At 50.1% G+C, this 68,708-nt stretch overlaps 3 protein-coding genes, 1 long non-coding RNA gene and 1 other non-coding gene across 8 annotated transcripts; 1 reads left to right on the top strand and 4 right to left on the bottom strand.

Moving 5' to 3' along the window:
• Positions 1 to 3,095: 3,095 nt before the first annotated feature.
• MMP9 (matrix metallopeptidase 9) lies at positions 3,096 to 10,119 on the bottom strand. The gene is made up of 13 exons (XM_063112085.1): positions 9,982 to 10,119; positions 9,243 to 9,475; positions 8,725 to 8,873; positions 8,300 to 8,428; positions 8,036 to 8,209; positions 7,653 to 7,826; positions 7,096 to 7,272; positions 6,821 to 6,976; positions 5,570 to 5,861; positions 5,307 to 5,446; positions 4,837 to 4,987; positions 4,637 to 4,740; positions 3,096 to 3,214 (listed from the first exon to the last, which is right to left on the bottom strand). The coding sequence occupies exons 1-13, from the start codon at positions 10,117 to 10,119 to the stop codon at positions 3,096 to 3,098; spliced, it is 2,136 nt and encodes a 711-aa protein (XP_062968155.1).
• Positions 10,120 to 32,247: 22,128 nt separating this feature from the next.
• On the bottom strand, positions 32,248 to 32,321 carry TRNAI-AAU (transfer RNA isoleucine (anticodon AAU)). Its single transcript has one exon. It is a non-coding gene; the product is annotated as a tRNA-Ile (tRNA).
• A 3,367-nt stretch (positions 32,322 to 35,688) lies between these two features.
• On the top strand, positions 35,689 to 56,161 carry ZNF335 (zinc finger protein 335). Of its 3 annotated transcripts, none has more exons than XM_063105891.1 (28): positions 35,689 to 35,918; positions 36,588 to 36,838; positions 38,161 to 38,401; positions 39,242 to 39,319; positions 39,578 to 39,883; positions 39,981 to 40,112; positions 41,021 to 41,167; positions 42,627 to 42,879; positions 42,970 to 43,147; positions 44,133 to 44,245; positions 45,162 to 45,180; positions 45,318 to 45,434; positions 45,524 to 45,600; positions 45,680 to 45,840; positions 46,990 to 47,222; positions 48,336 to 48,429; positions 48,561 to 48,655; positions 51,407 to 51,666; positions 52,729 to 52,840; positions 52,927 to 53,292; positions 54,206 to 54,348; positions 54,429 to 54,583; positions 54,731 to 54,834; positions 54,924 to 55,001; positions 55,214 to 55,297; positions 55,380 to 55,445; positions 55,529 to 55,598; positions 55,694 to 56,161. In XM_063105891.1, exons 2-28 carry the CDS (start codon positions 36,638 to 36,640, stop codon positions 55,816 to 55,818), a joined length of 4,008 nt encoding a protein of 1,335 aa, XP_062961961.1. In that variant the 5' UTR covers positions 35,689 to 35,918; positions 36,588 to 36,637; the 3' UTR covers positions 55,819 to 56,161. The 3 variants fall into 3 exon arrangements, with proteins under 3 accessions (XP_062961961.1, XP_062961954.1, XP_062961950.1); XM_063105884.1 differs by having other exon boundaries at positions 39,984 to 40,112; positions 55,691 to 56,160; XM_063105880.1 differs by having other exon boundaries at positions 55,691 to 56,160.
• LOC134384365 (uncharacterized) lies at positions 42,253 to 46,372 on the bottom strand. The gene is made up of 3 exons (XR_010024238.1): positions 46,204 to 46,372; positions 44,319 to 44,478; positions 42,253 to 43,171 (listed from the first exon to the last, which is right to left on the bottom strand). It is a non-coding gene; the product is annotated as an uncharacterized LOC134384365 (long non-coding RNA).
• Positions 56,162 to 56,732: 571 nt separating the features above from the next.
• Positions 56,733 to 68,484, bottom strand: PCIF1 (phosphorylated CTD interacting factor 1). Of its 2 annotated transcripts, XM_063095129.1 has the most exons (17): positions 68,345 to 68,479; positions 66,397 to 66,568; positions 64,865 to 65,007; positions 64,649 to 64,773; positions 63,227 to 63,364; positions 62,898 to 63,028; positions 62,627 to 62,781; positions 61,641 to 61,788; positions 61,462 to 61,545; positions 61,091 to 61,190; positions 59,843 to 60,005; positions 58,984 to 59,156; positions 58,756 to 58,842; positions 58,480 to 58,664; positions 57,647 to 57,740; positions 57,371 to 57,546; positions 56,733 to 57,261 (listed from the first exon to the last, which is right to left on the bottom strand). In XM_063095129.1, the coding sequence occupies exons 3-17, from the start codon at positions 64,986 to 64,988 to the stop codon at positions 57,036 to 57,038; spliced, it is 2,109 nt and encodes a 702-aa protein (XP_062951199.1). In that variant the 5' UTR covers positions 64,989 to 65,007; positions 66,397 to 66,568; positions 68,345 to 68,479; the 3' UTR covers positions 56,733 to 57,035. The 2 variants fall into 2 exon arrangements, with proteins under 2 accessions (XP_062951199.1, XP_062951206.1); XM_063095136.1 differs by lacking the exon at positions 63,227 to 63,364 and having other exon boundaries at positions 68,345 to 68,484.
• Between the last annotated feature and the right edge of the window lie 224 nt (positions 68,485 to 68,708).

The following is a 68,708-nucleotide window of genomic DNA, read 5'->3' as shown; positions in this document are numbered from 1 at the left end:
TTGTTTTCAGTTTGTGACAGTTTATTGAAATATACACTTATGAAAGATGCACTTGTCTGTATGTTTATTATATGAGAGCAATAGTTCTCAACCGGGAGCAACGTTGCCCACCAGGGGACATTTGGCAGTGTTTGGAGACATTTTTGGTTGTCACAGCTGGGGGGGGCAATGGTATTGGCATCTAGTGGCTAAAGGCAATTTGTGCCATCTGGGCTTGCACCAAGGCTACCTGGCCATGAGTCACAGGTTCACCATCATCTCACTGCACCCCATCTCCATGTTGGGGCTTCTGGTAGGGGCGGGGGAATGACCCCTAATGGTCCTGGCACCTGGCCATGGATCTTGCCATATCCTACAACATACAGGACAGTCCCCCACAACAAAGAATTATCCAGTCCCAAATGTCAGTTTTGCTGAGGATAAGAAACCCTATGCTAGAATAAGAAGTTTAAATAACTGATTCCTAGATTTTAGAACTGATCAGGTTTTAAGCTTGATTGAGGGTGGATGATGTTGTCTTTTATCAAGGTGGTGATGACTGACAGAGGAGCATATTTGGAAGGTGAGCCCAAGAGTTCAACTTGGACCTATTAGATTGAGATGCCTATTAGGCAGCTAGGGAGCAATGTGGAGTAGGCAGTTGAGCTCAGGGGAGAGGTTAAGGCTAGGGATGTAAATTTCAGAGTCTTTAGCAGAAAGACGTTATTTAAAGCTGCAGGGCTATACAAGATCACAGGGAATGAATGTACACAGAGCAGAGAAGAAGTCTAAGGACTGAATACAGAGCACTCCATCATTTAGAGGTTGGAAAGAGAAAAATCAACCAGTGAGGTACAAAGAGAACCTAGGAGTAAGGGGTGTCCCAGAGACCAAGTGATGAAGGAACTTCAGGAAGAAAGGCACAATCAACTGTGTCAAATGAGCACAGAGATGGTGTAGGATGAGCACAGAGGCTACAGGAAGCTCACAGGTGGCTTTGAAGAGAGTGATTTCACTGGTGCAGTAGGGTAGGAGCCAGGCTGGAAATGACTGAGAAGAGAATGGTAACTGAATTAGCGGAGACAGTAAGTAGGGATCATACTTCGGGGAAGTTTTACTGTGAATGGGGATGAGGTGGGTAGAGAAATGGAATAGAATCTAGAGGGAGACAGGGGTTAAGAGGGATTTTAGACAAGCCACATTGAGGAATGTGTGTATGTCAATGAGTACGTATCATTCCTGAACAAGAAATAGATGAGTTAGGAGAGAGGGGTTCCCCAGATGAAGCTCAGGAGGCAGTTCTTGGACTTCTCCTTAAAATCCCCTTTGGGCTCCAGATCCAGATGATCAGATCTGATCAAGCCCGTCATGGCCCAACCCGTCAGTCAAGTCCCTCTGTCATCCTGTGAGGTCAAATCTACACTCCTTAGCCTGGTATTCAGACCTTCTCCCATCTAGCCCAGACTACTAGTTCTATCTCAACCATTCTGGAATCCTCTCCATTCCCCTCTTATCCACTCACCCACTACCACCACACACTCGAGTTCTGAGCCATTTGCTGTTCTCTAAACACCCCTCACTTTTTCTCTTTTCCTAGCATTTGTACCAAGAGCCCACATTCAAATCCTGCTGTCACCACTCACTAGCTATGAGACTCTAGATGAGTTGTGTAATTCTGTGTTCCTTAGTCTCTCATTTGTAATTCTCTATGTCTTAGGTTAATGATGACAATAATAATAGTATGGATAAGGTAATAATAAATACCAAGGTCAAGAATGTGAATCCTGGAGCCACACAGCTGCCAAAAAAAAAAAAAAAAAAAAAGAGGAAATAATAGTACCTGTCTCATAGGATTGTTTAAACACTCAAAAAGCACACAGTACAAGACCTGGCACATAATGCTGTCCAAGGAGTAGCTATCATCATCCTGTATATGACCCTTATATTTTATTTATCCACTGCCTTATTCCTGGGCATTTAAGTTGTTGCCTGTTTTTCACTATACAAACATCTGCAATCAACATCCTTCTATGTGTTGTTTTGTGCACATGTGTGAAGGTTAAAAAGTAGGTACAGTTATGGGTTTAACGATTCTTGATAAATTACCCTCTGAGAAGATTGTCCCACTTACACAGGAGAAAGCTCTTTCTCATCCTTTCTCATTCAGTTCCAATTTATTTTTTTATTTTTTATTTTTTTATTTTTTTACTTTTAAAAGATGACCAGTAAGGGGATCTTAACCCTTGACTTGGTGTTGTCAGCACCACGCTCAGCCAGTGAGTAAACCGGCCATCCCTATATGGGATCCGAACACGGGACCTTGGTGTTATCAACACCACACTCTCCCGAGTGAGCCACGGGCTAGCCCATTCAGTTCCAATTTAGATGTCATCATGGCTGGGAAACATTCCCTGACTTCAACCACAACACGTAGAATCACACACACATGCACACACACACACACATTATGCTACAATAAAGGATCACACACTGCACACTCTCCAAGTGTGATTCCACCCCCACCAGCCACAGAGTTGGACTCTTGTAACTGAGTTGGACTCTCTGAGAATGGAGCCTGGAGTCTGAGCAATCTCCAAGGGTGCTCTTATGTGCTCTAAAGTTTGAGGACCACTGAGAGGTCCTTGAGGAGAGGAACATTGTCCAATTCATTTCTCTATCCCTAGTGCCCCAACAGGGCCTGGGCCCATGTAGGGGCTCAATACATGTTTGATGAATGAATAAATGGGTTGGCCATATTTTTGGGTGCAAAATAGAAATAACAGTAGGAAGGATTGAATATGTTAATATTTATGAAGTGCCTAGAACACTATCTGGCACACAGTAAGCATTCTAACCGTTGAATACATACATACATATATACATACATTTGTGCATACACACAAAAATAAAATTTCCCCGGAAAGGTTTGAGAATCCAAGTTTATTAGAAACATCCCAACAAAAAAAGGAAGGTGGGAAGAAAGGGCCCAGCCTACCTCCACTCCTCCCTGTCCTCCAGAACAGACCACCAGTTTGTATCCAGCAAACTGGCTGCTTCCCCATCAGGGATGGTCCCTGTGGGAACCTGCACTGAACTGCTAAAGCAGGATGGGAGCCCTAGTCCTCAGGGCACTGTAGGAGGTCATAGCTCACATAGCCCACTTGATCCACCTGGATCACCTCATTCTCGAAACTCACACGCCAGAAGAAACGGCCCTGGCAGAAGTAGGCTTTCTCTGCGGGGGGAAAGGCAAACATGAGAAGGGTGATTCCAACCCTCCTACATACACGTAGAGAAACGGGAGCAAGATCTTTACAATCATTCCTCCTTCCCTTTCTAGATCTTTCTAAGGTTTTCACATGACATCTCCATCTCCCCCCACCTGCCTGTGAGATGCTGGAGGGCAGACCTCAATTCTCAAAGCAGTGGCAACGAGCCTGCACACAGTATGTGCTCTGTACACATTTTGTGAATGAATGAATGAATGAATGACCTATCTTAATGATCAGAACAATTCATTCTACAAATCCATTCAATGAACAGATCCATTCATTCATTCAACATGTATTTATTGAGTACCTACTATGTGTTCTATTCAAGGCACTGGGGATACAGAAGAAAAATGCAGGCATGATCTCAACTCTTTTAGTACTTACACTCTAGTGGGGCAAAATAAATGACATTGGTTTTAAAAATGTAGAAAGCTATGGAGGACATAAAAACAAGGAAATAGATAATGAAGGTCAGAGAAGGCCTCTCTGAAATGATAGCCTTACCACTGAGACCTGAAGGATGAGAGAGAGGCAGCCTGGTGACAATCTGGGGTAAAAGCCTTCCAGACAGAGGAAACTGCTAGCTCAAAGGCCCTAAGCTAGGAGTGACCTTGATCTCTTCAAGAGCAGCCAGTGTGGGTGGAGCACAGTAAATGACAGTAGTAGCAGGAAGAGATGAGGACACAGAGGATGGGGGAGGGTGGTTGAGTCAGATCATGTTAGTTTCTTTCATCTTGAAATGGGTTGGAGTCACCCCCAAGACGATTGCCCTCCACTCCCATTCCCTTCCTAATTAAAGGTATTGGATAATCAGTATGGCTGGGACTGGGGTGTTTGGAAAGGAGATGGAAAAAACTGACAGATTCAAAAAGAATTGGGGAGCACAGTCAACAAACTTTGTCAACTGTCTGGACGTCAGCAGTCAAAAAAAGAAAGCAAGTGTAACTCCAGCTATCACCCCCATTTTACAGATAGGGAAATTGTGGCTCAGAGAATACCACAGAGCCATGAGTTATCTCATCTCTCACTGTATTCCAAGAGGCAGCACAGTGGCTGGCATATTATAGGTACATGATAATTATCGTTTAATAAAGGAATGCACCCCCATATAAACAACCTGTGTCCTGTACTGGAGGGGAAAGATCTACCAGCCAGGGAGGCAAGAAATCTGGGTCCCAGTCCTGAGTGTGCCCCTGACTTCCTGTATGAGGTGGGAAAGGTCACTCCCTCTTCAGGGATCTTATCTGGGCTGGGGCATTTGCCTCAATCTCCAAGGGCTTTTTTTTTTTTTCTGTCAGAATTTGGCCAATCACTAAGGCAGGGCAGCCTAACGTGTTAGATTTCTCATGAAAGGACACTCCACTGCCTGAGTCCGCGGCCCTCACCTCGGTACTGGAAGATGTCGTGCGTGTTTAAGGGCACGCCGGGGAACATCTGGTCCACGGTGCTCTCGCTCCCGGGATCTACTGTCTGCGTCTTCACGTCGAACCTGCAGGAAGGAGGCCAGGAGACAGCTGCTGAGCCCGCCCGCGGGCGGGCGGATGGCGCCCGGGCTCCCCCTGCCGGCGGCCGTGATGGCTCTCACCTCCAGAATTGCTCCCCGCTGAACAGCAGCACCTTAGCCCCGCCGTGTGGAAGGGCCCCGGTGACTTGGGCCACATTCGAACCCAGGCCCAGCTTGTCCAGACGCCTTGGGCCCAGCACTGATGTGCCTGTGTACACCCACACTTGGCGTCCTGCAGGGGAGAAGGGTCACGTCGGTCTGGGGGCTCACTGGGGGCACGCATTCTTCTTGAATGTCAGCAGGGAGAACCCAGCGAGGCCTTTCCTAGCCCGGCGTGCCCCAGGGGCAGAGCCGTTGGGTACAGTCGTGCAAGGGCGTGGTGAGGAGGGAGACTGAAACTCAGCCCCTGACAAATACGCTACATTGCATCTGCCAGGAGGGGACGCCCTTTTCTAATATGCACAAGACGCTTCAAGGGTTAGCCTTGGTCTCCTTCCTCCCTGGCTGGTGGGGATAAAGGGGGCGGCGTCGGGAGAGAGGAGAAAACTAACCAGAGAAGAAGAAAATCTTCTTGGTGAGCGGCTCCTCAAAGGCAGAGTCCAGCTTGGGGGGCAGCGCGGGCCACATGTCAGCAATAAGGAAGGGACCCTGGGGCCGGCGACCTCTACTCTCAGAGAGTCGCCAGTATCTCCTGAGAACGTGAAAAGGGAAAGGCGGGACACTGAGCCTTGAACCGAGGGCCAGCGGGTGGAGAGGAACAGGCAGGTCCCTCCTCCAAGCCCCCTCCCTCTTCCACACATCTCTGCCCTCTCACCCATCCTTAAAGAAATGCAGACGGTTCCCTATCTCTGCAATGGCATCGAAGATGTTCACGTTGCAAGCATCATCCGCTGGATCCAAAGGCCCTGTAGGGGCCACAGAAGGGCCAGCAGTGGGGGGACCTGTGGGACCAGCTGAGGGGGGACCTGTGGGACCGGCTGTGGGGCGCTCTGAGGGGCGGACGGTGGGGGGTCCAGTGGGACAGACCGTCGCAGGAGCCGTGGGCTGCGGTTCAGTTGTGGTGGTGGTGGTGGTTGGAGGCCGTGGGTCAGGTTCAGGGCCAGGACCTAAAAGGAGACAAGGAATGAAACACTTCCTGTTACCACATATCCCTGTGCCCGGGGAACATCTGCCCCCCAAAGCCTATCAATAAGCCCCCCTCTGGCACACACTCTCCTCGCTTTAGATGTTGGAGCCTGCCTTCCCTCAACCACCCGCAGGCTGCTTTCTTTCATACACTAGCCTTTCATTCAAGCCATAGTTATCCAATCCCTAGGCCCTATGGACATGAGACAGGCAGGAACCCCCCTCCAGACCCCAGGGGGAGAGAAGTGGTTTTGTGGGTCTTTTTCTAAGTGCTGTCCATGTGCCAAACTTAGTGCTGAGAGCTTTGTAAACTCACATTATTAGCTCGTTTGATCTTCAAAGAAACACTATGAAGTAGATTCTTTAATATCCCCATCTTTTTGTTTGTTTTTGGTGACTGGCCCGGAATGGGGTCTGAACCCATGACCTTGGTGTGATAAGTCTGTGCTCTAACCAACTGAGCTAACCGGCCAGCCCAATATCTCCATCTTTTAAAATGAGGATCTAATACTAACGAAATGACAAGTAATTTCAAGAATTACTTGATAACAAGAATTTCAAGCACTCGTATGGTGCTTACTACACACCAGGTATCATTCTAACTCATTTAAACCTCTCAACGAGAGGCAGGAACTATCATTAAGTCCACTTTGCAGATGAGGAAATTGAGGGGTGAACTGACATATCAAAGTAACCTAGCTATGAAGTGGCTGGTCGGGCCTTTGAACCCATGTGTATCTCTCTCTAGAGTCTGGGTTCCTTTTTACCATCTCCAAGCACTGACCCGGCAGCGATGGGACCCAGCTAGCTCTACCCCAGATAGATGTTGCGGTCTCAACTCCCCCACCCCACCCCCGCCTCACCGCACCCCCATTCTCCCGTACTATGGTACAGCCTCGCCCTTCCGTTTTCTCCTTCCATCCCTGTCTCACAGCCTCACCGTAGAGATGCTGGATGCCCTTCACGTCGTCCTCATGCAGAGGGGGTTCCTCGGTGAAGCGGTACATGGGATACATGAGCGCCTCTGGCACGGACGTGTGATCTAAGCCCAGCGCGTGGCCGAACTCGTGCGCTGCCACAAGGAACAGGCTGTATCCTGGAGGGAAGAGGGATCCTGCGACGTGAGCGCTGGGCCAAGCCCCCAGCCCTGGCCACCCCACCACAACCACTGCCCAGGCCGCAGTCCGAGCCACAGAGCCTCGGAACCCCGCCCACCTTGGTCCGGGCAGAAGCCCCACTTTCTGTCGCTGTCGAAGTTCGAGGTGGTGGCGCACCACAGGCGCCCATCTGTGCGCCCATCGCTGGTACAGGTCGAGTACTTCTTGCCCAGGAAGACGAAGGGGAAGACGCACAGCTCCCCCGCCGAATTGCCCCCGGTTACAGTGGAGTCGGCTGGAGAGACCCAAGACCTTGGGTGAGCCCAGTGGGTGGGTCCAATAAGGAGACAAACCAGGAGCTAGAGAATCTTGTTGTCCTATTTTTAAAGCCTAGGGGGCGCTGTGGAGCACGGCTGAGAGGAGGCAAGACTAGTGGGCGGGGCGTGGGACACGATACCAGGGAAGAGGCAGCAAGCGGGGCGCAAAAGGCCCAGCCTTGGTGGATGGGGCGGGGGCAATAGGAAGTTAGGGGAGGAGATGTGGAGTCGGTGGGCGGAGTCACGGCTGTACTGTGAACCAATGAACAGTGGAGAGACAAACTGATGGAAGAGCCGCGTTCTGGGGGCCAATGCGGGACGAGGGGCGGGGCTGATGCCGTAGGCGGGGCGGAGGTACCTCGGGTCGGGCAAAAGCCGTAGCGTTTGTCCTGGTCGTAGTCGGCGGTGGTGGCGCACCAACGGTAGCCATCGGAGCGACCGTCGGTAGTGCAGGCGGAATAGGAGCGGCCCTCGAAGATGAACGGAAACTTGCAGGGCTTGCCGTCCCCATTGCCGTCCTGGGTGTAGAGACCTGGGAAGGCCCACTTTGTTACCCCCAAGTGCGACCCATTCTTTGACCCACAGCTCATCCCCTCTCCTCATTTCACAGATGAGGAAACTGAGCCCAGAGACCGGGAGAGTGACTTGCAGCAATAGCGGCAGAGCTAGGATTAGAACCCAGGGTTCTGGACCCTCAAGGGTGGTGGGCGCCCCCACCTCTCGCCTCGACCCCACACTCACTCTCGCTGGGGCAGAAGCCGAACCGGCGGTCAGCTTCATAGTTGGCGGTGGTGCTGCACCAGAGCATGCCATCGGAGCGGCCGTCCGTGGTGCAGGCGGAGTAGGAGCGGCCCTCGAAGGTGAAGGGGAAGTGGCAGGGGGCGCCATCTGCGTTTCCAAAGTAGGTCGGAACCACTGCGGGAAGAGAAGGGCTGGAGTCAGGATGTTTGGTGATGGGTGTGAGAAGAGAAGGGAATCGGGGACCCGGGCGGCTCAGGATCTCACCGACTCCCTTGCCCAGCGACCACAACTCATCATCGTCGAAGTGTGCGTCTCCCTGAATGCCGGGGCCAGGAGGAAAGGCGTGGGCCAGGAGCCCGTCCTTCCCGTCGAAGGGATACCCGTCTCCGTGCTCTGAAGAGGCAGGTGGAGAGGAGTTAGCCGAGTACTGTAGCGCAAATTGTCCGCTGCCAGAGGACGCCGGCTGTCATTCGGCTGAACTTCCTCCTGCGCGCAGCTCTCCAAGCCTCGCGCCCTGACGCTGTGCCCTGTCCTCCTGGCAGACGGGGGCCCCGAATGGGCAATCGGCGGCCAGGGCTACGAGCACAGGCAAGAGAAAGCGGGGGCCACGGCCCCCTCGCACTCTCCGAAGGCCTTCCCTCCCCTGTCTCCGTCCAGGACTCCTAGCTTTCCCCCTCTCGCATTCTCACCCGCTACACCAAACTGTATGACGATGTCGGCGGGCTGGCCGTATACGCGAGTGAAGGTGAGAGGCGTCACTGCGCTCCACAGCGCGAAGGCCCGGGCAAAGGCGTCGTCGATCACGTCGCGCGGCAAGTCCTCCGAGTAGTTTTGGATCCTGCAGGGGAAACGCAGGAGGAAAGAGGTCAGAAGTGCCTGAGAGGGGCAGCAGCGACACCCCCTGTCTCAGAGACTTCAGCTTACGCAATGCTTCCTGCGGTCCACGCTTTCATCTATAAAGCGCTTTCAGACACATTTTTTTTTCTGTCTGGACCCTCACAACGGCCCCAACAGGAGGATTTGAATAGCAAGCCCATTTCCCCGAAGGGTAAACAAAGGCTCAGGGGTGGAGCCACCTGCCCCAGGCTGTACATTAGGTAGTGAAACCCGGGACCGTCTAAGACAGGACATGGTCACCTCCGGCACGCACGCCGGTACTGGCCGCCTCTCCCCACCGCGCCCGCTTCCGCGAGGCCCGGGCGCTCACCAGTACGTGATGTTGTGGTGGTGCCACTTGAGGTCTCCCTCGAAGGTTTGGAAGTTGCCCAGGTCTGGGACACCGCAGCGCGGGGTACGCATTGCCTGCAGGGTGGCGCTGTCCAGCTCACCGGTCTCGGGCAGAGACAGGCGCTTCTGGAGAAGCAGCAGCGCGGGACGCAAAGATAGCTTCTCCCCTTGCATCTCAGCCGCACGAGTGTAACCATAGCGGTAGAGGTATTCCTGTGGATGGAGAGGCAGAGATATCCTGTAGCCCTGGACCCTTTTCTCTGCCCTATTGGGCTAGGGGTCTATCCCTCCAGAGCTCAGGGACTGGCAATAAGGCATTAAACCTAGAGTGCCATTAAACCTAGAACACCAGTGCTTTCTGTCCACCCAAGAATCTCCTCTACTGTAGACATTCTCAGCTCCTTTCTGGATGCCTCTGACCCATGACTACCCCAAGGCCCCCTAGTACTCCTGTTCACTCCCGGCTCTTGCCCACCCCAGCATCCTCCAATGTCCCCCCACCCTGCACCACTTCCTGTTGTCCTCCTAGGAAGCCCCCATTGCCCATTCCTGGCCATCATTACCAGAGCCTCTGCAGGATCCCCCCCCCCCTTGACACCTCCATTCTCCAGATGTGCTCATCACCTAAAGCGTCTCCTCTGAGGCCCCATGCCCTCTCTGAGACACTCAACACTTTCCTAGCCAGCTCTCCCCAACCCTAGACTGAGGTGTCTGCCTACCTCAGCCAGCTGCCTGTCGGTGATATTGGTTCTCAGGTCTCTGGGGAAGACCACAACGGTGGGTTGGTGCCATCGGGGGGCAGCACAGCAGCTGCCCAGCACCAGGAGTGCCAGGACCAGGGGCTGCCAGGGGATCATGGTGAGGGTAGCAGTGTCTGACTGCAGTTGCCCTTGTGGGGGCTTTAAGGAGGCACTACTAACTGAATCAGTGACCCCGCCCCTCCCTGCCAGGCGGGTGCTGACTCAGGGGAAGGGGTGTGTGTGTGTATGTGTGTGTGTGTGTGTGTGTGTGTGTGTGTGTGTGTGTGTGTGTGTGTGTGTTTTGAGCAGCCCCAGCATGAGAAGGCAAAGAAAGGGCTTACACCACCTCCTCCTCTCCACCCTGCCCACAGTCCTCCCTGCCAAGTCAGGCAGGACCCCAGACCCACAGGAAACCACAGGCCCTCAGGGGAGGGGTTGGGTTTTGCAAACTGCAGAGCTTGTGGGAACTATATGAAAGGGAGGGAGGGGGGATAAGGCTGGAGGACCACCGCCCCCCAGCCCTCAATCTGAAGGCCTCAGCTGTCAGCCAAGGGAAAGGGATGGGAGACTCCCTGAGACCTCTTTCTGTATCTAGTGATCCCCCGGCTCATCCTTGTCCTTCTGTGACATTCCCTCCCTCGTCAGAGTCCCCCTCCTTGAGCCCTTCCCCACACTCCAGCTCTGTCCTCTTTCCTCCTCCTGGAAAGCGTTCCTTGACTCAGCTTCCTCTCCCTGCTCCATCTGGGGGTGGAAGGAGTGGGCCCTGCTGGGCAGGAATTGGGGAATTCCACGGGGGGGGGGGCAACCCCTGTCTTTAACAGGCTCAATCTTCAGGGTAGTAGAGGGGAGAGTTTGTGGCATCAGGAAACCAACAGATTTGGCTTTACCGTCTTCCTTCAGGGCCTCAGGCAAATGTCCTCACCACCATGAATTTGTTTCAGAGTGAAAAAATGGCCCTTCATCCCTAAATTGATGTGAGGATAAAATGAGATCAAACACATAAAATGCTTAGTATAGTGTATGTTAGCCCTTAGTAGATGACAGTGATTGCTTTTAATTATCAAGGCTAAGACCATGATTTTGACCTGGAATCAGGAGAGTGGGGTCTTGGGCTCTAAGCTTCTGTGTGACCTGTAGTAAATGCCTTCCCCTTTCTGGTCTTTGGATTCTTCAACTGCAAATTATGGTGGAGTGGGGGGAAGAAGGGGATGAATTCTAGGAGACCTTTCAGTTCTCCAGCCCTGTTCTATCCAGCTAAAGTTTCAGCCCCAGTTATCACCTCTAACGCCAGTAACCAGCAGCCTTCCTCCTCCCTTCTTCCCAGACAGCCATTGTGGGGCAGGGTCTGTATATGCCTTCTTCAATACCTTATTTGGGAAGAACAATGATAACAATCTAACAGGCTGCATTTAAAGCACCTACTACCTGCCAAGCACTTTATATACTTATCTAATAAATGAATTTGTGAGATGGAGACAATTAACTTCTTTTAAAGGAAGACTGAAATTCTAAAGTTCATTAATTAATGAGCATCTGCTTTGAAGTCACTCAGTCCTGGATTTCAGTCCCAGCTCCACCATTTCCCAGCTATGTGACCTTAGGTAAGTCACTTCACCTCTGAGCCATAATAATAATGCATTTTTTTGAGATTTGCTGTGTCAAGTACTGTAATAAGACCTTTATGAGCCTCTTATTTTATCCTCACCATCTGTGATGTAGGTTTAATGAGTACCCCCTCCCATTTTCAGACGTGTGACCTGAGGCTCAGAGCAGTTAAAAAACTTGCCTGTGATCACACGGCAAATTAATACAAAGAACCAGGATTCAAGCCTAGTGTTATCTGGGTCTAAAGCTTTTCATCTCTCTTGCCATTTACAAGGAACTGAGACCAGGTTGTGGAGCAGAGCAGGGAGATGGGATGGGAGGGGTCTTAGAACCTGGACCCTTCTTTTCTGATCCCCTGCTACTCACTGAAGATTAAGATAGGAAACTCATGCCTTTGGGGAATCAGAGGCTAGGATAGGGAACTGGGGGAACTCTATTCCAGACTTGGGAGCATGGGGTCATAGAGCAATAGGATTTTAGAGACAGAAACAAAGAGACCCTCCAAGTGGTCTTCATCTGGCAGCAGACATGGGCTTTAGGAGAGCCCATGAACCACCCCTGACTTGCCATCACTTGTACAAAATATTTCATATCTATGTATGTACATCACATTCTCAAGCAGCACTATTGACATCTGGGGTCAGATAATTTTTTGTTTTGAGGGGCTGTCCCACGCACTGTAGGATGTTTAGCAGCATCCCTGACTTCTACCTACTAGATGCCAGTAGCTCCTCCCCCTGCCTATTGTGACAACCAGAAATGTTGCCAAACATTGACAAATGTTCTCTGGGAGAGTGGGAAGGGCAGAGTTACCCTAGCTGAGAACCACTGGTCTATGTTGATTTTTCTATGTAAAGGGAAAACTGTTATCAGATACTCAAACCATTGATGATGATCCTCAAACCTTCAAATTTACTTAGCAAACACTGCATTTTTATGAGCCAAGTATTGTGCCAAGAATTGGGAATACAATAGTGACCAAGATAGCCTCTATCCCCTTGCTTATGGAGCTGAGAGTTCAGTAGGGGAGAAATTGAATGAGTAATTAATTTCCAGAGAGACAAACATCACAAAAGGGAGGTGTACTTATCTACTCCATTTACCCCCATCATGCAGATGAGGAACTGAGGCCCAGAGCAGTCACAGAGCAAGCTAGGGACAGAGTTGTGGGGCAACAAGGAGTGATGGCTATGAGCCTGCACTCTGGAGCCAGGCTACCTAAGTTCAAATCTCAGCTCTGCCACTGACTTGCTCTGTGACCTGAGCAACTGACATAATCTATCATCACCTCAGTTTCCCCATCTGTAAAATGGGGGCAATAATAGTGCTTCTCTCTTAGGGTTGTTGCAAGGACCAAAGAGTTAACAGATACAAAGTGCCTGGCACATGGTAATAAGTGCTTGCTGTTACTCTAATTATGATTTTCCTCAGGACAGCTGGCTGTTTTTACCAACTGGGGAGAAGGGTGAGAGCACCCAGCCAGGAACCCCAGGGTTTGATTCCTGGAGTCAATCCAAGCAAGAACTCCTTTCCTCACCTCCCCCCCACCCCAACTTCCTCCTTTAGTCCCCTGGCTCCCCTACCCCCATGAAAGGGAACTTGGGGAGAACTTGGCTTTCAACACAGCAATGGCAGGAAGTGGTTCTGGTTACCACATCCCCTTCCCCACTTCCCCCAACCCCTCCTTCCAATACCACAGCTGAGTTTAGCCAAGGCCCCAGGAGAGGAGGCAGAAAGCAGGATATAACCCCAGGTATCTCCCCAACAACCCTGACTGGAGTCTTAGCTTAGACTCTAAGCCCCTCACTCAGGTAGTGGCCCCATCAGGATGGGGAGAGGGCTGACCCTGGGGCCCTGAGTCACCAGCTGGATGACACAGCCCTGCAGGCCACAATTAGTAACTCCTGGCCCCCAGGCCAGGGTCAGCCTCACGAGATGAGGAATCTCTCCCCCTATCTAAGACAGGGAAACTCCAAGCCTGTTTCTCCCAAATCTGCCAGAAAGGGGAGGGGCAGCCAGGCCCAAGAGGCCCTGGCAGGATGTGGGGGAGACACTTGTGTCTGGGATGAAGCAGATAGGTGTGTATACTGTAAGACATTGCCCCAGGGGAGAGCATCACTCAATACCCACCACCCACACACAAACACACCTACCATCCCTAGCCCCTGGGTGGTGGAAATTCCCATGCTGACTCTAATAATACGAAGTCATGCCTCCCACTTATCTGTTTTGAGCACCTTCCATAGGGAGGGCATACAGTATAAACTTTGGAATCAGACCTCCTGGGTTCAAATTCCAGGTCCTACCACTTACTGGCTGTGTGATTTTAGGCAAATCACTTTACCTCTCTATGCCTCCATTTCCTCATGTATAAAATGGGGGAAGGAACAGTCCTCACTTTAAAGGGTAGTGGGGATTAAATGAGATTACGCATTGCAAGTTTTTAGCACAATGCCTGGCATATAGAAGGTATGCAAAAAAGAAAAAGAAGCGTTAGCTGTTATGGTTCCATTACTCTAGTGCTCTCACCTCAGTTTTACAAATTAGCAGTCATGATCCCATTTTCCTGGTGAAGAAACTGTGAGGCTCAGGGACTTGCCCAAATCCACACACCAAGCAAGGGGTAGGCCTGGGACTCAACTCAGATCTGACACCAGCACTTGGACCTTCCTACCACAGATTCTGCATGTGTCCCCAGATACTTCAGTCTGCAGTAATTCTCATCAGTGCATGTAGGGACACTTGATAGTTCATCCAGTGCTGTCGTGTACCTTATCACATCTGATTTGCACCATATGGTGGGTCCTCTTAACATCATATTTGAAACTGAGGTTCCTGAACACTTTGGCATTTGTAGGAGGCAGAGACTGTGAATGATTTTCAAGGTGACAGACCCAAGGCCCAGAGAAGTACAATAAGTTGCTCACTGCCACACAGCTGGTGAGTGACAAAGCTCCTGCCTAGGCCTTCTGACTCCAAATCCCGTGCTAAGATCAGGGCTCTGGCAAAAAGGAAGTCTCTGGGGGAAGCAGTCTGGGGCAGGGAGAGGTGGTTGCTCAGAAACCAAGCTGGTGGGGTTAAGCTTAGAAATCAGCAGAGGGAACAGATGTGGGGTATTTGGCTGGGCTCTGTAGAAAAAAACAGAAAAGGTGGGGGGATAGAAAAGGAGACTAAAGGAGTAAAGTAGCTGGAAGGAGCAGAGAATAGCCAAGTGGAGTTTCCTTTAAGGTGGAAGGTTCTTGTCTACAAGAAGGGATGGGGCTGTGGAGGGAGAGATGTGGCAATGGAGGGGGAGAGAGGGTGGGCCTGAGACCAGTTCCTTTGGCATTGGATTGCCCACTGGCAGGTAAGAATATGCTTGGGATTCCAGCAAAGCAGGTGCAGTCCCAAAATATACATTTAAAAGGCTGTTTTTTTTTTTTTTTTTTTAAGATGACCGGTAAGGGGATCTTAACCCTTGACTTGGTGTTGTGAGCACCACGCTCACCCAGTGAGCGAACCGGCCATCCGTATATGGGATCCGAACCCGGGGCCTTGGTGTTATTAGCACCGCACTCTCCCGAGTGAGCCACGGGCCGGCCCAAAAGGCTGTTTTTGATATTTGAAAAAATCCTCAAAATGAAGTCAGCATGGGTAAAATCAGCTTTCTGTTGGACTTCCTTATATAGTCATTTCAGGATTTAGTGGTGTTGTTTTACTTCTGATGACATATGGGGAAGGGCACCATGTTTTCAGTGACCACAGCCACTAAAGGTCTAAATCTAATCCTGTTCACAATGGGGAGGGGCTGGGATGAGGCCTTAGTCCTCAGGAAACCCAGTGGTGGCTCAGCCCTTGCTGATCAAATGAATGGGGAATGGAGCAGGAGGGAGAAGTCCACACAGCTCACAAGGCAACTGCAACATATTTTGCCCCCTTTACAAGCCAGGGTTGAGCCCCTCCTCTTGGCCCAGCACACTTTCTCATATATCTTCCAGTTCAGTGGTTTTCAAAGTGTAGTGCCAGAACCAGAAGCATCAGCAGCACCTGGGAACTTGTTAGGAATGCAAAGCCTTGCCTGTCTCCACCCCAGAACCACTGAATCAACAACTCTGGGATGGTGACAGGCAATCTTTGTTTTAGTCAGCCTGGCAAGTGATTCTGATGCATCTCAAGTTTGAGAGACCTCTGCTTTAGTGCAGCTTCATTCCTACACTGAGACCCCATTTTCTACTCCATTTCCAGATGAGGAAACTGAGGCTCAGAGAGATGAAGCCACTTGCCCAAAGTCACGAAGCCAGTACAAAAATCAGGTGGGGTATCTAGGCCTTTCTGACTACAAAGCTGATGCTCCTCACCACAATATTATAGTTGGGGGTGACATTCAAATATTTAACAACCAGGGCCTCTGACCAATCAGAACTGATTCAGTCTGGGGTTGGGGTGGAACACTGGGTTCAAAGTGCTAGGAACACTGGGTTCAAAACAGCACTTGTTACAAATAGGTAGGGAAATATTTCAATATTTTAACAACTGATGATGCTGTACTGGTGCATACCAGCTGCACATCAATCCTGACTCTAGTCCCTTTCCTAGAAGGAGAGACCCCTGGAGCTTGCACTGGGTGGTAGTCCTGGAGCTAAATATAGCCCCAAAGAGAACACAGGTGTAACAAGGATCTTATGGGAATACCTGTTCAGCAATACTTCTCTAATTCGGCTGCACAATGGAATCACCTGAGATTTTCTATTGAATGCTCATGCCAGGATTCCACCCCCACCCCCACCCCCCGCCACACACACACCCTTTAGATTCTGATTTAATTGGTCTGGGGTACAACCTGAGCACTGGGATTTTTTTTAAAGCCCCAGTGTTTTAAACATACAGCCAGTGTTGAGAACACTGCTACACAGGGTCCCCTGGAAGCTGTAAGAGACTCCGGATTAAGAACCCCAGGTTTGCATCAGTATTTCCCAAGGCTGGGGACTTAAAAAAATATAGAGATTCTCAAGAGATTCTGATTCAGTAATCGGTGGGTTCGGAAGTGGATATTAGCAAGCTCCCTGGTTTAGAAATCACTGACACAGAGAGCCCTGGCTGGCCATAGTAACTGAGAGAGGTTCAGAGATTCTGCCCCCTCTCCCCCACCAACATAGTTGCAATTGACAACACTTTGCCAGGAAGTATCCAAAACCAATTTCCGCAGCTTTTCCTTCCCCTGTGCTGTGGAGACATTGCTTCAAAGAACATGTTCTGAAAGAGAGCCCAAAACACCCTCCCGGGAGAGCCATTTCCTACTGTGCTGCTGCAGAGCCCCAGGGCTGCAGGCCGGGCTGGGCCTGCTCTAATTGCCTGTTCTTCCCATTAATCCTGGGACTCCCTCATTTAGATGGGATCTGCATACATTTGCATACTGAGTTCCAGCGCCCCCCTCCCTATCCCCTCATCCCTATCCCCACATCCCTGCGGCATGTTAGGGGAAAATAAAACTAATGTATTCACAAAGCCTGCTGAGATTTGTTTGAACATGAACTTCACGCAGCACTGGGACTTTGATACACTTGAAGCCAGGGGCACTGGGATGAAGGGAAGATGGGACAGGCTCTCCGTGGATGCACCAGTAAGGCTGGCAGAGGGGAAGGTTTAGAAGCCTCCCAGGGTCTGGAAGCAGCTCCTGATGAGAGGCCATGCCAGATTTCTCTAGCGGGAAAAAGATGAGAACAACAGTAGAGGAGGTGTGGGGGTTTCCCCTTTCAGGGGGGCAGGTGAAATTCCTTCTCAGCCTCAGAGGGACCTGGTTTGGAGATCACCCAAGAGGCTCTCCCAGCTCCAAACATGAGCTCCATGAAGAGGCCTGCCAGGTACAACTGGAGCAGTGGAAGAGTCTGGTTGCTGGAATCCAACAGACCAGGATTTGAACTGTGTGGCCTTGGGTAAATGACTTTCGCTCCTTGAACCTTAGTTTCCTCATCTCCATAGTGGGGTAATAAGCTCATTATACAGTGAGGGGAATCATATCTTTATTAAGGCCCATTCTGAGGCTGGAAAGGAATCTAATGGGTGCTCATAGATGAGTCTTATGGGTGTTCCAGAAATCTACACATCCATGGCAAACAACCTCAAAACTTTATGGCTCTAAAACAACAATTTACTGTGACTGTATCTCACTATCCTGTGGGTCAGGAATTTGGATAGAACACAGCAGGACTGTTCTTCTCTGCTCCGTGAGGCCTGGGTATTCAGCTGGTGGCTGAGGATAGAATGGAGGGTTCAAGATGGTTTCACTCACATTCCTGGGTGTGTTAATCATGTTTTTTATATTCTGTATTCTAGGATGTTTTCACCCTGGTGCTTCCCCATGTGGACCTGTGTGGCCCGCGTGCCCTCTCCTCTTGAACTGTGAGTAATAAACTATTTTTTCAGTGGCAGTCCTCTCCTGATCTGTTGGCCTCTCCATACTTGAATAAAAACAAAATCCAATAGGGCCGGCCCGTGGCTCACTTGGGAGAGTGTGGTGCTGATAACACCAAAGCCACGGGTTCGGATCCCTATATAGGGACGGCCGATTAGCTCGCTTGGGAGAGTGTGGTGCTGACAACACCAAGTAAAGGGTTAAGATCCCCTTACCAGTCATCTTTTTAAAACAAACAAACAACAACAACAACAAAAAAAATCCAAGGTACATTTTAAAACTCAAGGGTCTTGGCAGGGCCAACTGGAAGGATGGGCTCCACTGGGCCTTTCTCCCTTCTCAATGTAATCTCAGGGCCTATCTGGTCTCTCCAGTCAGTCTTCTACAGAGTGGCTCAGGGCTCCCAGAGACCAAGGCAGGAGCTGCCAATTCTCTTAAAGTCTAGGCCCAGAGCTGGTATACTGTCACCTCCAGGGTATTCTATTGGCCAAAGCAGTCACAGACTGGCTTCTGTTCAAGGGGAGGAAATAGAGCCCAATTCTCTGTGGAAGGAATAGCACAGAGCATGCAGTCATCTTTAAATCTTCCAGGGAGGGAGAGGAATCCTCCCATTGGAGACCTCCCAAGGGCATCTATTATGCAGACACATGACTAGGTTTGGGCCACCCAGAAATTTGGCTCCTAGGAGACTGCTGTGTTGGCTCATGAGCAGGAGGTGGCCTTGAGAGCCCAACAGCCCTGAGAGTCCTCACAGGGTGTCTCTGCAGCATGTCCCTGACCCCAATCACTGCTGACCAGTATCCCTTGGCTCCAGCTCACTTTTCAAGTTTGGTACATTCCTTTTTGCTTAAGTTAGCCAAACCAGTTTTGATTGCTTGCAGCCAAGGGCCCCAACTGACACAAGGACCATTCTCTTTCTTCTCCTCAACCCCTAAGTGTCCGGCTTTGATCTTTGATCGCAAGCACCACCAGCCTCATTTCCTAAAGCCTCCTAGACAGCACCTCCTAAAGGTCCCAGGGGCACTTCCAATGTAACATGGTCCAAGTCCATCCTCCCCATCCCTGTCCCTTCCTCTGGGCTCCCCTTCCTGCTTTCTATTCATAGCACTTTCTCTTCCCAATTTCCAAATCATCTGTATGTAATCCTACAGCTCCCCCCACGTTGTGTCATCCAAATAATTGACAATCTGGATTAAATCCATCCCCTCTGTATTTATTAGTTTGCTAGGGCTACCATAATAAAGTACCACAGACTGGGTGGCTTAATCAACAGAAATTTATTTTCTTACAGTTCTGGAGGCTAGAAGTTCAAGATCAAGGTGTGGGCAGGGTTAGTTTCTTCTGAAACCTCTCTCCTTGGCCATCTTCTCCCTGTGTCTTCACATGGTCTTCCCTCTGTGTGGCTGTCTGTGTCCTAATTTCTTCTTCTTAAGGACACCAGTCATATTGGATTAGGGCCCACTCTGGTGACCTCATTTTTTTTTTTTTTTTTTTTTTTTTTTTTTTTTTTTTCCGGTGACCGGCGCTCAGCCAGGGAGTGCACCGATCATCCTTATATAGGATCTGAACCCGCGGCGGCGGGAGCGTCGCCGCGCTGCTAGCGCAGCACGCTACCGAGTGCGCCACGGGCTCAGCCCTGGTGACCTCATTTTAATTTAATTACCTCTTTAAAAGCCCTGTCTCCAAAATACAGTCATACTCTGAGGTTCTGGGGGTTAGGGCTTCAACATGTGAATTTGAGGGGGACACAGTTCAGCCCTGACACCTACCATCCTCTGCATTCTCACTGCCTCTGCCCGAGCTTCAGTCATACCACCTCTCACCTGTTACTGCAATAGCTCAGCTCCTCTAGCACCCAGCACCTGTGCTCCCAGATTCATTTCCTTGGTCAGCTCTCCCTGCATACTCAGCTTCCATAGCTCCCTAGTGCCTCCAGAATAAAGTCTGAACTCCTTAGCCTGGCATCGAAGGCCCTTCAGAAGCTGACTCTGTCCTGCTTCTGAAATCATCATTGCAATTAGGGCCAGGAAAAATGGCAATGTTGTCTAGAGCCTTGCTACTCAAAGTCTAATTCATGGACCTGCAGCTTCGGCCTCATCTGGGAGTTTGTTAGAAATGCAGAATCTCTGGCCAGACCGCAGACCTGCTGAATTAGAACCTGCATTACCTGCACAAAATCCCCAGGAGATGCATATGCACATTGAAAGTTGAAAATTTGCAGACACCAATGGTATCCAGAGAGGGACTCATAGGAACAGGACTCACCTTGTTGGCCCAGAAATTTGACTTTGCCCTGTTGGAACCACATAATTCAAGGGAGTCTGGGATGCATAGCAGATGACAATTCTGAACAAACAAATGAACTTGGCTATTAAGAAAAGCCAAAGGCTATTAAGAATTCCTAAATCACAGGTATGAGCAAATGAAAAGATGGCTTCCTGATGGATTCATTTTCTCATTTCCATTCAGCAAACATTTACTGAGCCCCTGCTGAGTGCCAGGCTGAGTGCTGGTGCTGGGTATAAGGAATTAAAGATGTGAGCTTTGTCCTGTGGGAGCTCACAAACCAGGAAGGGAGACAGACCACAAAGAGATGAGCTGAATAACTGGCATACAAGGGCATCCACCCACCCACCCACACTCAATACTACTTTCCCTGAACTTTGGTTCTTGAAACACTTCAAGAGCTCTGGCTTCTGAGCCTTTGCACTCTCCATCCCCCCTGCCTCAAACCCTTCCCACACCTCCCCTCTCTGCCCTACCCCTTTTATATTTCAGCTGAGATGTCACTTCTTCCAGGAAAATGCTGCTGACAACCCTAACCTGGGAAGGGAGCCTCTTCCGTGCTCTCACGACTCCCTTCAACCCACCACTTCCCTTATTGAGGCATTTTTCATAATTCAGAGTGAATTTCCTGTTGATTTGTCTCTCTCTCCCCGCAGGCTAAGAACATCATGAGGGCGGGACCCTTATCCACTCTGTCACTGTAATCTCAGGTGTTTCTTAAATATAGAAACATAATAGTAATACTGGTCAGCCATTTTTTTTTTTTTTTTTGGAGCTCATACTATGGGCCAGGCACTGTCCTAAGTATTTATACAGAATAACTCATTTAGGGCCAGCTTGTGGCTCACTCTGGAGAGTGCGGTGCTGATAACACCAAGGCCATGGGTTCGGATCCCATATAGGGATGGCCGGTTCACTCACTTCGGAGAGTGTGGTGCTGACAACACCAAGTCAAGGGTTAAGATCCCCTCACCGGTCATCTTTTTAAAAAAAAAAAAAAAAAAAAAAAAAAAGAATAACTCATTTAATCCTCACAACTACCCAGTAAGGAGGGTGCTGTTTTTTCCATTTCCCAGATGTTGAAATAGAGGAACAGAGAAGTTAAGTAACTTGTCCAAGGTCACAAAGCTAGCAAATAGCAGAGTAGGATTCAAACCCAGGCAGTTTGGCTCTAGAATGCATATTGGAAGAGGGTGATTAACTCCATGGGGGAGAGGTCAGAGGTCAGGGAAGTCTTCAGCAGGAACACCTGAGCCATGTTTTGAAGCGTGAATAGGAGTTTCTCATGTGGAAAAGGAGGAGCAGGGCTTTGCAGACTTAACAACCTCTAATCTGGGCCCCACCTGTCAGTGCAACAGCATTTTCCTGAAAGGCAAATGGAAGGTAATTGACAGCACTCCAGACGCTGGCCAAGGAGGCTTAGACAAAGCAATTGCCTCAGGGTGAATGCTGGGTTTGGTTTCAGCCTGAGTCACCCATGGGGGTTAAGAAGTATGCTGGCCTCCCCTTTTGCCCCAAGGTTCAGGCTCACTCTGGAACCACCTCCTTCCTTGCAGGGACTGGCTTGCCACCTCAGTAAGGAAGGCCTCAGCAAGCACACCTTCAGTCAGGTGTGGGCTCAGAGCAGACCTGCAGCCCATAAGGAGAGCCAGGGACTTTCCTTTCTCCCCTGCAAAGCACCCCAAAACCCCACTCAGGCTGTCCTTAGCCTCACCTTACAAACTGTGGGAGCCTCCTCTGGCTCAGGGGTCTTCTAACCTCAAAAGCCTCAGAACCCCATCAAGAAACTGGATCTCAGGGCCAGCCCGTGGCTCACTTGGTAGAGTGTGGTGCTAATAACACCAAGGCCATGGGTTTGAATCCCTATATAGGGATGGCCACTTAGCTCACTTGGGAGAGCGTGGTGCTGACAACACCCAGTCAAGGGTTAAGACCCCCTGACCAGTCATCTTTAAAAAAAAAAAAAGAAACTGGATCTCAAAGGAACTCTAGTATATAAAACAGATTGAGAGGAGGTGCTGCTTAGCTTTCCATCTCTGCTGCTCCTGTCCCTGAGAGGTGCCCTGGAATTCTAATCTAGCCCAGCCACCTCATTTTACTATTGGGAAAACTGAAACTCAGAGGAGTAATAGGACTTGCCAAGAACACAGAGCAAGGCAGGTCCAGTGCCTGGAGAGGCCTCTCCTCACTAAAGGGACCAGCACCATCTCTCCTGTCCTCTCAAATGCAACCTAGAAGATTCTCCTTCCTCACTCATTCATTCATTCATTCAGCAAAACTTTTCTAGGCACTGAGCTGAGCTCCTGACCTCAGGGGTGGCAAACCGATGTGTAAGACAGATACATTCCGGACACTTACAATCCACTCTGACAAAGTCATGGCAGAAACAATGTCTGTCTTGTTCATCACTATATTCCCAAGGCCTAGTACATAGTACATACTCAATAAGTATGTGTGGAGCACTAAGGAAGGAATGACATGGGTATGGTGGGAGACTGGGTGAGAGGGCCATGCTAGACTTTCAAGCCCTTCCTTCTCCCCCTCCCAGCACTCAGCACCCCCTTAATGAGGGAGCTGAGGACTCAGACTCTGCTACAGCTCCCAGCTTTGGTGATCTAGACCTAGGCTGGCCCAGTGGCCAAGAGACACAAGTGGTTATTTCAATTTCAATTAAATTAAGATTTAAAATTCAGTTTGCCAGTCTCACTAGCCACATTTCAAGTGCTCAAAAGCCATATGTGACTAGTGACCCTATCAAACAGCATACATTATAGAATATTTGCATCATCACAGAAAGTTCTCTTCAACAGTGCAGCTACTCTAGAGCAGCGACTTCCAGATTTTGAACTTCAAGGACCAGGATAGTTCCATGAATATTTGAGAAAAAAAAATTTTTTTTTGGCAGCTGGATGATAAAGGGATCCAAATTCTTGACCTTGGTGTTATCAGCACCATGCTCTAAACAACTGAGCTAACCGGCCAATCCTGTTTAGGAATTGATAGAAGGTTGCCAACTCTTCATTTTGCCAAGAAATTTTAAAAGGAGTAATAATGACCCCCAAAAAGAACATGGACAATAAAATATGAAATTCTCGATTGATCCCTGGGTTAAAACAAAAAAATAGCCCACATCAAGGAACATTAGAACAATTGGAGAAATTTGAATATAGATTGTATATTGGATAATTGTATGAGAGTACTTCAAAAAGTTCATGAAAAAATAGAATTGAAAGATAATAGGAATCATTCCATGAACTATTTGAAGTACCCTTGTACTGTGGTTATGTAGGAAACTACTTTTATTTTTTGGAGGTTTGGGGTGGAGAATTTATGAGTGAAATGGGAGGATGTTTGCAACTAACTCTCTTGTGGTTCAGAAAAAAAAGTAGCATATGCATAAATACATATACAGAGAGAGAGAAGAAGAAAATATGACATTATGCTAACAATTGGTGAATCTAGATAAAGGCTGTTCTATTCCTGCAACTGCTCTGAAGATGAGAATTTATCAAAATAAAAAGCTGAATAAAAATAAGAAGTCAAGATAGCAGTTACTCTACTGTCGAGCAGGGCATGAAGGAGTCTTCTAAGGCTGTGTCATGTCCCGTTTCTTGCTATGGGATGTTGGTTACATGGATGATGTCATGGGTTGAATTGTGCCCCATCCCAACCCCGACTCCGAACAAGATATATCCACCCTGACCCTGTGAATGTGACTTTATTTGAAAAAAGCATCTGTCTTGCTAGGGCTTGGGCCCACAGACCCTTCAAACCTGTTATACAGATTGGGTCACCAGACCCCTCCCATGCAGGTCCACAAGGTAGGTAATTGGGAAGGATCCTGGGAGTCATTGGCAGATGACACGAGCTCCATCCTCAGTTTGTTCAGCAGTAGCAGCTTACTGATCTGGTAGTAGCGACGGTGGTGGTGGTCTCTAGGGTCATCCCGGGGCCGTGGCGGCAACAGCCTCCAGTAGCAGTAGCAGTAGCAGCCGCCCACCCCAGCCATCCCAGGGCGGGGGAGGGCAATAGGGATCAGAGCTACTTATCCTTTATACTTAAGTCTGATAACACAGGACACCTGGGTGCCCATGTGCATCTACATCAGACAATAGCCAAGGAACACCTGGGCGCACGTGCATATTTACATTAAATGCTTGGCAAGATTCTGAACATCTGAGAGGCCCTGTCTATTTTCCTGTAGTTTCCCTACAGCATCTTAGCAGATGTATTTAAGTTAAGGATATGCAGCTAAGATCATTCTGGATTAGGGTGGGCCTTACATTCAATGACTAGTTGTCCTTATAAGAGAAAGGCATAGGGAGATTTGAGACACAGAGAGGAAGAAAGCCATGTGAAGGCGGAGGCAGAGAGATTGGCCTGATGTTGCCACAATAGCTGGAAGAGTCAAGGATTTTTCCCCAGAGACTTCAGAGAAAGGGTGTCCCCACTGACGCCTTGATTTTGGATTTCTAGCCTCCAAACTGTGAGAGAATAAATTTCTGTTGTTTTAAGCCACCAGGTTTGTAGTAATTTGTTATAGCAAACCCTGAGAAATCAATACACGTGTTCAATTAGTGACAATCCATTAAGCTGTACACATATGCTTTGTGCTTACAGTTCTGTGTATGTTACAGTCCTTTAAAAATGTACTTAAAAATAAATAAAACAAGAATGACCATCTACTATCAACATTAACTTATTAAAAAATTTTTAAATAATAGGTATAGTAAGGACGTAATTTCAAAAGATGAGACCTTTAAAAGAAGTTTAACTTTATACTTCATTTTTTCCTTCATTTTGCTAAGAATCCACAAAAATATCTCATCATAGATAAGCACCATCTGCAGACTGGCTGCATCAGAATCACCTGGGGAACTTTAAAAAATACAGAATCCCAGACAGAGAGATCACCAGGACAGGATAGAGAGTCCAGAAATAGACCTGAATACATGTGGGAATTTAGTATAAGCTAAAAGTGGCATTTCAAATCAGCGGGGTGAAGATGGATTATTTAATATGGTGTTGGTTCCACTGGCTAGCTACTTAGAAAAAAAAATAATAAAGCTGTATCTCTACCTCATTCCAAATCATCAAAATAAATTCCAAATGGATGAAAAGCATAATTAAGAAAAAGAAAACCCTCAGAAAAGGACAAGAGAATACAAGATGTTTTCCCTTCATAATTCTGAGATAGGAACGGCCTTTAACATTTACTGAATACTTACTCTCTACCTAACTTTGCATTTGGGGCTAGACCCTGCCCTCCAGGAACTCATATCTAGTGAAGGTGATCTAGAACAGGGGTTCGTTCCCAGGCTTTAAGATTTCACTGACGGGCTGAGCCCGTGGCTCACTCGGGAGAGTGTGGCGCTGGGAGCGCCGAGGCCGCGGGTTCGGATCCCATATAGGGATGGCCGGTTTGCTCACTGGGTGAGCGTGGTGCTGACAACACCAAGTCAAGGGTTAAGATCCCCTTACCGGTCATCTTTTTTTTAAAAAAAAAAAAAAAAAGATTTCACTGACCATTAATAATAATTTAAAAATCCTTTGTTTTAAAAAAATTCTGGGCTGGCCCATGGCTCACTCGGGAGAATGTGGTGCTCAGAGCACCAAGTCAAGGGTTAAGATCCCCTTACCGGTCATCTTTAAAAAAAAAAAAAAAGCCACAATAATCAACCACATTGTATATTGACAAAATAAAATAAAGTAAAATAAAATAAAATAAAATAAAAATTCTTACAGTTGAACAAGTATTCCTATGCACAATGCAAAACCTCAAAGCCATCATGAAAAAGATTAATAAATTTGACTACATAAAAACAAATGGCTCTGATAGGGGTGGGGAATGGAGGTAAATTGCTTAATGCATATGAGGTAATAAAAATGTTTGGAACTGGATCCCTGTATCGTCCAGCAGCAAAAAAAAAAAAAAAAAAAAATGCTTGGAACTAGATAGAAGTGGTGGTTGCACAACATTACTAAATACCACTGAATTATAAACTTCAAACTGATTAATTTTTTTTTTTTTTTTTTTTGTCTTTTTCGTGACCGGCACTCAGCCAGTGAGTGCACCGGCCATTCCTATATAGGATCTGAACCCGCGGCAGGAGCGTCGCTGCGCTCCCAGCGCCGCACTCTCCCGAGTGCGCCACGGGCTCGGCCCAAAACTGATTAATTTTATGTTCTGTGAATTTCAATTTTAAAAAGTACAATTTTAAAAGTCAACTTAAAAAAAAAATGCTCCACTGGGAAAATATCTGCAGCACAAAAGGGAGACAAAGAATTCATTTCTCTAACATACAAAGAGTTCTTACAAATCAATAAGGCAAATATAAACAATCTGGTTGGTATTGGTGAGGGCATGGAACAACAGATAACCTCACATCATTGGTAAGAATGTAAATTGCTGTGAACTTTTGGAATATAATTTGGAAATAAATTAAATGGACATATCCTTTAATCCAGCAATTTCACTGCTAAGGTTTTTTTTTTCTTACAAATGTACTCACAAGTGTTTATTGTACTATTCTTGCAAGTCAAGCAATCAATGATATTTACTGAGAACTGTTTGTAATAGCAAACAACTAACCTAAGTGACCATCAGTACGGATGAATATGGTACATCCATAAAGTGGAATCCTATCTAGTCATTAAAAAGAATGAGATATATCTATATGTACTTATGGACAATTATGCAAGACAAGAACAATTAAATTGGGGGAGAATGAAGCAATGTCCAGAGCAGTTACATAATCCAATGTGTACATATTCTTAAAACATTTCCAGAGGGTACACAAGGAACCAGTAACTGTGGTTACCTTTATAAAGCAGCACTGAGTTTGGGGGACAGAAAGAGAGAATACCTAGATTTTATACCTTTTCGTATTTCTTTTTATTTTTTATTTTTGGGGGCTAGGCTGTGCAGGGATCCAAACCCTTAACCTCGGTGTTATAACAAAGCGTTTTAACCAACTGAACAACCAGTCAGCCCTAATATATTACTTTTTAAGATTAATTTTTAAATTATAAATAGCTTAGGCATAGGAAAAGTATAGATAACAAAGCCAGTTCCTACCACCCAGATTGTCATTTAACATGACACACAATTTGAAGATCTCTGTGCACTATTTGTTTTCCCCTGTGCATTCTTCTATGACCCCACTCCCCTCCTTCTTCCCAAGAGATGGCACCATTCTGAATTTGGTGTTCTCAGACATGCATGTTTCTATTCCCATGCATTTAAAAAAATATTTTATTACTTCCATAAGTATCAATAAATAACATACTGTTTTGCATGCTTTCTCCTTCACAAAAAAAGTGTTCACCTACACAGTACAGCTCTTAGAACTGGACAAGTCGGGCCTTGGACCCCAAGTTTTAGAGGGTGTCTCCCTCTGGCCCTCCACCGTCTGTGCCCCTCTCTGTGGAGCAAATAGTCCAGAGGGACAAAGTAATGTGCACACCTAGAGCCCATGAGCCTCTCAGAGACCACAGTCAGAATACCTGGGACCCCAGAACTCTGGGCCCAAACAGCCTTGAGCCTGTCTCCAGCACCTTTGCAGGGCTCTTTACAGGGTCCATCCTCCTGAAGAGTGGACCATCTACCTACCTGTGCACCCCCAGGCCAGAGGAGTGTTTGGAAAGGGGTGGGGTGGGGGTTAATGGAGCTGAAACTGGGTAGTGAGCACACACAGGAAGGGGGTATGGGATGCAGGGGTGGAGATGGAGGTGGGCCTCCATTCACTTTCTTGCCTTGGGACACCCCCCCCACACATTAAGTTCTGTGCATTCCGCAGCTTGCTTTTCCACTCAACATACATTTTTGAGCATCACCTGTTAATATCTATAGCTCCAGTTTATTGATTTTCACTTCCATACGGTATTTCATTCATTAAAGTTTTAAAAGTTTCAGGGCTGGCCAGGTACCTCAGTTGGTTACAGCGCGGTGCTGATAACACCAAGGTCAAGGGTTCAGAACCCCTTACTGGCCAAGTGACAAAAAAAAAAAAAAAAATTTCAGATTCCTGGACTGTGCCCAGAAGATTCTGACGGGGGGAGGGTCTAGATGTGGCTCAAGCATCTGCCCCTCTTGGAAGGCCTGCATGAGGCAGTTTGACAACCCGGTTTGGGAAACATGGGGAGATAACACCCCTTTCGGCATGCCTCTGGCTTTGCAAAGGCTAACACTACCACTCTCTGCTGCCCCTCCAAGAGGTCCCCAAGGTCACCAGCCGAGTGGTGACCACCGAACAGGTCTCCAGCTCGGCTGCCTGGTTCCGGTCTGACAAACACGGCGGAGGCAGCGGACGCCACCTGCTGGAAACAAACGCGAGCTGAGCAGACGGGCCCCTCCTCCCTCCACCCCGCCATCCTCCCCCAGCACCTACCCCAGGCTTTAGGGCTCATTTAAGGTCCACTCCACTAGGACATGAATAATTTCCATCTCCTCCAGTTCCAAAAAACATTCACGCATAACATGGACATTCTAGCAGCTCCCATTTACGGAGCCTTTATTAGGGATGAAGCGGCTGATTCTGCAGTGCTTAAGTCCTGGTCTGTCCACTGATCATGAGATCTCTGGCAAATCATTGGACCTCTGAATAACTCAGTTCCTCATGAATAAAATGGGGACAGTAATATACCTTCACGAAGGACTGCTTCGAAGATTAAAGTCGAAGTGTAAAGTGTTTAAAGTGATGCCTAGCCTGCAGCAAGCACTAGTTACTATTAGGTACCCGAGCTCAGCTGATTAGAGTGAGTGTTATAACATCAAGGTCAAGGGCTCATGTCCTCGTACTGGCTAGCCACCGAAAAGAACAAAAAAACGCCAAATATAACAACTAAAAACTATCAGGTGCCAGACCAAGGGCTAATGATTTCTCAGTTACAGAGAACTTACTTTGTTCTATATTCTTTCTGTTGATTTATATTTTATATCACAACTCCACGATGTGAGTGTGCTTATAGTCACCCCCACTTTGCAGGGGTTGAAACTGGGGCACAGAGAGACCAAGCAGCTCAAGGTGGTGCAGCAAGGGGGCTGGCCAGTTGGTTAGAGTGTGGCCTTGTAACATCAAGGTCAAGGGTTCAGTTACCACCCAGCCGTGGGGGTAAAAAAAAAAAAGTAGTAGAGCATGATTTGAACCCAGGAAAATGTACTCCAGAGCCGTTACTTTAATCATCACATCCTCACAATGATCTGGTGAGACAGGTACTATCCTCATTATATAGATGGGAAAACTGAGGCTCAGAGAGGTGAAGTGACTTGCTTTACATCATATAACTAATTAGTACTTGAGCTCTGGCCTGGACTTGACCCAGTTCTGTCTCCCTGCACTGTCTCATGTAATACCATGACAACACAGGAGGGGTAGTGATCTTGTGTGACAAGTGAGGACACTGAACTGAGATGGTTGAGTGACTTGCTCAAGGTCATAGAGTAAGAAAGTAGGGAGCTTTTTCTGTTGGAGGCAGGGCCCAAGGACATTCTGTTCAGAGCCAGCACCTCCTCAACACCCTGCTGCAGCCCTTCCCCGTCTCTTGTCTTCATGATCACAGCTCGTCTTCCCAGGCATTCAAATTTAGCACCATTTGCTTCTGGGCCAACCTCAGTATAGCTGTCAAAGTCATGGTCTCAAGCTGTCACTCAGCCTCAGTCCGGCCTTGGCATCGGCTCTTGGGGCTTCCTGTATGGTGTGCGGTTCAGCTTCCAATCTCCTGCCCTCTGGGAGGCAGCTGGTACAGTGGACAGAACAGGGGCTGGAGCCAGACAGTCCAGAGTTCAAATCAAGCTGGGCTCCTTCATTTCTACACGACCTTGGATGAATTTCCTTACCTCACAGATCTCCCATTTCATCACCTCTAAAATGGGGGTAATGATTTGTGCTTTGCAGGCTGCTGTGAGGAGGAAATGCAATAGTATGTATAACATCTGGCACATAATAGGTACTCAATCAATGTTAGATCCTTTTGCTAGTCCTTTGCTCCAAACCCTTGTCTCCTGCTGTGCATGCCCCCTCCCCACAGGCCCAGAAGTTCCCACTTTCACTTCCAAGACGGTCCCTTGGCCTGTACAAGACATCTCAGTGCCAGAGTTGGGCTGGTGTTGTAGGCTGTATGTCCTCTGTGGTGCCAGGGGCAGAAGGGAAGGTCACAAAGCACTGAACTCATAGGCAGAATAACATTATCATAAGTAACTCAGTTACTGTTCAATGACCCAACAAATATTGATTGAGCACCTACTATGTGCCAATGACCATGCATGGTAATTCAGCTGCAGTGGTAAACAAGAAAGACAGGCTCCCTGTACGACATATCTCATTGAGAGCTTACCTGGTCAGTGTTCAGCCACTGGGCTGGGCACCACACGTAATGATACTGGGCACATTTACTGAGCACTTGCACAGTTTTCCATACGCTGTTTCATTTAATCCTCATGAATACCGTATGAAGTATTAATGTCATCTCTAATTTATAAGGAAGGAAACAAAGGCATAGAGAGTTAAGTCAAATAAAGAAAGAAAAAAGGAAAAAAAAAAAAAAAGAAGAAGAATAGAGAGTTAAGTTACTCACAGTAGAGCTGGGGGTTGACTGCCGACAGTCTGATTCCAGAGCCTACAAGCTTAACTGCATGGCTACACATTCTCCCTTTTACTCCTCAGTGTTCCCTGTGAGTACTAATGTTTTCCCATTTTACAGATCAGGAAACTGAGACTCGCAGGGAAGGAAGTCTGCCCAAGGTCACATAGCATTTAAATATAGGTGCTGGATCTTTGGTTTGGAGTTCTTACTCTAGAGTTCTCCGCTCCATGTTATCCTACTAAGAGCCAACCTATTCAACAACAATTTTCTACCCAGCAGAAAAACAAATCAGACTCAGGTATGACGTTGGGAGGCTCAGTGCACTGAGGAAGCTCATTACACGGTGGTATATGTTATGACAGAGGCATGTACAGCGTAACAGGGTAACTCACCATAGAGAGATAGCAACTCGTACTGGGAAGGAGTCCCAGAAGGCTTCCTGGAAAAGGTGATGAGGAACCTAGAAAAATCACATGTTTTGGATCCCTGTACTGGCCAGCTGCCAAATAAATAAGTAAATAAGTAAATAAATAATAAAAATCATAGAATAATATGACCCATTGGCTTAACGTTTAAAAATACAAGAATAAACAAACAAAGATCACACAGACTTCAATTTGGGGAGAGGCATTGCCTGACAAACATACATGATGTGGCTCCTTTCTAGGTAAGGGATCATTTGGCTGTTTCATTTTTGTTTATCTCAAATCTATCCTCTGCCCTTCTCCTGCTCTGCTGTGTATGGCAGAGGCTGATCCCTGCAAACCACATTTCCTGGGCTTCCTTGCCAACTGGCTTCTGGCTAGATTTGGCCAAAGGGAAGCCCTGGTGAGAGATTAGGCAGGAAGAGGAAAGAAGAAGCCAGATATTTCTCCCCATCTCTCTCAGCCTTGGGAAGGGTAGGGTGGGGGGTGCTTCAGCAGCTGCAGTGACTACTCCATGGTTTCAGCTCCTGCTAAACAGGCCTGCTGTGATTCCAGCTTCTCTTCAGGTGGCCCCAGTTCCTGGTCTCTAGTTATACCATCTCCTGCCTTTATACCTCCAGCCCTAGGAGAGGTAGTGGCTTCCTGAAATTGCTAATCTCAATTTTGCCTCAACTTCCCCTGGTTGTTATTTCTGCCCATCAAACAACTTTGTAGCTAATTTCCCATATTAAATTCCCTCTTCTTTTTTTTTTTTTGAAAGATGACTGGGAAGGGGATCTTAACCCTTGACTTAGTGTTGTCAGCACCACACTCTCTGAAGTGAGCAAACCGGCCATGCCTATATGGGATCCGAACACACGGCCTTGGTGTTATCAGCACCGCACTCTCCCAAATGAGCCACAGGCCGGCCCCATTTTTTTTTTTTTTTTTTTTTTTTTGTCTTTTTTTGATGGCTGGCCAGTACAGGGATCAAACCCTTGACTTTGGTGTTATTAGCACCATGCTCTAACCAACTGAGCTAACCAGCCAGCCCCCTAAATTCCCTCTTTTGAATCATCTGGCTAGACCCCTGATATTCTGTGTCTCTATTTCCTTGTCTATTAAATGAGAGTTCATTCATTCATTCATATAACAAATAAGTATCTAGCATCTACCTGTGTCTGCAAAACTGTGATAAATGTTGGGGATACCATAGGAAACAAGACAGATTAAAGGAGACGAAAAGCCAAGCCCTGCCTACCCCTCATGTCTTTGTAATAATCAGATGACATGTTTGCATACATGTCACCTGATGCCTGATATAGAATCACCATCCTATATAAACAAGCAAACACTATTTGGACTTCAGCCTATTTTCTGAATCCAAGTGTTCTGGTCCTAGGGCCTTTCCCCACGACCTTACCCCCCTCCAATCCTGAAATAGAAAGATTTAGGACAAATAAAAGGAAGCCTTAATTTACACCATGGGGAGTCAACTTAAGGGACTCATTATTCCAAGTGGTGGTACAGTTTTAAGCTATAAATAGGTTTTTAAAATCAGGTTTAGCCAAACACATAGATGGCAGTGGCATGGAGAGAGCCGGTAGAGATGAGCCCAGAGCACCCACCTGCTGACTGCCTTTTCACAGCTCTGCTGCCCTCCTGGGGCATTTAGTACAACAGAAGGAGCACTAGACTGGGAGTCAGGAAACCAGGGATTGAATCCCAACTCTGCTGACCATCAAGTGCATGATCTTGGACAAGGCGCTTCACTGCTCTTGAGCTTCAGTTTCTTTACCTGTCACATGGGAATACTGAGAGTTATCTAGTAGTTGTCATTAGTTTAAAAATGTGTATAAACCACCTAATGCTGCACCTGGTACTTAGTAAGTGCTCAATAAACATTCGTTAATATGATTACTCTCTACTGCAGGAGGTCTGACCTGGACTTGCACACCTTTCTATTAGATCAGGAAACTTGCTGTGTGATACCGAGCAAGTCATTTCCTCTCTCTGGGCTTCAGTTTCTTCACCTATAAAATGAGAAAATAGTAACCACCCTGTCTGACCCAGGAAAAGATAAAGTGTCATCTAAGAACCAGGTGTTATTATTACTACATGAGAAATGGTACAGCAATCTGAAAGTGTGGAGTCTGGAGCCACATTGCTTAGTTTTTAATTCCAGCTCCACGCCTTACTTAGGGAGATTCCTTTACTATTCTGGGCCTCAGTTTCTTTATATGTAAAATGGAGATAATAATGACAAATACCTCTTAGGGCGGTTATGAGGATTAAATAAACTAATGTAGATAAAGCTCTTAGAACAGTGACTGACAGAATATTTTAAGTGTTATGATTACTAAGCATACTTCACAAAGTCCCTATGAGGGTACTTTAGAAAGTTCATGGAAAAATAAAATTACAAGATAATACATTGGTTAGAGCACAGCCTTGTGCATCCCCATACTACCCCCCACCCCCCACACACACACACGGTAAAAGATAATACAAATCTTTCCATGAACTTTTTGAAGTACACACTTAAATTGCTTGGGGCTTTGGAATAGATAGACCTGGGTCCATATCCCAGCTCTACCTTCTTGGCTGTGTGACCTTGGATAGGTCACTCCCCCCTCTGAGCCTCAGCTTCCTCCTCTCTACAATGGAAGATAACCCCAGCTTCCTTAAGATACCATGATGCAGCAAAACGCAGACAGTACCGGACACATTCCCTCCTCCTTCCCTCTTGGCTCCTCTCCTCTTAATGGTCCTCTTTAATGTCCTTCTAACCCAGAGCCCCTTCACTGCTTCCAGAAGTCTTCTCAACAAAGCTGAGGCCAGAAATACAAACTGCATGCTCTGGTGGGGAAAGCCCTAGATTAGCAGTCAGAAAATCAGGATTTGCTTACTTGTCTTCGTAATGGAAGGATTCTGATGTGTTGTTGCCAAGGAGCCATGAGTTTTCCCTCTCTTGGCCTTGAGCTCTTCTCCTGTTTCATGATATTCTGCAATCTTGTGATGTTGTGGCAAAGGCAAAGGTTAGGTTTGAGTCTTGGTCTGAAGATGGGAAGGGTGGGCCGGCCCGTGGCTCGCTCGGGAGAGTGCGGTGCTGATAGCACCAAGGCCCCGGGTTCGGATCCCATATACGGATGGCCGGTTCGCTCACTGGCTGAGCGTGGTGCTGCCAACACCAAGTCAAGGGTTAGGATCCCCTTACCGGTCATCTTTTAAAAAAAAAAAAAAAAAAAAAAGAAGATGGGAAGGGTTGCTGTGGGGCTACTCATGAGTACCCTGACCTTCTTGGAGGAGGTGACTGGGGCAGAGGCAGGATGCATCCTACTGGCACGGGGTAGGTGTGGGGGGTACCTCTGTAGAGCTGAGGAATCTGGTCCACGTTGGAAAACTGCCTGGGGAGTGCAAAACCAACCTGCCATCACACCAGCGCTAACCCAGGTCTCCAGGACGGCTCTAGGGGCCTGCTTGGTTCTGCTGGATGGTAGGGAATGGGGAACGCGGGGCCTAATACAGCCACAGGCCTCCTGCTTTATTTTCCCTGCAAAGGAGGAAACCTAGAGAAGGAAAATTTTACCTAGGAAGGCATCAGGTAAACCCACTCATACTCAGATGAAAGCACCCTTTGTCCTTTTTAATAAGTTTTCTCTGCAGGAGTTTTTGAGACTTCCCCCAGATTCGTATTTTTCAATTGAGGAAAATAGCTTGTGCGACACAGAGACTTAGGGACAAAACCAGGGTGGCTTACTCCCTCTCTAGTGCTCTTCTACTGCAAAATGCTAAAAAGGTTTAAACAGAAGGAGGCATTTCAGGCATCCAGGAGGAGAGGCAAACCTTTTCTGAAGGATTGCGAATCTTCAAATACACCTACGCCACCTACATTGAGCAAAGGACAGCTGTGGGAGGAGGTCTTAACCTCCAGCTCTACTCAGTTAAATCATATGTATACAAAGCTCACTAAGGGCTAGGCATTAACTCCTCTCCATTTCCCCAACCCACCATCAGGACTTGCCTCCCGAGTCCCCTCACTTGACGTGATTTTTAGACCAGCCCGTCCAGTCTCCGGGCCTCAGTTTCCCCGTCTGCACAACAAGGATTGCACGCTCCCCTCCCGTCAGGACACATCAAGCCTAATCAGACAGGATCCGATTAGGCTCAAGGAGAGCGTTAAGAGATCGGTTAAAAAGCCAGGTAAAGTGACTGATTAGTTTACTCCTCTCTGGCATACTCAGAGACTCCGGTGGCCGCACATCTTTCTCAGCAGTTCCAGGAGGGGCGTGGCTAAACAACCAGGAGCCACGCCCAACCCTGCGGCCCGGGGAAGGGACCTGCAGTGACGTCATATAACCAACTGGTATGTAACCCTCCGCCGAGAGAGAAAGTAGTCCACATGCCACAGTGAACCCCGACACCCATGCTAGGGGATATATAAAATCATACAGTCTCTCCGGACGTGATTATGATTTTCAGGCCTCGGGGCGACCTGCCGAACACTGGAAACATTTTTCCCTGGGCCTGAGGAGGAAGTAGTTCCGGCCTACGGTAGGCCGATGGGTTCCTCCGCACCGGGGGAAAGAGGATGGCGACCTCGTCGATGCCGGAGTCGGAGGAGAACGCGGCTACAGAAGCTTCAGGTGAGTGTTGGGTAGAGTCTGGCCGCTCCACTTCCCCCTGCCTTGGAGTGGGGCCACCCTGAGGGGATACCCGACGGCGAGGTCCCGGGCCGGCGGGGCTGTCCGAACAGGGCCCCGGGGTCCCAGGCCCTTTAGTCGCTCTCGCACTTGCCTGAGCGGAAAGCCGGAGCCGGCACAAGATGGCGTCGGGCCTGGAGCTCAGGCAGCGCCGGGGACAGCCCCAAGTCGCCAGGCCCCGAGACCGTCGCTATCAGCCCCCTCCGCAGGGGAACCAAGGGCGGGGGGGAGCGAACCACTGACCCAGGGGCCCTGCGGGCTGTACCACTGACCCTGCACCCTGGGGGAATAAGGGGGGACCACTAGGGCTGAACCACTGAGCCCATACCGGGCCCACAGAGTGAACCACTCTACGGAAATCATGGAGGCAAGGAAAGGGTCAAGATTACCGGCCATTGACCACTCTCCCGGGGAAGGGCTTAGCTTGGGAGGCAGGGCTTCTCCGTCCTGTTTCCCGCAGTTCCCCTCTCAATACGCGAGAAGGCCCCACCCCGTCGGAGACTCAGTCTTTGCGTCTGCGAAATGGGCTCAAGGGTGTTGCTGGGTGGGCCCTGGTTGCTGGGGCCGGGAGGGTGGCCCACTTGTTCCAGCCCCGGTCACCTCTTCTTGCAGAGTGAAGGCCCCAGACGCTGCACCTCCCTGTCAGGCGGTCCCCCAAGCCGATGGAGGAGAACGAGGTGGAGAGCAGTAGCGACGCGGCCCATCGGCCTGGCCGGCCCGAGGAGCCCTCCGAGAGTGGCCTGGGTGTGGGCACCTCGGAAGCCGTGTCCGCAGACAGCAGCGACGCCGCGGCCGTCCCGGGGCCGGCGGAGGCTGACGACTCTGGCGTGGGGCAAAGCTCGGATCACAGCAGCCGCTCTCCGGTACGGACCGGGCTGGCTGGCGTGGGTGAAGGCAGGGACCTGACAGCCAAGGGGAAACAGCCAGCAAGGCTTGTTTGTAGTCAATACTTGTTTCTAGTTTACTGTGAGCCGGGCACCATGCCCAGCACCTAACATGGGTTTTCTCATTTAAACGTGTATAAGGCATAGACCACTTTTGTCCACGTCTTACAGAAAAGGAAACTGAGGCACAGAGTGCATATTGAGAACCCAGAGCCAGGATTCTAATGGGCTGTGATTTTACCCACTACACTACCTGTTGTCCTCACGCTTTGAGAGTCTTGGTCCAAGTCTTGGCTCTGCCTCTAATTCACTGGGAGACCTCTTTGAGCCTCAGCCTTTCCATCTGTAAAGTAGAGCAGGAATACCTGCTTCCAAGGTACTTGGTCATGAGATCCTATTAGGTATTCTCTTGGAACACTTTGGAAATCAACTCTTCCTAGTGCTGCCACTTCCTAGCTCAGTGATCTTGAGCAAACTACCCAACTTCTAGCTCTCAGTTTCCTCATCAGTAATAAATATTCCTGCCTCGTAGCGTTTCTGTGAAGATTAAGTGAATTAATTAAGCAATTAAGACAGTACTCAGCACATAGTAAGCACTCAATAAGTTTTGGCTATTATTATCTGCAAGATCATGATCATATTCAAGACATCACTTGATAGAAGTACACAACAATGGCCCTCACTTTGGGGTTCAGGAGTTTCATTAACTCCACAGAGATAGGCCTACCAGAGTGTGCTGGACCCTGGGGATACAACAGAGGACAAGACAGGTGTAGTCCCAGCCCTTGTGGAGGGTACAGTCTGGTGAGGGGGATGTTGGGATGCAGAGTGAACAGTCGTGTGGAGGGATGCAGGCGGCTAAAGCACTGAGGACGAAGTGGTCCTAACTTGGCCTTGGGGTCAGAGTCGGCTCCCTAGAAGAGGTACCATCTAAATGCTGATGAGAAGACTGGGTGGTAGTTAGCCATGGGGTGATGCTGGGAAGTTTCAGGCAGAGGGAACAATTTATGCAAAAGCCCAATGAAAATAGCTGCACCTGGATGTGGTGTGGAGAGTGTGGGGGTTCCTTCCCCTTTTCTGGGGTAACCCCTAACCAGATCCAGGGACGCTGGGACTTTTTCTTGGGGGATTCTGTGACTAGATGGCTTCTCCCACTGCTCCCCAATGGGGCTGAAGGTATGAGTGGCCCCACTCACCATGTCCTTGGGTTGGAGAGCTCTCTCTAACAAGTGGGAGCTTGCAGGCTGCCCTGCCCCATCCCTGGCTCCTAAACTTTCTCCCTCCCTGTTTCCTGCCCTCAGGAGGAGGTATCTGAGAGCAGCTCGAGCACAGACCCCCTGCCTCATGGCTATCTCCCTGATTCATCTTCTGTGTCTCGTGGGCCAGTGGCCGGGGTGACAGGTGGCCCCCCAGCACTGGTGCACTCCAGCGCACTCCCAGACCCCAATATGCTGGTGTCTGACTGCACGGCTTCCTCCTCAGACCTGGGCTCAGCCATTGACAAGATCATCGAATCCACCATTGGGCCCGATCTTATCCAGAGTGAGTCAGACAGAGGGCAGCAAGGCCCTCCCCCACAGGGGTTTCCCTGCAGAGTCCAGCAGCCAGCTGTTCACACCCCAGCTGTGTGAACTGGGCAAATGACCTCACCACGTCAAATGTGTAAAGTGGGAACAATAACCCCTGTCTCATGGTGGTAAATGACATGAGGATTTAATGAGATAGTGCAGTAAAGTTCTTAGCATAGTGCTTAGCATTTGACAAGCACTCAATAAATAGTAGAAACAGTTATTGCTTACTTTGTGCCAGAGACTGTTCTAAACTTTCCATAGAGCAGCTCATTTAATCCTCCTAGTAACCCCAAAAGGTAGATGCTGTTATCCTCACAGTCCAGATGAGAAATCTGAGGCACAGAGAACATAAAATAACTTATCCCACTGTCACCAGCAAGCAGTGGATGGCATTGGGCCATGAGCTCAGACAGTCTGACTTCAGAGTTTGTAAGTACACACTTTACCTGCTATTGTTAATGACATTTATAGAGGCCATAGCACCTCAGAAAGCCCTGGGATAGTCTGGGAAGCCAACCCTAATAGAATGATGCAGGAGCTGGGCCTTGGCCTTGAGGAAGTTTGGAGGGGAAGGAGGAGGACTTTCCAGGTTTAGTGGTCAATGGCCAAGCAGCTGGGGTAGTCATGGCGTACCATGTAACTGTAGGTCTGCTGCTGAGCCGGCATGTCACTCACACCAGACTTACCAATAGCCCTGCCAGGGGAGGCAACTGAGGCCAGAGGGGCGATGCAGCTGGTTTGCAGTTGCATGGATGGGCCAGAAGGGGTGTGGGCCTATAGCTGGGAACTCCCTCCCCGCATCTCTGCCCAGGCTGCATCACTGTGACCAGTGCTGAGGATGGCGGGGCCGAGACCACACGGTACCTGATCCTGCAGGGTCCAGATGATGGTAAGACCCTAGACACCAGACCCAGGGCGCCCTACAGAGGGTGGGGGAGTACAAAAGGACACGTTCTGCCTCCTACTCCGTGTGTGGTCTTGGCAGGTTATCCACTGCTGTGGGCCTCAGTTTTCCTACTGACAAGGTGGCCTCTGGTAGGGCATTTGTTTCTGAGATCCCTGAGCCTGTGTGGGAGGGGCAGCTGTAGCTCATGGCCAGTCCTGCCCTCCGCTTAACCTCCCCTCCAACCCACTCACTCACTCCCAGGTGCCCCCATGACATCGGCCATGTCCAGTTCCACCCTGACCCACAGCCTGGCAGCCATTGAGGCCCTGGCCGACGGCCCAACATCCACATCCACGTGCCTGGAACCACATGAGGAGGCACAGAGTGGGCCCAGCTCCCCCGTGCAGCCACCCCCATCCACTGGCTCTGAGGAGCCGGACCTGCAGAGCTTGGAGGCCATGATGGAGGTTGTAGTGGTGCAGCAGTTCAAGTGCAAGATGTGTCAGTACCGGAGCAGCACCAAGGCTACACTGCTGCGCCACATGAGGGAGCGGCACTTCCGCCCAGGTGCGCCAATAGCAGCCTGAACTGCAAGTGTTGGGGTGGGGTACTGGGAGCCAGACGTGGCAAGCTTGTCTTACCCTCCCTCCCCCCACCTCCCCAGTAGCAGCAGCAGCTTGTAAGAAGGGACGGCTACGGAAGTGGGGCAGCTCAACCAAGACCCAGGAGGAAGAGGGGCCAGAGGAGGAGGAGGATGACGACATCGTAGATGCTGGTGCCATTGATGACTTGGAGGGTAGGCCGCCATGGTTCCTAGGCCTGCCATCCCCACCCCCATCTACAGATACTCACTGAGTTCCTGCCAGCCCACATGGAGGGCCAGGAAAGAGGAATTGGCATGCACCCACAGTGCCTCCAGTATAAGACAGAGGTGGCTGTGCTAAGACTGGGAACTCTGTGTGCAGTTGTGCAGGCTGCACACTGAAAGAGAACCCAAGAGGTCCGTTCATATTGGTACAACAGAAATATAGTGCAAGCAAAAGTACATGTGTATTTTTTATTTTTTTGGAAACCATGTTTAAAAAAAAGGTGAAATTAAGTTTAATCATATATTTCAGTTACCTAATATATCTAAAATATTATTTCAATATGTAATCATAAAAATTATTAATGAGGTTTTTTTTCTTTTTTGATAGTAAGTTTTTGAAATTCACTGTGTATTTTACACTAAATTATATCTCATTTTGGGCTGAGTATATTTCAGCTGCTCAGTAGGCACATATGGCTAGTGGCTGCTGTTTTGGATGGTGCAGTCATAGAGTTTGTATACCTGTCTTTTTTTTTTTTTTAATTCTTTTTGGTGGCTGGCTGAACCCTTGACCTTGTGTTTGTTACAGTTGTTTTCTAACAATGGCTGTAAAGTGTCTTGAGGAAGGGGTGCCTTCTTCTAATTCACATAAAGGTGCCATACGAGCTAGTGGCAGGTGCCAGGAAAGGTACAGAGAAAGGACTGCAGGAACTCAGAGGAGGGATGCTCACAGTCAGCAGAGAGGGGCACAAGAAGGGCTTTCTGGAGGCGGTGTCACTGTGGGCTTGAAGGAGTAGGAGGGAGGGAAAGTGAGCCTCTTCCCAGAGGAGCTAGGCAGGGGTCAAGGCTGAAAAGCAGGTCCAGCCACTGTCCACCTTTCTTTACTGTCCTCACAGAGGACAGCGACTATAATCCAGCTGAAGATGAGCCCCGGGGCCGGCAGCTACGACTCCAGCATCCCACCCCCAGTACCCCAAGACCCCGAAGGAGACCTGGCCGGCCCCGGAAGCTGCCTCGCCTGGAGACTTCAGACATCCCAGATGGTGAGACTTAGTCATGGGAGGGGCCATGTGGGTGGGTCAAGGGCACTCTCTGTGTTTTGTGGAGCTTTGGGGGCTGGGTGTGCTGTTCAGAGCAGTGATCTCAAACCAGGGTGACCTGCAGGCCTCCTTGTAAAGGGGAAAGCCCTCCTAGACCCAAGCTCAAGAAATGCTAACTCAGGAAGCTATATCTCAGCTTTGTGAAAAGTGCCTTTCAATAGTAAATTGTCACAACAAAAGAGAAGTTGGGGTCTTTATAACTGAACTAATAAGATAAATTTTAAATATTACTGAAAAGAGAACAGAGGAGGGACAAATCTAAGGCCTGAGGATCTCTGGCTTGAAGCATCACAAGCTGGGGACAGGAAATACCCAGTAGTTGGTGCCAACTCTGCCACCTACACTCTTTGTGACCTGGAGCACATTGCTTTGCCTCCTGAATCTCCTGTTCCCTTATTTATGAGTGGAAATGACAGCAGCACTTGCCTTTTGGGATTGCTTTAAGGGTTAAATATACACAAAAAAGTGCATGGTAGGTGTTTGTGTACGTGCAGTTTGGAAGACTCATTCATTAGTCTCTTTTTCAAAATAACTTTTCTTAGGTGTATATATATATATGGAAAAGCACACATGTGCTACACATGCCAATGAGTTGTCACAAGGTGAAAGCACGCCTGTATAACCTAGCACCCCGATCAAGAAACAGGATGTTATCAGCATTGTCTGTATCATTTTTAATTTTTAAAGTATTATATATAAATACTGTTGATTTTTTTTTTAAAGAGATAACACATTCAGATTCTTCAGACTTAAAAGGTTTTCAAGCATGTCCCTCCCTTCCACCCTGCAGCCCCGCACCTCCGTAGGGAATACTAACGTTAAAGCACTGCTGTTGGGTCCGGCCTGTGGCTCACTCAGGAGAGTGTGGTGCTAATAACACCAAGGCCATGGGTTCAGATCCCATATAGGGATGGCTGGTTAGCTCACTGGGTGAGCGTGGTGCTGACAACACCAAGTCAAGGGTTAAGATCCCCTTACCGGTCATCTTTAAAAAAAAAAAAAAAAAAAAAAAAAAAAGCACTGCTGTTGCTTCAGACTTTAGAATGTTCCTGTAAGTTTACCAAAGCAGCGATTATTGCCTCCATTTGACAGATGGGGCAAATGAGACTCAGGGAGGAGAGTAGCATGGCCTGAGGATGCACAGCAAGTTAGTGACAAAGCCAGGTCTAGAACCCAGGTCCCCAATCTCTCACTGTTGCTCCAGATAGTGTCCAGGTTGAGTAATACTGTGCTTACAGCACATCAGCTGTAGGAGGGGTGTGGTATCTACATTGCCCTCTGGGCATGGGCTGTCTGCAGCTGTCCTTGTGTGGGGGGCGGCGGGAGGGTATTTTGGCTGGCCTCTGGCCCATCTATCCTGGTGTGTCTGTGGCTGATTTGTGGCCTGGTATGTCCATGGCAGGTGTGGAAGGAGACCCTTTTGTGAGTTCCCAGAGTGGACAGAGCCCTCCAGAGCCACAGGATCCTGAGGCTCCCACCTCCTCAGGCCCAGGATGCCTGGTGGCCCTGGGCAAAACTGGCAGGGCCCCTGTGGAACCTGGCGTGAGCCAGTCAGACACAGAGAACACAGCGCCCTCCTACCAGGACGAGCCGGACACCCCGCCCCGCCGCCGTGGTCGACCTTCCAGGCGCTTCCTAGGCAAGAAATACCGCAAGTACGTGCCGCAGAGGTGAGGTGGGCAAGGCAGCAGACTGGACTCTTGGGGCCCCCAACCCAGCCAGACCTCCACACACCCTCCTGGCAGGTACTATTACAAGTCACCCAAACCGCTGCTGAGGCCCTTCCTGTGCCGCATCTGTGGCTCTCGCTTTCTGTCCCACGAGGACCTGCGCTTCCACGTCAACTCCCATGAGGCCGGTGACCCCCAGCTCTTCAAGTGCCTGCAGTGCAGCTATCGCTCCCGCCGCTGGTCCTCGCTCAAGGTGGGCATCCAGGAAGGCGTGGGGCTGGGCGGAGGATGAAGAAGGCAAGCAAGGGCCGGCTGGTGGCGCTGACAGGGAGTGGAATCACCCCTCTCCTGTGCCTTTGTAGGGCATATATCTGGCCCCCAACCCACTGAAGAGGCTTAGTGCTTCAGCCCCTGCTGGAAGGCCTCCATGCGGGGGTTTGCAGGTTGTGCAGTGCATGGTGGAATCAATCACATTTTCAAGGGTGCTATTCAGGGTATATACATCATGGATTTGCTTGTTCACCACCACAGACTGGCAGATGGCAGTAAAACTCTGGTTCCATCAAATTTAGTGTGTTAGAAAGTTTGCCAGTAGATGGCAATAATGTATCTCAAGAAAGGGGCTTCTTTCTCTCCTTAGCCCAAAGGTGCCTGTGCAGGCCTGCAGCAGCCTTACACCTGTCTTTTATCCAATACCTGCATAATTTCATCCTTGAGCGGCCCAATGGGGCCGTAGGTGTTAATAGTTCTATTTTACTGACCCAGGATACTGTGGCTTGGCCTGGCCATTGTAGTGAGTGTGGCAGGGGATACTTCGAGCATGGGCATTCAGAGCCCCTGGGCTTTCTGCACGTGGTGCTTCTTCCTACACAGACAGGGACCTGTGACCTGGAAGTTGTTTTCTGGGCTCTGCAGAGGACATGCGGTAAGAAGGGTATAGGTTGGAACCACACTGCCTGTTCAGCTCCAAGCTTTGCCATCTGCAAGGTTCCTTCTCCCTGAGCCTCAGTTTCCTTCTCTGTCAAATTTTGAGCCAGCACAGGGCCTGGCACAGAGTGGGTATTCTCGATGGGAAGAGTACCCAGCATTCAGAGGCCTCAACCCTTGCAGCAAGGACTGCTGTCCACACTTCCATGTTAAGAGCCTGATCACACAGCAACCCTAAGGCTGTGGGCATGGGTGAGGTGGGGGTGGGAGGGAGGCCAAGCCCCAGCCCACTGTCCTTCTGCCTCTCCCAGGAGCACATGTTCAACCATGTGGGCAGCAAGCCCTACAAGTGTGATGAGTGCAGCTACACCAGTGTCTACCGGAAGGATGTCATCCGGCATGCGGCTGTGCACAGCCGAGACCGGTCAGTGGGTGTGGGGGGGCAGGGGGGTGGGGTAGGAAAGTGGAGGCCCAGGAAAACCATGGTCCTCACTTACCGAGCACCTCCTCTGCACCAGCCTCATTCGCTGCATATCCCAGACATGATCAGAAAGGCAAGGTAATTCATCCCAGATCATTTGGCTCAGAGCAGGACAGTAGCAGTGCCTTGAGGTCCCCAGTTCAATCTTTTCCCTGCTGCAAGTTTTCTTTTCTCATCTGTAAAATGGAGACAGTTGTTGAGGGGAGTGAAGGAATTGTGTGCCTAAAGGGGCTCAGCAAATAATCCAGAGATTTTCTGGACTCTGGGTCCACAGTCATCTATCATGGTGCTGAGAGCAAACTTAGGACAAAAAGAAACAAACTCCTTAGGGGCCTAGTGATTGCTTACTGAATTATAATTAGATCTGCAGCTTCAGGAAGGAGTTAGCTTCATGAGGGGGTGGGCAGAGATTGGATACAGAGATACACGAGGATGGTGACTCCATCCTTGTTTGTGGAAAAGTCAACCTTCCAACGTGCTTATAGGTTTTCTTAAAGGAAAAGAAAAAGGAGTTATGTGGCCAAATAAGATTAGGGTCACCAGGTTGAATAACACCTGTTCAACAGCTCTCTTTCTTGCTGGACTTCTTAGAGCCTTTATTATGCAAATGTATTTTGTGATTGAGCGAGAGAAAGAACACACCATTTCCTAGATATAGTTGGTGCAGAGTGTGTTATTTACAGCATTCCTCTTGGCATTTTACCCACTGAGCTCCAGTTGGGGGAATGCTGTTCTAAGAGAAAGGAGCTTAGGTGGGGAGTGGGGAGGCTCAGGGCTGAGACTGGATCTGATCAAGGTGAGAAAGTCTGGGGTGAGATTGGGGAAGCGATGGTCTGACTCCTAGGCCTTTCTCCTCCAGGAAGAAGAGGCCAGATCCGGTGAGTCTGGGGTCCTGCCTGGGAAGGGAGCCTGCCTGGGGGCTGCTTGTGGGGGTGGGGGTGGTGGGCAGGAAGTGAGATCTCACCCTCCCTCCTCCCCTTCTCTCTCCATCTTGCTCCTTTTTGTACCTTCCCAGACCCCAAAGCTAAGCTCTTTCCCCTGCCCCGTGTGTGGCCGTGTGTACCCCATGCAGAAGAGACTCACACAGCACATGAAGACGCATAGCACTGAGAAGCCCCACATGTGTGACAAGGTGGGTTGGGGCCAAGAGCCAGGCTGGGGTTGGGGGCGAGGGTCTTCCCTGAGTGATCTCTCCCTCTAACTCCACCTTACCCCTCACAGTGTGGAAAGTCCTTTAAGAAGCGTTACACCTTCAAAATGCACCTGCTTACGCACATCCAGGCTGTTGCCAACCGCAGGTACATCCCCTAGGAGGCCCGGGGGATGGGAGTAGCCCCCAGCCCATCTCTGAGCTTTCGTCCATGTAATTGCCTGCAGGTTCAAGTGTGAGTTCTGTGAGTTTGTTTGTGAGGACAAGAAGGCACTGCTGAATCACCAGCTGTCCCACGTCAGCGACAAGCCCTTCAAATGCAGCTTTTGTCCCTACCGCACCTTCCGAGAGGACTTTCTGCTCTCCCACGTGGCTGTCAAGCACACAGGTCAGGCTAGGCATCCCCCAGTCCCACCCCCCACCAGCCCCGAACTCCCTGTATTCCCGATTGAAGGCTTGGCTCTCATCCTCTTCCTTCACTGGGAACAGCCAAAGTCCTTCATATAAAAAGGGAGGTTCCTGTGGGTGTGGCCAGTCACTTGCCTTCTCTGAACCATCCTTAGTTGTGAAATAGGTAAGTCAGAAGGGTTGTTAGGAAAGTGAGTTCCTTTTGTTCCTGAGTGCTGTGTGTGTTGGGCGCCAGGGCTAGAGACAGGTGTCACCTGGGCCCTGCCCTGGTGTATTAGTCCGTTTCTGTTGCGTATAACAAAATATCTGGGTGCTTTATTAGAGAACAAAATTTATTGCTTACAGTTTTGGAGGCTGGGAAGTCCAAAGTTCAGGGAGCACATCTGGTGAGGGTCTTCTTGATGGTGGCTTTACAGTACTGCAGAGGTCTCACATGGCAGAAAATGGCGGAGCAAAGAGAGGGATTCTCTGTGGGTTCTCCTTTTAAAGCCCTCTGGGCCACACCCCTGACCAGCATTATTAATCCATTCACTGCAGCATGTTCCTACAGTGTAATCACCTCTTCAAGGCTCCACCTTCCAATTTCCATTAATAGGACTTCCCAGCCTCAACAGTTACAGTGGGGGGCAAGTTTCCAATACCTGGAACTTTGGGGTACACAATTTAAGCTTCAGCGAGTTTGGGGGGGGCCATTCGTTCCACAGCACCTGGGCAGATGGAGCAGCAGAAGGAGCAGTACATGCTTGGCCCACAGAGGTTACAACAAAAGGTGGCTTTTGGTCCTCCTTGGTGCCCAGCCCTATGGTAGGCACACTAGGGGAGATTAGGGAAATGTAACAAGGGGTTCCCTTAGCCAGATTCCTACCTGGAGGCGGATGATCACAAGGGGAATGTGTGGTCATATGACCTTGAAAATGTGCTCTGACAGGAAGGCTGTGAGTGCAGAGGGCAGCCCTGATTCATTCTGTCCTGGCCAACCAGACTGAACAGTGGCATGTGTTTGTCTAAGCATAGGAATGAGTCACTGGGAGCAAGTCAGTTGGAGAGGTCTTTGGGGTCAGGGAAGGCTTCCTGGCAGGGGCGGATTAGAGGGTGGGTGGGTGCAAGCATCCCCAACATGTGCCTACAGGGGCCAAGCCCTTTGCCTGTGAGTACTGCCACTTCAGCACACGGCACAAGAAGAACCTCCGCCTACACGTTCGGTGCCGACACGCAAGCAACTTTGAGGAATGGGGACGGCGCCATCCTGAGGAGCCCCCCTCTCGCCGCCGCCCCTTCTTTTCTCTGCAGCAGATTGAAGAGCTGAAGCAGCAGCACAGTGCAGCCCCTGGACCACCCCCCAGCTCCCCAGAACCTCCTGAGGCAAGCTCAAGCTGAGCACAGAAGGAAGCACGGAAAGGGCTTGGGGGCAGGGCCGGGATGACAGTGGGATGCCGCCTCCCCACCCCAGCATCCTCATTTGTGCATTGGGATGCAAAATGACCCCTGCCTTTCTAGATTGTGGTAAAGACCAGCTGAGTCACAGATATGCCAGCCTTTAGCTTAGAGTAGGAATGACTCTCCAGTGCTAGTAGTAGAGAATGGGAATACCAGTAGCTTAATTGGGATAATAGTTTGTTATTCTCTCGTATAAAAGAATTCTGGGGGCCGGCTGGTTAGTTCAGTTGGTTAGGGTGTGGTGCTGGTAACACCAAGGTCCAGGGTTCAATCCCTGTACTGGCCAGCTGCCAAAGAAAAGGATTTTAAAGATCAGCAGTCCAGGGATAGCGTGGCTGTTCCATGGTCATCAGGGACCAAGTTCTCTCAGTATTTTTGCCCAGCCATTCTAGGCACATGACTTCCGTCTTTATAGTTGCCTCATGGTCCAATATAGCTGCAGGAACACCAGTCTTCTCAGGCACATCCTAGACAGGAAGCAGGAGGAAGGGATTGGGGAAAGGTGAAAGGATGCCTGCCATCTATCTGTCTGTTTCCCTCATAAACTTTAACAGAAGTTCCTGGCTTAGCCATATGGCTACACTTTACGTAGCTGCAAGGGAGGCTGAGAAATGGAGTCTTACAGATGGGTACATTGCCCCCCTGATGAAAATCAGAGTTCTATTAGCAAGAAGGAAGGGGAGGATGGATTCAGGGTAGGTAGCTAGCAGTCTGCCACGTGGGCTCACACGGTAGCTCCAGGAAGATGGACCACACAGTGTGCTGGTAGAACATGGGCTCTCACAGGAGTCACATTGTCCTGAGTTCAAGTTCTAGCCCTGCTACTTACTGGCAGTAGGGTATCAGGCCAGCTCCTTCACCTCTCGGAGCCTGAGTCTAGTTCATCTGTAGAACTGAGCTGATGAATACCTGAAAAGTGGTTGTGAAGATAAAACAAGCCAATAGATGTAAAATGCCTGACACATCGGAGGTGCTTGGTAAATGGCATTTGAATCTGGGCCATTACCTCTCAGGCTTGGCTATATTCCCACCCCACAGATCCCCCCAGAAGCAGCACCTTTCCAGTCACCTGAGACGCCCCCGCTGCTCTGTTCTGACACCCTGGGTGGCGCCACCATCATCTACCAAGAAGGTGAGCTTGGAGGGAGGGTGGGTGCTTCTGGAGTGGGGCAGGGGTCATGCTGGTGGGGGCTGGAATATGGGGTGGGTGGCGTTGGTGCCGGTCTTCCAGCCCTTTCTCAGGCTCAGGTCTCACCCACGCAGGAGCTGAGGAGTCAGCTGCGATGGCCACACAGACAGCTTTGGATCTGCTGTTGAACATGAGCTCCCAGCGGGAGCTGGGGGGTGCAGCCCTGCAGGTGAGCTGCCTAGGGGCCTCTTCCCCTACCCTCCCCTGCCCAGCTGCCTTAGGTGCCCAGCTCTACACTAAACACTTGGAATAGAGGAAAGCAACGAATCGGACCTGCCCCACTCTTGTGGAGCTCCTAGTTAATGAGGGAGACATATCCACTGAAACCCAGTGGGAAAACAGAGGGGGACCAGCTGTGCCAGGGAGGCCCCAGCAGGATCTCCCACTCCATTCTCCAGAGTCTCCAGCAGCCTCTGCCATTCTGAGCAATACGTGCTGCTCCCGTGGTTTTGAGGGCCCTGTTCTTACTTGTTTTTTCTCCTAGCTCTGTGGCCACCCTGTGCCTGTGGGTGCTCCCCCAGGGGTCTGAATTGGCTTTCCATCTAGCTGAGTGATACTTCCTTCAGCCTGAAGTCTCCTAAGGCTTTATCCAGCTTGGGCCTCTCTCTTGAGTTCCAGTGGCTGTGACATATGCACCTCAAGCCCAACACATCCTCCCCCAGGTTCATCATCTTTACTCCTCCCCTCCTCCACCCAACTGCCCAAGGTCACCTTCACCCCTCCCTCCTCCAGCCCCTGTACAGCCAGCCCTTCTCCAAGGCAGAGGGAAGTTTGTTAGCACCTCCCAGGTCCCAGCCTCTTGAAAAAATGGAGAGTGTGTGTTTGAGATTATAAATTCCAAGAACTTGGAGCAATAACATACTGCCGGGGGTCAGGGGACAGAAAACTCCACGGAGGAGGGAGGCTGGCATTGGACCTGGAAATCTTCATAGAATTCAGTTCATGGTGTTTGGAGGTGTATAGAAGTTTTACGTTTTTAGGTAGTTAAATATATCAGCCTTTATAGTTTTAGCCTTTGGTATCATCCGTCGAAAGGACTTCCCTAGCCTTTACCCCAAGATTATGTAAACATTCATTTGTGTTTTTTTCCTTAGGGTTTCACATTTTACACTTGTCTTTTTTTTTTTTTTTTTTTTGGTGGCTGGCTGGTATGGGGAACCCAACCCTTGACCTTGGTGTTACAGCACCACGCTCTAACCAACCAAGCTAACTGGCCAGCCGTACACTTAAATCTTTACTCCACCTGGAATTTATTTTGGGTGTATGCGAACAGGTAGGGTTTTAATTTTTCATTGTTTTAAAAAATTTTTAAGGGTAGTCAAGTGAAGCAGTGGGAGTGGAAAAGGGACAAAGAAACTTTTTTTTTCCCGAGAGATGGTCAGTGCAGTGTACCGAATAATCCTGTCTTCCTTGGTGGTTGGAAATGTCCTTTTTATGATTCCCACATGTACAGGAATCTGTAGACTTTTCAGTTCTATTCTATTGATCTGTCTGCTATTCTCTTGCCAGTCTCATGTTTGTTTTTTCCTGATTACAAAAGCATGTGCTTATAAAAAACCAAAATGAACATTAAGTAATGTTCAGTATAGAAGGTGGTGAAAGTCCTTAACATTTCTCCTCTCCCCTTAAATAACCAGTTCATGGGTTAAGAATTTCTTGAGGGTTTTGTCCACACACACACTAACACCTAGACCTTTGTTTTCAAGCTTCTTACTCATTGACAACATTCCTTTTATTCACTCAGCAGTGTGTGATCTACTCATTCTCATAACATCTTCAGATCATGTCTCTGTATCATTCCATCATATAGCATTGTATAGATGTGCTAAAGCTTATTTAGCCAGTCCTTTATTGGTGGGGTTTCCAGTTTTTTGTTAATTCAGTGTTTCCATGTACGTATATTTTCAAAGCTCATAAACATTTTTTTAGTTAAAAGAAAAAAAGTCTAGAAGTAGAACTGGAGGATCAGAGGGTACAAAGTCTTGTAAAAATATATGCCAGTTTGTATGACCACCACTACGGTATGTTCCCTACATTCTTGTCAGTACTGGGTATTGTCTGTCTTTATAAATCTCTACCAACCTGATAGAGTTTGTGATCTTAATTAATTAATTTATTTTTGGTGGCTGGCTGATAGAGGAATCCAATTTCTTGATCTCGTGTTATAACACTGCACTCTAACCAGCTGAGCTAACTGGTCTTAAATTTATAATTGTATGATTATAATTGAGGCTGAACTTCTTTCTGTATTTTTAGAGACCATTCTATTCCTTCTCTGAATTACCTGTTTGTGTCCTGTCTCTATCTTCCTATTATGTTGTTAGTCATTCTGTTATTGCATCATCAGAGCTCTTTGTACATCTTTTTTTCGGTTTTGGCAGCTTGCCCGCAAAGGGATCTGAAACCATGACCTTGGTATTATAAGGCTGCACTCTAACCAACTATGCTCACTGGCCAACTCCAAAATCCTGGGATACCTCAGGGGTATCCTTTTTTTCTTTTTCTTTTTGGTGTCTGGCTGGTATGGGGATCTGAACCCATGACCTTGGTGTCATCAGCACCACGCTCTCCTAAGCAAGCTAATTGGCCCATCCCTGCAAGGGAAGTCCAAGGGAACAAGGTGGACAAGGAAGTCCACCTTTTATCTCTGATATGAGTTAAGTACGGCCCCCATTTCTTTGTTTCCCCTGGGGGGCAAAATCACTCTGCCCTGTTTTTGTTAGTCTGTTTCCAGTTGCTGAGTGGGATTTGGAAAACCAGAGTGTATTTTATGAAGAACTTGGGTTGTGCAAATGAGCAGCGGCATGCTGGGCGTGGCTGGAGTGTAGGTGAGCTTTGAGGCACTGAGATAGATACAGGTCTCAAACACCAGCACCTTTGTCAAGTACCCCGCCCATCATGCCCACTGGTGCCATTGCAGGTGGCCATGGTGAAGTCAGAGGACGTGGAAGCAGAGTTGGCATCCTCTGGTGGTCAGCCCTCCCCCGAAGGTGCCACTTCACAGGTGGTAACCCTCCATGTGGCAGAGCCCGGGACCAATGTGGCAGCTGAGAGCCAGCTAGGCAATCCTGACCTACAGCAGATCACCCTGGCACCCAGTCCCTTTGGTGGGGCTGGCTATAGCGTCATCACGGCACCTCCTATGGAGGAGGGGACATCAGCTCCTGGCACACCTTACAGGTGAGACTGCCACTTGCAGGGCTCCTTTCAGCCTTTTCATTTTTCTCTTTTGGTGGCTGGCTGGTACAGGGATCTGAACTTGTGTGTTATAAGGCTGCACTACAACTGGCTGAGCTAACCAGCCAGCCGCCCTTTCAGCCCTGTATAAATGTGGTGGAGCAGTCATATTTGGCCCCTCCCCATCCAAGCCCAGTTGGCAGGAGACAGAAATCCTGACATATAATAAAGCGATTGGGTGATGGGGGAGATCATAATTCTCAGGAGGTCAGGAGGTACCATTTTTTGGTACCTTACATTTTCTGGGCACTTGATGCTCATGAGCTCCCCTAAACCATTCCTGTGAGATCCATGTTTCCATCACTTTATAAATGAGTAAACAGCGCAGGGAAGTTAAGTAACTGGCCTAAAGCTGGACATGCAGTAGGTGAGGATTTGAACCCTGGTCACTTTGGTTCCCAAGCCCTTGTGCTCTTTGTCTTGGATGATCCCAGGTGTTTCCCATTTCCAACATTTGTAGCAGGCTTGGGCTCCTTTGCTAGCATTTGAGGCCTGGCACCTGCACTTAGTTTCCCTACAGTGAGCAAGTTTGGGACAGAAATGTTTTTAGGTTCACTGAATTCTTAGGCTGTCTGAGGGAGCCTTGAATCCAAGTGCCAAATTGTTGAGCTGGGATGGAAGTCAGGGCCCTAGGTCCATGTCTTGTCCAGCACCTGGGAAGACCAGTCCCAGCATCTGCCTTCTGCTTGTGGCTACAGGTCCTTGTTAGCCTCACCTCCGCAACTAGGCTGTAGAGACCAGGCTTGTGGGGCAGATCCACCCTGTTTGCCACCTGTTGTCCTGGCCCTATCCTCCTGCCTTACTTGGCCAGGACCCCTGGGAGATGGCAGAGGCTCAGATGGCACAGGCAAAGCCAGGGTTCAACCCAGGGTCCTTCTGACTCGAGTCCATCTGTGGTGGCAGTCACCCCTCAGTTGATGCCTGTTTTTTGGGGAAAGGAGCTCCTGTGGTCCTTCATCCTCTCCTGGAACCCAGCCTTATCCCTCCTCTTCTCTGTTACCACAGCGAGGAGCCCCCAGGTGAGGCAGCCCAGACTGTGGTTGTGAGTGACACCCTAAAAGAAGCTGCTACTCACTACATCATGGCTGCTGATGGGACCCAGCTGCACCACATTGAGGTGAGGCTTAGGATAACCAACCCCTCCCTCACCCCCAACTTCTCCCTTCCCTCCTCAGCACCTCATGCTCCCTGGTCTCTCCACAGCTGACTGCAGATGGCTCCATCTCCTTCCCAAGTCCGGATGCTCTGGCCTCTGGAGCCAAGTGGCCTCTGCTGCAGTGTGGGGGGCTGCCCAGAGATGGCCCTGAGCCTCCATCTCCAGCCAGGACCCACCAGGTGGGAGACCCCCAGAGTTCTGCCTCCCCACCTCCTGTAGCCAGCAAAGCCCTGGGCCTGGCAGTGCCCCCCTCACCACCATCAGCAGCATCAAAGAAGTTTTCCTGCAAGATCTGTGCAGAGGCCTTTCCTGGCCGAGCTGAGATGGAGAGTCACAAACGGGCCCATGCTGGGCCTAGTGCCTTCAAATGCCCTGACTGCCCCTTCAGTGCCCGCCAGTGGCCTGAGGTCCGGGTAGGTGCTGCCACCCCGCCTCCCCCAACCCCTGCCTCTGCTGTCATTCATTTGTATAACAAACCTTTATTGAGCACCCCCTCAAGCCAGATCCTCTGCTCCCCTCTAGGGTCAGAGGTGACATATCAAGGTCCTGGCTCTTAGGGAGCTCAGTTTGGTGGGGAGGCAAACCAGACATAGCATGACTAGTGGCAGATAGTGGCCCCAGTGTGAACCAAGTGTGCCCACAGAGCACAGACACTCAAGAACAAGTCATTTGAACTTGGGAGTGCTGGGGAAGACATCACTAGGAGAGATGGTTGAGCTGGGCCCGTGGGAGCAAAGGTACAGAGGTGTGATGGCAGGAGGCGTGGTTTAGGAAACTCTAGAGTTGTCTAGAGTACTGAGGGCACAGAGTGTCAAGGCAGGTGGGAGTCAGTGTGGAGAAGGCAAGTGAGGCACGTTCTGGGCCAGTTCATAGTCCATCTCAGGGCCTCCCTCCGTTTGCCTGAGGATTTCGTTTTCAGACCCAATCGTGCCCTGCATCTTCACAGAGCTTGGTGGGGGGAGCATGCCTAGAGCCCCACCCTCCACACGGGGAGACTGAGGCACAGTTAGGCAGGACTAAGCCCTAGAATATCAGGGCTGGATGGGATAGGTCCCCTCACCAATACCTGTAAGTTACTTATGGGTAAACTGAGTCTATGAGCCAGAACAGGACTTTCCAACTGACCTAACAATGGAGGCTGTGGATGTTTATGCTCTCAGGACACAGCACCGCCAGATCTTGATCTGCTTCGTGCTTTTCACCCAGCTCCTAGTTAGTGCACAAGGTTTTGGTTTTCCTGGGTCTACTTCACCTGGTTCCCTGACCAGCTGTCTGTGGGCAGTTTCTTGTCCTGACCAGGGCTGAGCTCAACTACCCCTTCTGCAGGCCCACATGGCGCAGCACTCAAGCCTGCGGCCCCACCAGTGCAACCAGTGCAGCTTCGCCTCCAAGAACAAGAAGGACCTGCGGCGACACATGCTGACCCACACCAAAGAGAAGCCTTTCGCGTGCCATCTCTGCGGGCAACGGTGAGGCCAGGTACTGGTGGGTGGGGGCTGCAAGGCAGACTCCATGGAGCTGTCCCTGAACCTTCTTCCTTCTCCCTCAGTTTTAACCGTAACGGACACCTCAAGTTCCACATCCAGCGGCTGCACAGTCCTGATGGAAGGAAGTCAGGGACCTCTACAGCCCGGTCTACAGCCCGGACCCCCACCCAGACCATCATCCTGAACAGCGATGACGAGACATTGGCCACACTACATAGTGAGCTGCCCCTGGGGCCACAGGGTGGGCACCAGGGTGCATCCAGAGACTTGAGCCACGGCGCCAGAGGGCACCTCTGGGCCGGGGTTAGGGCTGGGACCTTTCAGTTTTCTCTGGAGCCCGTGGGTGAGCATCCTCTCTTCCCAGCTGCACTCCAGTCCAGTCACGGGGTCCTGGGCCCAGAGCGACTACAGCAGGCACTGAGCCAGGAACACATTATTGTGGCCCAGGAACAGACAGTGACCAATCAGGTAAGAGCCAGGGCTGGGGACCTTGCTGGTAGGTAACAGGCAGGGGTGGGGACAGAGAGCTGAGGCTAGAACTGTCTTGGCCCTGGCAGGAAGAAGCCACCTACATCCAAGAGATCACCACAGCAGATGGCCAAACAGTACAGCACCTGGTGACCTCTGACAACCAGGTAAGCTGCTCCTGATCCCCTCAGCCACGATCTCTTGCCCTCTCTCCCTGTCAAGGTCTCACCCTGAAGACAGAAATACTTCCCAAACCACCTCTCCAAGGGGCCATGTTTGTAACTGCCATTGTTGGGGGTGGCTGTCCCTCTACTCTGCCTTCTTAGCTGAGTTCCTGGTGAGTGGGTCCCCAGCTCCCCTCCTCCCCACTCTTCTTCAGGTACAGTACATCATCTCCCAAGACGGTGTCCAGCACCTGCTCCCCCAGGAATACGTTGTGGTCCCCGAAGGCCATCACATCCAGGTAGGCCAGGCCTGGGGTGGAGATGGGACATGGGGGAGAGCTACACAACCCATTCCCAGGGTCATGGATTGTCTCTCTCCAGGTACAGGAGGGTCAGATCACGCACATCCAGTATGAACAAGGGGCCCCGTTCCTCCAGGAGTCCCAGGTAGGGTCCTCGGGGAACCAGGTAGAGCTGGGGCATGGGCAGGGCTCCTCTAGAGCCATGTCTTACTGGCTCTTCCCCTCCAGATCCAGTATGTGCCTCAGCAGCTGGTCACACAGGCTCAACTTGAGGCTGCAGCACACTCGGCTGTCACAGGTATGGGGCCGGACCCTGAAGACCATGGGGGCCAGGGCCCAGGCCTAGCTCCCTGGGCCTCAAACTCACTATGCTTTCCCTTCCTCTGGCAGCAGTAGCTGATGCTGCCATGGCCCAAGCCCAGGGCCTGTTTGGCACAGAGGAGGCAGTGCCTGAACACATCCAACAGCTGCAGCACCAGGGCATCGAGTACGACGTCATCACCGTGGGCGATGACTGAGCCTCGAGGGCCCAACGCAGATCATGGATATTGGGGCCAGCCGTCCTAGGGGTGAGGGCCCCACCGGGACTCACGTCCCTGTTTCATTTAAGGGTATCCAGATACTGGGCAGCCAGCACCTGTCACTCCAAGGGAACCAGACCTGTGTTGTTTGGGTTGGGGGGCAGCCATGGGCCCCAGCCTGCAGGCAGGCTTTGGGAAAGAAATTTATTTTTGTTTGGATGGACACACTGGCCCTTCAGTCTCAATAAAGGGACCAGAGTCCAGCCCTGGCCAGCTTGCTTTGTGCACTTGTTGCTGCAGCCTGAACCAGGCAAGGACCTGGGAAGAAGGGAAGAGGAACCTGTTGGCTGCCCCCACAGGTGGGGTGTGAAGCAGAGATTGCCTGGCTCCACGGCACAGCTTTCCCTGCCCTGTAATGGACAGTGGTCCAACAGCAGGGCAGACCCTTGGTGCAGAGGCCTGATGACAGGAAATGGCTGAGCTGGTGAGAGCCCCACTGAGCACCTTCAGACCCTGCTTCCTCTCCTAGACCCCAGGGGAGTATCTGCTCCATGCCTGGAGGTCTGCAGAGGGCCTGTGGTGGCTCTGAAGCTGTTCTTCCTCCTGAGCCTTGACTATAAAACACTCCCAGCTGCCCATTCACGATGGTTGCTCCAGGGCAAGCAAGTCTGGCTTTCAGCCTGGCCACAGACTACCAGAATCTTTGCAGGCCCAGTTGTGGGAATCTGGAGCCAGATTATGCCCAGCCCTGGACTCTTCAGACCTGCTGAGCACAGGCAGAGATCACCAGGTTCCCTGGGATGGGGTGTGAAGGCCTGGGGGTCATGAGGTGAGCCTGGATGTAGAGGGGTGTGGTCCCAGAAGTAGCTCCAGGTTCCTCAGCCTTCCTCTGCCCACAAGACCCTCACACATTCTTGGAGGGGTTTCTGTATTTCCTTTTACAAATGAAACAAGGCAGCAACAGGGTAGGGGGTGGGACTGGGAAGGCATCAGGGTCTATTTACAGGAGACTTGGAGTGAGTTTGAGGCGGGGCATTAGTGGATGGGGCAGGGAGGGAGAGCCCCAGCAGAGCCATAATCTTCCTATGTCAATGGCAGCCCAAGTCCTGCTGCCATCCCAGGGGGAGGGTCCTGGGGTCTGTTCAGCCCCCAGAGACCCGAGTCCCAGCAGTCCATACCAGCACCCCTGGGGCTCCTCCTCCCCGCAGGATATGTTAAGTGGGGTGAGGCTCGCGGCTAGGGCCCTGCTCGCGGCCCAAGTCCCGTTCCTTGGCCTCTGAGGAGGATGATGAGGAAGAGCCATGGCTGCGGCTGGATTGCCGGTAGGCAGTGCTCAGCTCCTGCAGCCGCTCAGGTGTCGGACCCCACTTGGCAAAACCAGGGTCGTTTTGTAGGAAGAGCACCACTGTGTTGTGGACGGCCTTGTAGTGCATTTCCTCCCTGTGGGAAAAGGCAGCTGCTCAGGGTGGGGCTCGACCTGGCCTGATCAGCCTGGCCTGATCAGTCCAGCCCAGCCCAGCCCTCCTTCCCGTCCTCCCTGGGAACCCACTTCTTGCAGATGTGCTGGGAGCCACTGCGGTACTCATGCTCGAAAGCAGGCAGGACCAGCTGGTGGCGTTTGAAGTGGCTCTGCTCCATGCGGGTGAGCGCTGTTGTGGGGGGTTCCCGCCACTCAGGGATGAACACGATGAAGGACAGGGGCTCTGGTGAGCTCTCGAGCAGTTTCTGTGGGAAGAGGCACAGGGTGGATGTGAGGGGCTGCCTTCCACGTGGCTGGCATCCTGCCTGCCTGCCTCCCTGCCCCCCATCCCAGCAGCACACCCACCTCAAAGTGAGAGACCATGGCATCCATGAGCTCCTCGCAGAACGGAGGGTTGGCCTCAAAGGAACCACTCAGCGGGGCAAAGTCTAGGCAGGGCCTGGGGACAGAAGTGAGCATTCTAAGTTCCATCAGGACCCAATCCCTCAATTAGAAATGGGTGCTACCCCCAGCCCTATGCAGCCACACTGGAGAGATGGCCCTATTCAGGCCACAGGCCAACATTCTCCCTTAACTTGTTCTGGGTCAAGGTAAGACTGTCTCCACTGAATGAATGAGGACAGGGAGGCTAAGGCTCGGATGCCCATGTCCACCAAGCTGGAGGCGCTGAAGTTCAAATTCAGTTTTGAACCAGCTGCTTCCACAGCACAAGCCACACCCAGGAATTCCCCAGCTGCTGAGCTTTAGGCCTCTCCATGGCCTGGCCATTTCTTCCTCCTGGAGACGGCATTATCTTTCATCTGGGCTCTTTAGCCCCACCACCCCACCCTGCCTCCCATTAATCTGTAAGGTCTGAGTTACCACTGCTCATTTCTCTCAGTGCCTGCAACCAGGTGTTCCCATTCCAAACCTGAGCTAACTCACTGAGAAACTCACAGGCCGGGGTAGGGGGTGTCACATGCCTGCCCACAGGGCCAGAAAAGCTGAGGCTCCCAGAGGTTAAGCAACATGTCCAAGGGCACATAACTGGTAAGTGCTCATGGCAGGGACTACACCCAAGACTGCCTGACTCAAAATCCCTAGAGCATTAGGAAGCAGCTGGCCAAGGTGGGACCTGTACTCTGGAGGACAGCTTCCCGGGCCTGGACAGAAGGGGCCCAGCAGCCTGTGGTGCTCACCCACGGGAGCCAAAGTAGCCGTCTGTGTCAGGGAAGGCAGAACAGTACTGGCGGAAGTAGCAGTTGAGAGGTGAGGCGAAGCATTCGAAGCTGACGCCAAAGAGTCGGTGAAGGGCCTCAAAGACGTGCACAGGCAACGATCCCTGCAGGCCAGTTCCCTCATAGAGGCCCACACCAAACATCATCTGCAGAGTGGCCACAGTAAGCATCTGAGGCCCGGCCTCTCTGCTTCCTCCAGAGGAGTCGCACCCGCCCCCCGCTGCCCCAGGCCCATACCTGGTACCGTCTGAGAAGACACCAGACCCGGGGCAGGAACCTCTCAAAGGCAGAGTCATCAATGCAGCTGTAGCGATAAAGGAGCCACTGTGGGACAGAAAGTGGTGGGCTTAAGCAGTGGTTCCTCATGCCCTCATCACGGGTCTCCTGCTGAGGACTCTGGGTCAAGAAAGACCCCAGGCCCTAAACCATGCCCTCAGTCAAGACCCTCCTTCCCCTAACTCTTACCAGCTTGCTGAAGTAGTTGCGGCTGACCTTGACCATCTCTCCCTTGTACCGGATGCAGACGACGTTATTCTCCATGTGCATCTCCACGCTGGGCATGGGGGGAGCAGACACAGCCAGCCGTACTGGGTAGCAGTATACCAGGCGGGGCTCCATCTCCGAGGCCTCCACCTCCTCTGTGGGCAGGGAGAACAGTCAGGGGCTGCCCTGCCTGGCTCTGCTAATTCTCACACCAGACAGCCTCAGTCCCTACTGTATGTTTTACACACTCGCTTTACACCAAGGGAGGGAAGTCTCATTCTAGTTTCAATAATAAAAGGAACAAAAAGCCATTAAAAAACAAAACAACCTGGCAATTGATGGGCAAAACCAGTGGCCTGTTTCCATGTGTTCACTGATGCTGAAGCAGGCCCCAGTTCGCCATGCCTTGGGGCCTGGCAGGCAGGCAGGCAGAAATCTGTGGGTCTTGCTGCTGGGTAAGTCCTTCATCATAATAGTTATAATACCTTATTTGGGTATCTTTTGGGGTCAAGCAGTTTACTTGAGTACCTATGAATACTCACACAATCCTAAAAGCCAGGTAGGTATCATGCCTCAGTCTGGGAAAACTGCGGTTTGCAGAGAATGGATGTAAACCTAACTACTTACCCCCGACCTGTCTTTCTCCACCAATTCTGGCTCTCCCTTTCTCATCACTTCCTGTCTCCCAGAGAAGTGTTGAAACCTTCAGCCAAAAGACTCAGTAGGTTCTGCCCCAAACCAGTCCCTGGCCTTGGGGCCCAGCCTCACTTGTTCCTTCAATCACGGCCTGGGATACAGAGCTGATGGCATCACAGCTGGCTTCCCACCACCTTGTACATACCTGGGATATTGTTTTCCTTGAGGATGGCAAGGTGCTTCTCTCGAATCCGTTTGACGTACTCCAGGGAAATGTGGTAGATCTTACTACAGATGCCTTCCACAGAGTCCTTGGCTGCAGCTGAGACATGGGGACCACACTGCCTCCGCAAGTGCTCCAGGCGATCCTGGAAGAGATACTCCTGATCAGTGCACTAGTGGAGGCTAAAGGGCCTTGGCTGGGCTGGCAGGTAACGGCAGGGCTGTTGGATTCAGCAGCCCTTGTTTGGAAACTGGCTCTGCTTACTAGCTGTCTCATTTGGACAAATCCCTTGGCTTCTCTGATTCTTATTTCTCAACCATAATGGGAATACGAACTACCTAACAGGACAGTTTGAATATTAAATGTGATCATTTCCCTTATGGGCTTACCAAGCCCCTGGCATACAGTAAGTGTCTAATAAATGCCAGCAGTTTTGGTTGGGGTTACACCATGCTACATCCCATGATAAACAGACAAACGAGGCATGGTACCAGCTTACAGGATTTGCAGTCTATCGGGGAGAGAAAGGATTACAAAACAGGGTGCTTGGTTATTGCGGATTCAAAATTTGAGCTTTTAGCTACTTCCAAGTATGATTGTAGGCATTTGTAATTTTGCTGAATCATACATGTGAAACTGAAGAATGAAAATGAGTCACTCTGGCTAGTGAGTACACCTACCTTTGTCACTCTCTACGTGTCAAGTACATAGTTACTACCATGAAGTGCGAAACCTTGTCTCTTGTGAAAAATGGTCCTGAAAAGAAAGCCCATTGCTAGTGCTGATGGAGAGAGAGGTTTAAGAAGTGATAGGTTTTGGCCAGAAAACAGAATTGTTTTGGACATATTAAGAATAGGGTATTGAATTTGATAGTAGCTCTTAACTATGATATGAACACACACACCCAAGAAAAAATAGTTTGCCAATTTGTTTTCAAAAATCTATTCAAGGGAGACGTTGAACATTCAGTACGCTGAAAAGGCAGCCAAGCATAGGATTCCATTAAGAATGTTAATGGAAATGTTCTTTGGGAGAAAGCCAGGAGCCTAGAGAAACATCTCCATAGTCCTAAGTTTGGGTACCAATGAATGTGAAAGGTCTGCTGTACTGCATAACTGGCTGATGTGGGAGGCCCAGCCCGGCCCAGCCTGGACAAGCAGAGGAGGCTTCCTGGAGGAAGTGGCAACAGAGCCTTTCAACTGTCCTCCTTACTCGGTGGGGTCCACTCACCATGTAGTCCTCCTTGGAGGCAGAATGGTCCTTCCGAAGCCAGCTGAAGGTGTCTTCCACATTCCACTTGACCACCTTCCTGCTGTCGGGGGATGCACTCCTGTGGGTCAAGGGTAGGGAAAGAGATGGCTCAGCGCTGCACAGAATCCACTGTTCAGGTGTCTCCTCCACCCTCTTCCCATCCCAATTCCACTGGCATCAGCGGTGTCAACTCCCTAGGCTTGTCTTGCGCTCTTATTCTGCCTTTGGGAGCTGGCCCCACTTCTGCCACCAGCAGTGACAGAGCCCTGTGTGAGAGCGGGCCAGATAGCTTATAACCTCCCACTTTGATCACAGACCTATCTTGCCTGGGACAGGAGAGAGTGCCAAACCTGGACTCAATGAGCCGCCTGGCAGCTTCTGCATATTTGAAGAGCAGGCGCTTGGCTTCCTCCCGGAACTTGATGCGGGATAACCTGGGTTGGAAAGTGGGCAGAGTTAGAGCCCTCCTATACATGACTGGGCACAGAAACCAAATGACCCAGGGTCATCCCCAACTATGGGGCTATACCTGATGGGAATGTCATTCATGATTTCACGAAACATGGAAGGTGACACGACTGGTTCACAGTTGCTTGGCAACAGAGGGTCAGAGCCTTTGTCCACAACCTTGCGCTCCAGCATCCAGCGGTTGAAAGATTCCCGAGGAGGATCAATGCCTGTAGGACGAGAGAGTTGCTGAATGTCTGGATTTAGTCAAAAGGAGCCACTGCATTGGGCAGTAAACACATTCCCTACTATTTCAGAAGCTGACATTCTAGCCGCATTCTCAAAGTATATTCTGAGAATTGCTTACTTTGTAAAAAGTGTTAATGAGGGTTACTAGGAGGCCGGCCTGTGGCTCACTCAGGAGAATGCGGTGCTGATAACACCAAGGCCACGGGTTCAGATCCCATATAGGGATGGCCAGTTAGCTCACTGGGTGAGCATGGTGCTGACGACACCAAGTCAAAGGTTAAGATCCCCTTATGGTCATCTTTTAAAAAAAAAAAAAGTGTTACTAGGTTTAAAAAAGGGGGGAAGAGAGAACTCCACATCTCAGCATGTTAAGCAGGTTTGTTTACTAATTATAAAAATTGAAAGCTGCAGTTTCTTGAGTAGTTATCCTTTTCACTCACTCCTGTAATAATCCTATGAGATAGTAACTCTCATTTCTACACTCTTTTACAGACATGCTGCCTAACAAATAATGTGCATTCTGGAAGTGTTAACAGTTACTTTTGCTGTTGTTACTGATTCCAGCCACCCTTTATGTAAGCATTGTTACTGTCCCTATCTTAAAGACGAGGAACCCAAAATACAGAGGGGTTAAGCAATGAGCCCAAGATCACAGAGCCAGCAGTTAGTGGAGCTGGGACTCCAACAGGTCTGTCTCCTTCCACAGCCCACGCTCTGAATCACTGACCTCCACTGCATCACCCCAAGCCCACCTGGCAAGGCCCCAGCTCTTGCCAAAGGTGGATAGAAACAAAAGGCTGAAGCCCAGGAGGCAGTTACCCTCTCGTTGCTGGCACAGCTCCCGGTAGTGCTGCCGAAGCTTCAGGATGAGCTGGGAGCGGAGCAGCTCCACTTCAGGATGCGGGGGCAGCACCTCTGAAGGGCCCCGATGCTTGATGACAGCATTGGTCTGGATGTCCAGGTCCCAGTACACCCTTGGAGCACAGACAGAAGCAATAAGGATGCCCTGCCCACCACCACCATACCCTGCAGTACTGGACGAGCTGGCCATCAGCAATGGGAGCCCTCAAGACAATCAGCAGATACTCACTCAGTGGGTCGGAGTAGAGCTGCCTGCTGTTTGTCCTCAGGGGATGTACCCCAAAACTTCAGCGTTGGGGTTCCTGGGACGCTGGGGGAGCTGGGCACCAAATGGCCAGTAGGTGTCACAGGGATTTCAATCTGGAGCAAAAGAGTCACAAAGGCATCAGGTCAGGAGATTTAGCAAACAGGCTCCAATACTGTGCATACCTGATGAATTGCATCCTGGGCCCCTCTCCTGACCAGCCTGTTGGTGCCCAACCCTTGCAGAGAGCCAGCTGGCTGCCTGTCTGAGCTGGCCACTTACCAGAAAGTTCCTGAGAGCCCGCGGGCACTCACCTTGGGCTTCTTCACACCATTGCCACTTGGCTGCTCTTCCGAGAGCTGCCGCTTTCTGGGCTTGTTCTCAGCCATGGGGGTTTCCACCAAGCTTGAGTCTTGGGGCAGTGGGGTCGCATTCAGCCCCAAAGGGTCCGACTAGTGGAGGAAGACCAGCATAGTTGCAACCAGGAGCCCAAGTACTTTGGAATACTCATGCCCACCCGCCCCCTGCTCCTACTCCTTAGAGAAGAACAGAGGGGGCTGGGGTGGAGGCAGAGAATACTGGGCTCCTCTCCTGCCTGCTACTTGTAACCGTGTGATCTCGGGTGAGTTACTTTCCTCCTCATTCCCTCACCTTCAAAACGGCCATGCTAAGCCTTACCTGACCGCAGAGGTTATTAAATGAGTCAGTGAAATGACTTGCTTAACATGACATCTGGCATGATATCAGCACTCAGTACATGTTAACTTATTGTTTGTTTGTTTTTTGGTTTTCTTTTTTGGTAGCTGGCTGGTACAGGAATCCAAACTCTTAACCCTGGTGTTACAGGGCTATGCTCTAGCCAACTGAGCCAACCACCCAGCCCCAATTTTCCTTAAGAACAGAATGAAAGTTAGGAATAAAGGAAAAACTCAAGAAATGCTTATTTTTTTAAAAAGCAAGACCCTGTGGATGGAACTCCACTGGTGACACTGAGAGTATGTGTGGTGAGCAGTATGGCCCTGAAACTGTATCGAGATGCCAGTCCTACTCTGCTTACTGCTAGCTCTGAGTCCTTGGGCTAGTCACTTCCCTTGAGCCTCAGTGTCTTCACCTGCAAAATGGGGATGCCAACTGGCTTGTGTGTGCCCAGTAAGGAAAGGCTGCCCCAACTGAGAGGAACACAAAAGCCCAGGTTCCGCCAGTGAGCCCATGCATGTGCTTCCCCTGTCACACTGACAGTTCAGTTCCTAGAACGCTCTTCTCCTCACCTCCTACCACTCTTGCTTAGCTAACCTTCTCACCTTAAACAAACACTTATTTTCAGAGAAGCTTTTCCTTTCTCTTCCCTTTCACCAGACCACGTCAGGATCGTGGAGATACCAGAGTACACTATTCTTCATACAAGTGCCACAACTGTAATACAACTGTCCCCCTCCAGTAGACCACGGACACCCTGTGAGGGCAGGGGGCATGTTTATCTTGTTCATACTGGCATCACCAGCACGGTGCCCAACAGGTGGTAGAAATCCTACACTATTATAATCAACTGTTTACTTGTCAGCCTGTCCTATTTGAGTGTAGGTTCCATGAGGGTAGGGAATGTGTCGGGCTTGCTTGTCATTTTATCTGCAGGTGCCAGCACATGACGAGGCAAATAACAGCTGCTCAGGGTACATTTAGGGAAGGCCCAGACGCCAGAGGCTGCTTTGAGACCCCTGCCCTAGGCTGGCACTCACAATCACATCGTGCTGGCCCAGCACGGGCATCTCCCACAGGGACTGGTTGGTGAATCGGTTGAAGTAGTAGGGACGGTTCTCCCTCCGGCTCCAGCACTTCTCCCAGCCCGCATGCACCAGCTCCTCTGTAAACAAGCACGGAATCAGCCAAGGGTCAGGGCTGCTCCCAGGTGCCCTTCTTACCCTGTCACCCCTCCACTGCTCCCCCTCCAGTACCTGGGAGGTCCTGCACGAAGCGGATTGGTTTTGGAGAACAGGGCTGGTTCTGATTGGAGGTGCCCGGGGAGTGATTCAGCAGGGACGCTTCCTCCCGGGGGCTGCCGTGATTCTCATTAGCCATCTCAGCACCCACACGGGACCTGCCACACAGAGCACCAAAGAGCATCAGCTCCACCCACCACCCACCAATTATAATCAACTGAGGGCTGCAGTGACCACCCACAGACATGGAGAAATCCAATCCAGTCCTGTTCTGAAGGGCCAAAATGGTGCCACAGAAGGAGACCTAGGATCTAAGCTGCAGCTCCCTCCACTGTAAAATGGGTGCACTCCTACTGCTCTTTCTTCCTGAAATAACCTTTTCCTAATTATCTGTTTAGCTTGCCACTAGGTTCACATGTTCCAGGAATCCTTCCTTGACTCTCCCTTGGTGGCCTAGGTGGTCAGAACCCTCCTCAGAGCCATGAACACCTCCACTGTAGCACTCAGACAGATGATTTGGTCTATCAACTGAGTTTGTCTCCCATCAAACTGTCAGAACTTCCAGGAATAGAAATTGGGTCCAATTCAGCTCTCTCCAGAGCTCAGCATGGTACCTGGCCCAACAGATGCTCTATTAATTCTGCAAGTATTTACAAAGCACCAAGGGTGGCAAACAAGACAGAACAGGGCCTGCCCTTGAGAAGCTATTCCTACAAGAAGAAATAGTAACTCTTCTTGGGAGAAGGGATATTACTGCATTCATCCAGTAAAATCTAAATGGAGCAAAGCACAACTGGAAAAGGGGCATGGAATCTAAATGTTCACTTCATTTTACACTACAGGGCAGAAAGCAATCTGTTGCTAAAAGAACCAGCACAACAAAGGAGGACTATCAATTCAATCCTTCATAATCTCCAGGTGAAATTTTACTTTACCAGCAAGGAGGTCAGCTTCTTCAGATTTGTATTCTCTACTACCCACACCCAAAGCACATCTAGCACAAGCCTCAATGGCCACGGTTCCCAGCCTGGGGCTGTTAGACTCCTAGGAGGCCAACTGAGATCCGGATCGGTGATGCTAACATTGTTTTCAATATTTCACAACACCCAAAAGAAATGAAACCTTTACCCACAATAAGACCACAAAGGCAGGTTTAAACATCCATTTTCTTTGTGTGCTGAGATTTTATCAACTCATTTTGGTCACCATGATTATCTCATGCTGATCAGACCTCTAATTGGCTGTAGACAACATCATAGGAATCCTTGGGACATTTGATTTTATTGTACATTGTCATAGATGTCTTTGTTAATTTGGAAAGGGAAAAGTGAATGGTTACTTCGTTGATACAGTTTGACAGATAAAAACTCAGGGGCAACAGGACATATATACAACAAAAGAGCACCTTGGAAACAAAAAGGTTTGGAACCATTAACCAAGGTAAGAAAAATCCAAGCTGCCTTGGTTCTCTGGGGAAGAGGAATTCCCAGTACCGTGGGGGCTGGGCCCATAGTTTCAGGGCTGAATGAGGTCCCCCTTTCTCTCACCCTCAGGGGTCTGCAATGCTAGCATGAGAGGATTTTCTTCTCCAGCTGGATGGACCCCCACGTCACAGGGTCCCACAGATGTGGGCGAGGCCTGCAGGAAGGCTCGGCACAGGTGGGTGGACTGGTCAGCAGTGGAGTGGACGGGGACCCAGGGGATTCCTTGCATCAGCAGCTGGAGAGCAAAGAAAAGAGTCAAAAACCTGCAGGGCAGGGACAATAGCAAGAGGGACAAGGACACAGAGCAAATTGGGAGCCCCTGGGACAGGACACACTGGGGGGAATTTAGAGATTTGGAGGATGAAAACAGTAATTCTCAAGCTTTCCAACCAATAGGTTCAACTTCACAGGCAGGCAACATGCGTTGTTGCACAAGCCCCCACAGTCGAGAGGGTCCCAAGCTTGGTGTAATGCTCTGCTGTCACCGTCTTGAAATTTTTAATAATTTCTTAACGAGGGGCCCAGGTTTTCATTTTGCATACTGGGCCCTACAAATTTTGCAGCCAGTCCTGTCAACCAAAGTAGCCTTAGGCCAGAGAAAACTCAACAAATATACATATCATAGACCTGGGGACACAGTCCCAAGCCACCACATTGAGTGAGACACACTTCTTTTCATAATGTCTTAAAAAAAAAAAAACATGCAAATATATTATATAATACATCTTGTTCATCTTTATTGAAAAATACTTTCCACAAGAAATATCCTGAGATATTCATGAACCATAAACTTTGCAGAGGAACAAGCAGCACAGCTCAATGTGAGGCCAAATGAGGACACTGCGGTATTTCCAAAACCACTGTTCATCAGAATCACCTGGGGGCTTGTAAAACAATTCAGATTCCTGTGCCCCACCTCCACATCTTATGATTCAGAGTGGGGAAGGGAGGTACACAACCAATTTGTACTTTTTAAAAGCACCCCAAGAATGGAACTGGAAGAAGGGATGACTCGTTTTTGTACTTTACACCATGTGAAAATTTTACCGATTTTTACAATTAAATTTATTTATTTAGGCTGCTGGCCGGTAAGGGGATCCGAACCCTTGATCTGGTGTTATCACATATTCTCTATGTGATTTGGATGCAGCAGGTCTGTAGCCCAAGTACCAGCCCCGGGTGGGGTCGAACCCGGTTCAGGGACCTTATGCCGCTTTCCAGCTTATAAACCATAATCACTCAACCTCTAGGGGAAGAGTCTAGCATATTGCACTCTCAGTAAAAGACAACTGCTCTTGTTAAGATAACGTTTTTATTTATCCTGTGGCTTCCCGACCTCCACGCATACCGCAGCTTGAGAAGTGCAGCGAACCCGAAGGCTAAACAACTGTATCTGCGCAACCGGAGTAACCCAGCAGAGGGAAAAGAGAGTTCGGGATTGGAGGAAGATGGGGCCGGAGCGTCTCAGTAATGTACCAATCAAAATTCAGAATTCTCCGGCCCACCTTTGAGGATATCGCGCAAAAAAAACCCCACAAAAAACACAAAACTCCAGCCCAGTAGGTAGGAGTCAAAAAGTTTGCAAAGTACGCAGGCGCTAGGGCGCGCGACCCGGAGCGCGCGTGCACCTTCCCCTCCCCCCACCCCAGCGGGGGCGGGCTGTTTGACGCGCGCGCGCCGGCCCATCTCCCGGGCTCCGCCCCCCGCCCCGCCGCGCGCTCCCGCCCCCGGGCTGAGGCGACTCAGAGTCGGAGCCCGACACAAAGGCGGTGGCGGCGGCAGCAGCGGAGGGGCCCTAGAAGCGGCTCCGCCCGCATTCTCCGGGCCTACCTCCCTCACCTCGGCCACGGGCCCGGCTGCCCACCCGCGTGTCTAAGATGGCGGCGGCGACAGAGATGGGGCGAGCGGCAGTCCCAAGCGGAAAGCGCCGGAGGGTCCGCCACCGCCCGGCTTCGGATACCTGGACCCAGGCGCGGCTCGCGGCGGGACCATGGCTTCCTGGGGTTCTTACCTGCCCGGAGCGGACTCGAGGGGACGCGGCTACACGTTCTGCTCGACCGCCCGTTTTGCCGCCTCCGCCTCGCCCTCCCCAGCTCCGCTGCCGCCATCTTGTGTCCCGGGCCGGGACTCTGCGCTGCGCATGCGCTGGTACCGCCTCTGAGGGTGCTCGCCACAGCCGCGCCGCCATCTTGAGTGTGGCAGGGTCGGCTGGTGCCTCAGACCCGGCTTGCTTTCGCCACCCCCCTCTTTTCTCCCACCCTTCTTTGCTGTTCCGTAGGGCTCTGAGGAGGGAGAGACAGCTTTGCTGGCCCTGGCGTGTGGGCTGAGAAAGGAATGGACTCATAAGCGTGCCCGCGCCTCAGTTTTCCCCGCCA

The sequence above is a fragment of the Cynocephalus volans genome, chromosome 1 (genome assembly GCF_027409185.1).
Source record: "Cynocephalus volans isolate mCynVol1 chromosome 1, mCynVol1.pri, whole genome shotgun sequence".
Lineage (NCBI taxonomy): Eukaryota > Metazoa > Chordata > Mammalia > Dermoptera > Cynocephalidae > Cynocephalus > Cynocephalus volans.
Note: the sequence above shows the minus strand (reverse complement) of the source record. Positions and strands in the feature narration are given on the sequence as shown.

Coding starts and splice junctions, on each gene's coding strand:
- MMP9 (XM_063112085.1), bottom strand. CDS start 10,119: ATGATCCCCTGGCAGCCCCTGGTCCTGGCACTCCTGGTGCTGGGCAGC. Junction 8,874..9,242: donor CACCACAACATCACGTACTG/GTGAGCGCCCGG, acceptor TTTCCCCTGCAG/GATCCAAAACTACTCGGAGG. Junction 4,988..5,306: donor GAAGATTTTCTTCTTCTCTG/GTTAGTTTTCTC, acceptor TCTCCCCTGCAG/GACGCCAAGTGTGGGTGTAC.
- ZNF335 (XM_063105880.1), top strand. CDS start 36,638: ATGGAGGAGAACGAGGTGGAGAGCAGTAGCGACGCGGCCCATCGGCCT. Junction 52,841..52,926: donor CCCAGCTGCACCACATTGAG/GTGAGGCTTAGG, acceptor GTCTCTCCACAG/CTGACTGCAGATGGCTCCAT. Junction 54,584..54,730: donor GACATTGGCCACACTACATA/GTGAGCTGCCCC, acceptor CTCTCTTCCCAG/CTGCACTCCAGTCCAGTCAC.
- PCIF1 (XM_063095129.1), bottom strand. CDS start 64,988: ATGGCTAATGAGAATCACGGCAGCCCCCGGGAGGAAGCGTCCCTGCTG. Junction 63,029..63,226: donor ATGGTGTGAAGAAGCCCAAG/GTGAGTGCCCGC, acceptor CTTTTGCTCCAG/ATTGAAATCCCTGTGACACC. Junction 61,546..61,640: donor ATGAATGACATTCCCATCAG/GTATAGCCCCAT, acceptor TTTCCAACCCAG/GTTATCCCGCATCAAGTTCC.